The sequence below is a fragment of the Procambarus clarkii genome, chromosome 93, assembly GCF_040958095.1.
Source record: "Procambarus clarkii isolate CNS0578487 chromosome 93, FALCON_Pclarkii_2.0, whole genome shotgun sequence".
Lineage (NCBI taxonomy): Eukaryota > Metazoa > Arthropoda > Malacostraca > Decapoda > Cambaridae > Procambarus > Procambarus clarkii.
In genome coordinates this window covers 4663666-4735754 of record NC_091242.1, presented here as the reverse complement: position 1 = coordinate 4735754, position 72089 = coordinate 4663666, and the positions used below count along the sequence as shown (strand labels likewise).

At 44.0% G+C, this 72089-nt stretch overlaps 2 protein-coding genes across 5 annotated transcripts; both read left to right on the top strand.

Moving 5' to 3' along the window:
• Positions 1–37666: 37666 nt before the first annotated feature.
• Positions 37667–53855, top strand: LOC123746896 (arylsulfatase B). 4 transcript variants are annotated; one of them, XM_045728751.2, is made up of 14 exons: positions 37667–37794; positions 37989–38132; positions 43383–43459; positions 43976–44735; positions 45005–45168; positions 45964–46064; positions 47225–47349; positions 48276–48523; positions 48639–48813; positions 49258–49355; positions 49771–49907; positions 50156–50464; positions 51124–51275; positions 52772–53855. In XM_045728751.2, the coding sequence occupies exons 3-14, from the start codon at positions 43409–43411 to the stop codon at positions 52954–52956; spliced, it is 2505 nt and encodes an 834-aa protein (XP_045584707.2). In that variant the 5' UTR covers positions 37667–37794; positions 37989–38132; positions 43383–43408; the 3' UTR covers positions 52957–53855. The 4 variants fall into 4 exon arrangements, with proteins under 4 accessions (XP_045584707.2, XP_045584709.2, XP_045584705.2 ...); XM_045728753.2 differs by having other exon boundaries at positions 37692–37821; positions 43386–43459; XM_045728749.2 differs by having other exon boundaries at positions 37692–37821.
• Positions 53856–56105: 2250 nt separating this feature from the next.
• LOC123746895 (lipase 3) lies at positions 56106–66671 on the top strand. The gene is made up of 11 exons (XM_045728748.2): positions 56106–56123; positions 56753–56904; positions 58516–58714; positions 59389–59503; positions 60443–60593; positions 61548–61640; positions 61886–62044; positions 62565–62649; positions 63274–63416; positions 65333–65421; positions 66287–66671. The coding sequence occupies exons 2-11, from the start codon at positions 56761–56763 to the stop codon at positions 66345–66347; spliced, it is 1239 nt and encodes a 412-aa protein (XP_045584704.2). The 5' UTR covers positions 56106–56123; positions 56753–56760; the 3' UTR covers positions 66348–66671.
• Positions 66672–72089: the final 5418 nt, after the last annotated feature.

Sequence of the window (72089 nt, the reverse complement as noted above, 5' to 3'; positions counted from 1 at the left end):
ATGTATTACTGACTTTGTTATGTTAGTTTAAGTTAGGTTAGGTTACGATAGGTTAGGTAAATTTGGTCAGTCTTGGTCGTATTGTTAGTTTCAACTCAAAAAATCAAATTGAACAGTTAAAGAACAATCACAGACATTCACTTCACATTATATTTAGGTAAAAGTGTGATTGTAAATAAAAGTGTAATTCTATTTCGCACTTAAGGAGCTAAAAGCTGTCTAAAGTAGGGCCCGCCCTACTCCTTGAGAGAGGACGGGGAACTTAGAAACTCAGTCTCGAACCCCAGACTTTGGTTTCGTCGCCTGTCTTTACGTTTAATTACTGAAAAACGCTGATAATTTATATTCCTGTAAACGATAATTATTTATATTCCTGTTAAGCGTTATGGAATGCTTTGAGAGTTTCTCTCTCTCTCTCTCTCTCTCTCTCTCTCTCTCTCTCTCTCTCTCTCTCTCTCTCTCTCTCTCTCTCTCTCTCTCATGGAGAGGGTAGGAAGGAGCAGGGAGAGTGGAGTAGTAAGAAGGACGAGGGAGGGAGAGGACGAAGGAGAGAAGAGAGTGGAAAAGGTAGAGGGAAGCTGGCCTCTGGAGCCAAGAGGAAATCTTTGAGAGATGCAAGAGAGAGAGAGAGAGAGAGAGAGAGAGAGAGAGAGAGAGAGAGAGAGAGAGAGAGAGAGAGAGAGAGAGAGGCAATAACTCACCTCATCCCACATACAAGAAGAGGTCCAACCCACCTATACACCCGCTAACTAGAGAATCACCAACCCACTTCCACCCACTAACAAGAGGACCGCCATCCTGCCATCGCCCACTAACAAGCAAATTGCCTCGTTTCCTCTCCTCTCCAATTTACAGGGACAATCTGGTATTAGGAACAATATTCACCGAATACTCTACAGTTGGTCGATCAATCTCTCTCTCTCTCTCTCTCTCTCTCTCTCTCTCTCTCTCTCTCTCTCTCTCTCTCTCTCTCTCTCTCTCTCTCTCTCTCTCTCTCTCTCTCTCTCTCTCTCTCCTTCTCCCCTTCTCTCTCTCAACTTGGGGATTCTTAACGAAACACAAGCAAGCAAAAGCCTGAATAAATCAGGCACAGGAAAAGCCTTTTTGTCTCGCTTCGCTTCAGACGATATATAATGTTGAGTTAACCGGACGCCAGGGAACCGACGGGCCGGATTAATTCGGTTTTGATCGGATTAGACGTTTTTGATGGAGTCGAAACACACAAAGTAAACAAAACAGAGGTAATGACTAGAGAGGTTTTTGATCGTTCGCCTTGGAAGGGAAAAGTGGAGGGGGGGGGGAGGGGGGATTTAGGGAAGGAAGGAGGTGGAAGGGAGGAGGAGTTACGGAGGAAGGGGGTCAAAATGGGAAGGGAAAGGGAAACGCACTATCAGAAGATAGCGCCGAGCCGAGAATAGAAGGAATGGTGCCCAACTACTTGTGGACGGTCGGGGATTGAACGCCGACCTGCAAGAAGAGAGATCGTCGCTCTACCGTCCTGCCCAAGTGGTTTAAAAATATATTTTTTTCATACTACATGTGGGAGCTGTGTTAATAGAGGGGGGGGTGTTAAGGGGTAAGGAAAGGGGTAATGGGAGAGGTAGCAAAGAAGGAAGGGGTTATGGGGTAAGAGGCAAGATGCAAGAGAAGGTTTCCTTCAGGTATTTCCGGGGATCAATGTCCCATTAACGGCCCTGTCTCTAACCAATCTACCCGGATGACGGTACGTGTGATCACCCAGACTGTTGGCCGCCCGCTGCTCGCAGATTGTAGTGGGAACGACCACATATTTACCAGAGAGGGAAAGGGAGGGGGAGGGGAGGAGGGAAGTGAGAGAGGGGGAGTGGAGGGGAGGGAAGTGAGAGAGAGGAGAAGGGGGGGGGAGGATGAAGAGGGGAGGAAGTAGGAATGGAAGCCTCTCAAAGGTCTACCAAGGTCACCTAGTTACACCTGGCCAAGGCACAATCCTCGTTACCTGGTCCCATACAGGCGTCGTCCCATAGCCAGATGGCCCAGTGCTGGCACCATAGCCAGATGGTCTAGTGCTGGCACCATAGCCAGATGGCCCAGTGCTGGCACCATAGCCAGATGGTCTAGTGCTGGCACCATAGCCAGATGGCCCAGTGCTGGCACCATAGCCAGATGGCCCAGTGCTGGCACCATAGCCAGATGGTCTAGTGCTGGCACCATAGCCAGATGGCCCAGTGCTGGCACCATAGCCAGATGGTCTAGTGCTGGCACCATAGCCAGATGGCCCAGTGCTGGCACCATAGCCAGATGGTCCAGTGCTGACTCCATAGCCAGATGGTCCAGTGCTGACTCCATAGCCAGATGGTCCAGTGCTGGCACCATAGCCAGATGGTCCAGTGCTGGCACCATAGCCAGATGGTCCAGTGCTGGCACCATAGCCAGATGGTCCAGTGCTGGCACCATAGCCAGATGGTCCAGTGCTGGCACCATAGCCAGATGGTCCAGTGTTGGTTGGGTCCAGGCGTAGTGCTGACCCAACTGCCAGCTGGTCCAGTGGTAGTCTAACAGCCAGCTGGAGTTGCAAAACTACAGCAAGGGTAACGAGAGAGAGTACTGAGTACAGAGGAGGTGATTTGGGACCCTGGCAACGATTTACAGAAGGGTACAGGAAGGTACAGAAGGAAACAGGAGGGAACAGGGGAGTATAGAAGAGTACATAAAGTAGTCATCTGATTCCAAATGTTACTCTAGATGTTTTCTCTAGAACACGATCCGATAATCGTTCTACATCCAGCCATTGAATTACTGCTAGGTGAACAGGGAAGGATATCATTCAGTATCCAATCCACCAACCTGGAAATAGTGAAGCAAACGTTTCAGAAGCAAAATGTTTCATTAGTTGCTTCATAGAGTTTCAGAAGCAAAATGTTTCAGAAGTTTCAGAAGTTGCTTCATAGAGTTTCAGAAGCAAACACACGAAAATACGAGCATAAACGAGACAAAGATCAATATTCCAAATATAGCCCAATCGTGTCCTGTCCTCATATTGCCTCTCGTGGCTGATATCCATCAGTTAATAAATGGCTTGAGTAAATATGTTGCGTTCTGATAGACTACTGCCTAACATGAGTTTCCTCAAACAATCATCTTATGCAATTGAAAAGATTTTCTCCCTCCCTCACCTTTTTCCCCATTCTGCGCCAGCAACTCATTTGATACTTGTGTGTGAAAGAGACGGAGATAGCACACCGTTTTATAGCCGGATTCTGTACAAAAAGATTATGTGATAATTTCCGAAAATCGACGCGTTTTTTTTTTGAGGGAAGGAAGGAAGAAAGAAATTTTCAGTTCATGTTACAATAGTTGATTCAAATTGGATTATTTGTTCATTTATTTAGAGTAATAAATTTTGTTTACATACACAAATACACACCACGAGCGTAGCTCTCATCCTGTAACTTAACTTAGGTAAATACACACACACATATACACACACACACTCTAGGGGCCTCGTAGCCTGGTGGATAGCGCACAGGACTCGTAATTCTGTGGCACGGGTTCGATTCCCGCACGAGGCAGAAACAAATGGGCAAATTTTCTTTCACCCTGAATGCCCTTGTTACCTTGCAGTAAATAGGTACCTGGGAGTTAGTCAGTTGTCACGGGCTGCTTCCTGGGGTGTGTGTGTGTGTGGAGTGGGGAAAAAAAAAGTAGTTAGTAAACAGTTGATTGACAGTTGAGAGGCGGGCCGAAAGAGCAAAGCTCAACCCCCGCAAACACAACTAGGTGAATACAACTAGGTGAATACACACAAGAGGAATTCCTGAAACCAGCAACTACAAGAACAAGAGGACACAGATTCAAGCTTAGGAAACAAAGGTGCTGAAAAAAAATATTAGAAAGTTTTCTTTTGCATGCAGAGTGATAGGCGGTTGGAGCAATCTAAGTGAGAAGGTGGTGGAGGCCAAAACCGTCAGTAGTTTCAAAGTGTTATACGACAAAGAGTACTGGGAAGACGGGACACCACGAGCTTAGCTCTTATAGCTCGCTTAGATTATATATATATATATTAAACATCAATAAATACTGAGAATAAAACAATCCATTTATATCTTCTCGTTTCCTGTATCCTCACCTGCTGTATCCTTACCTCCCCTCGTGGCTCCCCTCTCCTACTGTTGCTGAGGTATACATACAGGTATACATACAGGTTGCTGAAGTATACATACAGGTATACATACAGGTTGCTGAGGTATACATACAGGTATACATACAGGTTGCTGAGGTATACATACAGGTATACATACAGGTTGCTGAGGTATACATACAGGTATACATACAGGTTGCTGAGGTATACATACAGGTATACATACAGGTTGCTGAGGTATACATACAGGTATACATACAGGTTGCTGAAGTAAACATACTTCGCTCCTGGGTGTATGTACACCCAGAGTTGACTATAGTCCCGGGATAATGCATATTGGCTGGTTGGTCAGTAATCACTAGTGTGGCCTTAATATCCACGGTAGAGCTAATAGACCTTATAGACCCAAACCCACCAATTTTTGGTAGTTCTGAACACACTGTGCATTTTCGAACTCCGTATAGGTATCGAACACGTTGTGTTTTCCAACGCCGAATATTTTCGAACGCTGTATATACTCGAACGTCGTATATTTTCGCACGCTGGATATTTTTGAACACTGTATTTTTTCGATCACCGTGTATTTTCGAATATCGTTTGCTTTCGAAAACTGAATTTTCGAAAACCGTGTATTTTGTTGGCCTTCAAGTTGTTCAATCATCCAACCTTCATCAACCGACATCAACCGACATCAACTAACATCAACCGACATCAACCGACATCAACTAACATCAACCGACATCAGCCGACATCAATCGAATTTCACCCAAGTACAGGACATTTTTCTGACCGTATTTGTAACCGGTGTCGTTATAGTGACTTTCTAAACACCTTTATGACTTTCTAAACATCTTTAGACTTTCTAAACACCTTTAGATTTTCTAAACACCCTTGGACTTTCTAACACGTTTCTAAACACCTTTAGACTTTCTAAATACCTTTCTAGACACCGTCTGAGACCAAACATCCATTTTGTGACTTCAATCCTGTCCACGAACCAGGATTGGCCAAGATTCTACGCAATCAAATACGAAACCTGTGCGTCTTTGCTTCTGTCATGTAGGCTTAGTTTTTTTTAATTTATTAAGCAATTTCTCAATTTCGAAACATTCACAACTCTGAGGTTATCATTGTTATAGACAACTATATATATATATATATATATATATATATATATATATATATATATATATATATATATATATATAGTGCCTCGGAGCACTATAGTACTTAGAAATATAATACGTATATAGTACTTAGAAATATATATTACAAACTAACAAAAAATAAGGGAAGGGGACTATCAGGGGAAAAGGGCCAAGTCATTACGACTATATAGCCCTTGGAAGGGGTCAGGATAAGGATTTGGGATGGGACGGCGGGAAGGAATGGAATGCTGCCCAACCACTTGTGGACAGTCGGTAATTGAACACCGACCTGCATGTAGCGAGACCGTCGCTCTACCGTCCACTCCAAGTGGTTGACGAGATACTTAGAAAGCCACTGAAAACGATGCTTACAATTGTGCTAAAAAAAATAGTTGTGTATTTGAGTGGAATTCGGTTGATGGAGATTGATGGGGTTTTATGGATGTTGATGTAGGTTGATGGGGGTTCGATTACTGAGCAGCTGGAAGGTTAACAATATATATACACACAGTTTTCGAAAGTTCTGTGTTCTAGAATACGCTGTGTTCGAAAATAATCGGTGATGGAAAATACACGGATGACGAACAATGTGTAGCGAAAATCAGACCATTAGACAACGAATAACGAGCATTGGACAACGGATAACAGAACAGATTGAGAGGTAACGAGTGTAACGGATAACGGTCTCCAGACACAGGATAACGAGCACCACACAACGAATAACGAGCCCGAGACAACAGAAAGTGAGCACAGCAAAAGACACGAAATAACTAGTGAGCTAATAATTCTTTTTACCGGTTGTGACTTACCAGCACAGAGAGAGAGGGAGGGAGAGAGGGAAGGAGAGAGGGAAGGAGAGAGGGAAGGAGAGAGGGAAGGAGGGAGGGAAGGAGAGAGGGAAGGAGGGAGAGAGAGGGAGTTAGTGAGGAAACGAAGGACTGAACATAGATCACAAAAAAAAACACAGCCCTGGGGCGAACTCTAATGATCGCAGCAGGATTCGAACCTGGACGGCCAAGGCATGTAACCACAGCAGTCCAGTATTTTACCATACCCTGGCAAACCTAGATTCGAAACCTTATTTGTGTGCTGCTCAGCACGATTCCAGCATGTTCATGGACGTGGTGAAATATCTAGGCCTACGGACCGGAAGTGTAGTGAGGTGTAAGATGCAGTTGGACCTTATGGTACTGGACTCTTGGGGTTGATGCCCTGGCGGCCCAGGTTCGAATCCTTGAGGGGTTCTACGGTGGTCTCCAGGAGCTATTGGGTCTCGAAGATCTATTGTGGTCTCCAGGAGCCATTGGATCTCGAAGATCTATTGTGGTCTCCAGGAGCCATTGGATCTCGAAGATCTATTGTGGTCTCCAGGAGCCATTGGGTCTCGAAGATCTATTGTGGTCTCCAGGAGCCATTGGATCTCGAAGATCTATTGTGGTCTCCAGGAGCCATTGGATCTCGAAGATCTATTCCCGCCAAACACACACCGAAACTACGACGTTGGTACAACGTTCGAACAAGTTTTAACACCTCCTAACCAGTTATAACAACCAATATAGCAAGTTGTAACAACGTTCTAATACGTCATAAACACGTTAAGCCAAGATGTAACAACTTTATTACAAGTTGTAACAAGCGGAAAATAGAGACAGTTTCGGTTTGTGTTTCCAGGGTTGTGGTCTCCAGGAGCCATTGGATCTCGAAGATCTATTGTGGTCTCCAGGAGCTATTGGGTCTCGAAGATCTATTGTGGTCTCCAGGAGCCATTGGGTCTCGAAGATCTATTGTGGTCTCCAGGAGCCATTGGGTCTCGAGGATCTATTGTGTCCTCGAAGCAGTCCGTTCAATTGATTTCCCTTCCGTAGAACAAATACAGTAGCTTGGCCTAACCAAAAACGTAGAAAACTTGGTTACCCACATAACCAACCGGAGCCCCTGCTCACTAGTCCCTAAAAGCGTCACTACTAAGGGTTTCTAATTTCCCCTAAACCATGACAAATTTTACGCTGGGGTCGATTGCATGCAAAATATAGTGCGTACATTTGTAGGACGGGTTGGGGTCTGAAGAGCCGAAGAAACCATAGTATTCTCCAGAGAACGCGACCATGATCTCGAAAACGTTTATTCCTGGATTTAGAAACCTCTCTAACGAAGGGAGATAAGGAGAGTCTAATTTAGGGTCTTTGTCAAGACGGAGTGTAAAGAGTAAGTGAAAAATCGGTTTCTAAGGGAGAGTAGGACCTCATGAACGTTTCCAAGTGGAAGTGGGAGTGAAAATTGGATGAATGGGTATGAATTGGATGAATGGGTATGAACTGAATGAATGGGAATGAATTGGATGAATGGGTATGAACTGCATAAATGGGTATAAGCAAAAAAGGGTCATAAGGAGGTTTTCAAATATATCAAACATAAAACAGAACACGAAACAATTTTCACAAATTCTATAAGTTGAGATACAGTCGAGACCTGGGTAAATACTGCCTTGGAAATATAACTGTTCATTCATAGAATAAATTACCGAGTAACATAATAGATATGGGAGTGGTGGATAGTTTCAAGCGAAGGCTATACATACACAGTCCACTGTAACTGTCGACTGAAATGAGTTTCAGTGGACAGTGACTCAGTCCATAGTTTTATGTAGTAAAAAGCTTAGGTTATCAAGGAGTTATACCGACCTCGATGATTTATGGTTATATTGGTAAAACTATTCTGATATCGAAGGTCTTCCAGGAGGAGGAGGTTTGATGGTCTCGAAAATCTATTATCTCGAAGAGGAAGAAAATTCACACATAACTGTAATTTGTTGTTGTTGTTTAAGATTCGCTACCTGGAACAAAAAGTTCCAAGCAGCACGGGCTATGGTGAGCCCGTAGTGGACTTGTATTAAACTGTAATTATTGCATGATTTTATGGGAGCGAGAAATGACCACCTAAGACACGACAGACTCACCTGGAGGTCGCCTGCACGAAGTCAACAAAGCCGCGATGTTCAACGCCGTTCCAGGAGTACGTTTGCAACGTCCTACTTGTCTATAGTGTGGCGTAAATAAGCGTAGACGTTCGTTGGAAAAGACAGTGGGTGGTCGTCTCCGAACGTTCCTCCACACGTTCCTTACGAGGTCTCCTCAATGCGTTTCATTTAAGAGTTTTGCACACGTTCCTCAGGTCTCAATTCACACGTTCTTAGGAATCGAAGCTACGCCCCTTCCTCAAAGGGAGGAACTTTGAACACACGTTCCTCTGTGATATTCCTCAGCAAGTGGCAGACTTCGCCTCAACTCACAGACAAACATTGAAGCAGACTTCGACTCAGCTCACAAACATCGAAGCAGACTTCGACTCACCTCACGAACATCGAAGCAGACTTCGACTCAGCTCACAAACATCGAAGCAGACTTCGACTCACCTCACGAACATCGAAGCAGACTTCGACTCAGCTCACGAACATCGAAGCAGACTTCCTCGACACATCTGCATAAGCACAATCTCGGTATCTCTCTCTTGTTGTTATTCTCTAATGCTGTTAAAAACATTTACCGAACGAGATAGAGTTGAGAGAAAGGCAAGAAAGGTTCAGAGGTGCCTTATACATAACCATGGTAAGGTCTCTTGGTCCAGGGAGGTCTGGGGTCTGCTCCCTGAGGTGATGCAAACTTTGTTGCTCAACATCGCGCTTTTATTTTGCCGTGCGTTGACCAGATCTTGCAACGCCGTGGTGCGGGAACGGTTGCAGTATAATCCCTTCAACCAACAACCATCCCACTAATCCTCGTCTTCCTCACAGCATCCTCAAGCAACCCCACGACGGGTTGCTTGTCTGTCGGTACTAGAACTCCGGACGACTATAAACCCGTGCTAGATGAGGCTTGATTGATGCTAGAGGCGTTGTGAGTGCTAGAAACGGACCGGTGGCGAGGGAGATGCTGGACTTGTTCAGCGCGGGCGTGCGTGCGTGTGTGTTGTGTGTGTGTGTAGAGGTGGCGTGCGTGCGTGCGAGGGGAAAGCTACAGACCAACTCAGGCCAAACGCGCTCCTCACTCGGCCCAGCTCTCACCCGACACTCCCTCCCCCTCACTCACTCCCTCACCCCTCACCCCTCCCCTCTATCACACGCGCCTGCTCCACACCTGAGCAAAAAAACAAAAAACAAAAAACAAAAGAGACACTTCCTTCCATTTTACAAAAGAGGAGATATATATATATATATATATATATATATATATATATATATATATATATATATATATATATATATATATATATATATATATATATATATATATATATATATGTATTCACAGTGCCATAGGTTTCATAGTGCCGTAGGCTTCATAGTGCCGTAGGCTTCATAGTGTCGTAGGCTTCATAGTGCCATAGGCTTCACAGTGCCATAGGCTTTACATTGCCATAGGCGCTATAAAACCCTTAGTCGTAACGGTTAATAATTCTGTTGATGGTTCATGAATATTTTCAAGTTTCCAGATGCCTCGGTGCTATTGACACCTCTCAGGTAAACTCCGTTTTTTCCTGTGGTTTACCTGTCTCTGGCGGCGCGAGTTTCTCTACTCAAACATTCGGTCCCGGGACGGTAGATTTTCCTGGTGACGTCCCGCCGGCAATATTTCCAAACGTGGGTCGATAGAAACATTCACTTGCGGACCTCTGACGCTCACGGTGTTCCCAAACGGTGTTTTATGATAACCTTTCCTCTCCTCACTAGGCGTATTTTGCACGTCCATCTGCCTCCCAACTCCACAAATGTTTGGGTTTTGTTGTGTGTGTGTGTGGGGTTAGGAACGTGATCTTTCAAGACAGCGTGTGTCTACCGGGTTCAAGGCGAGTGGGATAACCACTTCGCTATATATTACACTGTGAAAGTTAGCTTAATTGTGCCTCGTCAGTGGTTATTAATACTGAGGGATGTTAGCCACCAGCTTGTTATTTTTTTCGTTTCTTTTCAACCGCCGTTGCGTGAGTGTCTCTGGGAATCTCTTCTGGATCTAAGTTCTTCCTTCGCTATACTCAGGGTCCGTGTTAAGGGTATCGTTCCCTCCTGTGTAAATATGCGTCGTTAAGTGAGAATTTACTAATTTAATATCCGATATATGATTCCATTTGTTCGAGTGGTTTCCTAAACAGGGATTCGAACGATTCTCGTCCGAATCCTGCTGTTCGTACTCTTGTAAACAGGCTCTTAATACTAGTAAAAAAAAAGGGGGGGAGGGAATGTGAGAAACAATATTTTAGGGGTTTTTCTTCCCTTTCTCTTTCATAAAAGGCTTTCTGTTCTTTTCATTTCTCTTCGTTCTGGTAAGAGTATTTTAGTTTTTGGTTCTGTATCTTTTTTTTCCGTACGTGGATTTCTTTCTCTCTCTCTCTCTCTCTCTCTCTTTAGGAACAAAAGATTTTGATACAGTGTTTCTGTAATATACTTCTTCGGTACAGTGGCCTATACCCCGCACTCTCCCCGTGGGAAACTTTTCTTTCAGAGAAAAATATTTCAGTCATATGTTGTTCTTCTGCATTAAATGTTTTAAGAGCATTGGGTCTGAGTCTGAGACCCTGTAATGGTTTCCAAGGGAGAGTGAGACCTTAAGACGGTTTCCAAGGGAGAGTGGGACCTTAAGACGGTTTCCAAGGGAGAGTGAGACCTCAAGGAGGTTTCCAAGGGAGAGTGGGACCTCAAGACGGTTTACAAGGGAGAGTGGGACCTCAAGACGGTTTCCAAGGGAGAGTGGGACCTCAAGAAGGTTTCCAAGGGAGAGTGGGACCTCAAGAAGGTTTCCAAGGGAGAGTGAGACCTCAAGACGGTTTCCAAGGGAGAGTGAGATAATACACTATATACTTTGCTACAGTCAGTGACTCTTGGACAAACAACAAGCTTTTACATTAGTTAAGACGTGAATAAGATTGTGATCTGAGCAGAGTTGCTCGTCTGGGAAGAATCTGGAGATCTGGAGCTTTATTTAATAATAATCGTAAAGTATGGGGCTGATAGTGGTAACGTAAGCGGTTGGTACGGCCTCGGTCGAAGGTTCGAAACACCTCACAACTCTAGTGGATTTTCTCAATAATAATAATATTTTGTAGGTAAGAAATGTACATTATATAAAGCCACAAAGCTCTTGTAGGATGGGCAAAGTGTGTACTAATAGGGTTCAAGCTGACCCAAACCCGCTTAAACCCAACCGTGAAGGCGATCATGTAAACAGTGAAACAGGTGAAATTTCATGGTTGAATTTCAGTCATTTATAAATTCTAGGAGTCAGTGAGATTCAGTAATCTATGACTTCTACGATTTAGCGAGGTTCATACATGAGAAAACCCTCATGTGGTCGAGGTTCAAACCTCTATTTTTTTTTATCACGTGTAATCAAGACAAAACTTACTACAACAATCATTTGTTTTTGTTTTTTTGCTGATTCGCATAAAATTAACACTGCCCTTAACTAGGTAAGACAAAAACCTCAACAAACCTTAACAAAATACTAAAACAAGCGTTTCCACCAATCACAAAGGAATATAAATAGGATATAAACAGAACAATTGGGTGAAACCTCAAATCACCTCCAAAACAATTATCCAGATCATTTACCTCTAATGGGGCTGAAAGACCATTAATATCGGAAAAAAGTACAAAAAGTGATATGTATTTAGAGTATAATTAAATCCCCTCTTTGCTCTAATGATCGTTCAAAAAAAAGTGTTGTAGCTGGGTTTTTTTGTTAGAATTTAATTTTTCTTTGTCTCTGGCTGTCATTTCTTTGTTTCATATGCAGACTTTTCTTTAATTCTACGGTAAAATCCCTTACGAAACCTGTTGATCCTTGCGGTCGGCAGCGTTAAACATGTTAGAAATTTGATGAAGCTCTAATTAAATGTTAAATTAAAACTTAAAAATGATTGTTTTAAGTGTATTCGTTTGTCTGCTATTAACAGTACATAGCACGTACGAACTAAAGCGGTTTATATATTCAGGCACTGCAAGTCTTACAGTAGCGGTGAGTGAGCCCAGGCTCCAGTTAGCACTGCTGTACGACTCCTGAGTCAAGCAGTGTCCTCAAATAGAACTGAAAGCAGCAAACTCATAATATTCTGATCACCCCAAGTATACCTGATTCTGAGTGCTAAACATAGATTAATTCAATCTAGGCAGCCATATTAGACGCGTTTCATTAAAAGAACAAATCCACAAGAGCCGTGACGGGGATTCGAACCTGCGTCCGAGCTCATCCCAGACGCTGCCTTAATCGACTGAGCTACGACATGGTCAATAATTTGTTCATTTAATGCATCACGCAATTGTGCTTTCCGCGTTTCATTAGTCTTTAGAGATTAATTTAATCATTTAATCACCTGACGACGTGATTCGGTGGTTCAGCGGAGCTGCTATCTCCCCCAGAAGACCTCGTGGAGGAAGGAGAAAGCGTGCAGGGAATCTTAAGAGAGAGACGCAAGACTAACTACAAGACAGTGATGGTATAATGATCAAATGGAACGAGGGGGCAGTTGAAGAGGTTAGTTTCAGTCTGGCGATATTCACAGTTCTGAAAGTAGGTGAGTAAAACACGTTGAGTATTCGACTCAATGAGTACGGCTGGGTGAGTACACACACACACACACACCAGCATGCGCGTGCGCACCTCACTTGGCAGCATAACTGCCCTTATATGTGCGCATTAGTGCGCTTGTGCGGCCTCGGGCTACGCGCGTGTGCGCACCTATATGTCCTCGCCAGGATGTGCTTGCAGAGTTGAGCGTCTAGTCTTGGGCCCCATCCTTTGACTATCAGTGGTTCAATATGTAGTGACTCTTTCTCACTAGTTTCTTACACTTGCGTTTTGAAAGTCTGCATCAAATTGCAATCTCAGCCTAAAGTGGGTCTCTAAGATGGGTCTCTAAGATGGGTCTCTAAAGTGGGTCTCTAAGATGGGTCTCTAAAGTGGGTCTCTAAGATGGGTCTCTAAAGTGGGTCTCTAAAGTGGGTCTCTAAAGTGGGTCTCCCATTCAAGTCCTGACTAAGAAATCGACGATATATTTTGCGGTGAATTCAAGAACGCATGTAGCAGGAATGTAAGTTTTCGCAAAGGAACTTGACAATAATTTGCTGGATCAACCAGGCTGTAATGACGAGGAGGACCTACGGTCTACGAAAGCAAACAGCCTCACTGATCATACAATCACCATGGAAGGCTGACCACAAATCACACAATCACCTGAGAAGACAAGGCTAAGCTGAAGGAATGAAAAATCCTCGAAAATCGTCTTCAGGAAATCAAACACAGTGAACTTACAATGACAACAACGTCATAGTGACAATAGAGCTACAGTGATAATGAAGCCCCCATGATAATAGAGCTACAATAGTGTAATAGAGCCACAACAACAATGGCGTCACTTAGTGATACCAGAGCCACAATAATCACAGAACCTTTGGAAGTCGATACATTCCCAATTTCATACAAATCACTAATAGGCATTACGAAAATGACCTCGGAACGATTGACTCTAAAAGTCGACTGTGAGCCAGTGATAAATGGAACAAGAGCGGTATAACGCTAATGTATTGGACGTTTTAATGCATTGGACGTGAGGATATCTTCCGAGAAGCAACGAGGTGGACTTAATGGGTAAATAAACAGAACCGGGGAAGATTGCAAGATATCAAGAGACTATAGAATGGTTGATGACAGATCGCCCATAGACGGTATGGACGGCTTTACAACCCGTCCTCCTACTAGAACGTCGCATTTTGAACGTATACTCTACCTATGGGCAAAAAATTGTCATGCTAGAAAATGGTCAAAATGTATTTACTATCCCGTTTTCTGTTTTGGGTCCTCTGGTAGGTTATTATAAAGGTACTTTGGTAAAAAAAAAAGGACGAATTATTAAAATTTAGAACACCGTAATAATGACGATTTCTATGGCTCGGCCTCGACAGGTTAAGTGGGTTGTTTGGGTTCGTTCGTTCCTAGTGAGGCGAAGCAGTTGCATTTTTTTACGGAGTTGCAACTCGAGAAAAACGGGATAGAGATACTGTAGCTTAAGAATATTCCTCCTGTGGGGGTCAGCTTAAAGCTGTATATTTCTCCTGTGGCGCCAGCTTAAGGAAGAATATTCTCTAGGGGTCAGATAAAGCAATGTATTCCGCTTGAAGCGTCAGCTTATACACAGTTTACGAAGCGGAATCCTGTCCAGTGGTGAAGTCTTACGATATAACACCCCACTCTTCCCCCCCCCCTCACCTCTTACCCTCCCTCCCCCCTCACCTCACCCCTACCCCCTCTCCCTCCGAGGTAGAGCAAGGTGGGGATTGTGTCAGTAAACTTCAGTGCTTTGTCCACTCGTCTAGTGGTATTCCTGGGAGAATTTTTACTTCTCGCAATACGCACCGAAAAGTATACTCAGTGCAAAGTATTTACACTACGAAGTATGCCCCCCTGTTGTGTATATATTCACTACAGAGTGTAATCCCAACAAAGTATATACATGGCAAGGTATACCCATTGCAAAGTATACATATTGTATATATATACGGCAGAGTATACTCACCTGGATTGTAAATTCACCTCAGGGTCATATGCTGAAATGAAGCAAGAATATGTTCCAAGATCCTTCAAAGAGTGATATAAAATGTAAGCAAGAAGATATAAATTCCCACAGTGTTGCGATCTTACGAAATAATAAATTATTTCAGTGTTGCGATCTTACGAAATAATAAATTATTTCAGTGCTGTGATCTTATGATAGAAATTATTAAAGTGTTGTGATCTTACGATACAATAAATTCTTAGTGATGTGATCTTACACTACAATAAGTTCCTAGCGTGTTGTGATCTTACGATACAATAAATTCTTACAATATTGTGATCTTACGACAGAAAAAGGACACAGAAATGAAAGGGCTTGTGTATACACCACATCAGAAGAAAGACTTACTACAGTGATGTAATCTTACAACAAGCTTACAAGATTTACTACAATTCTGTAACTGTACGATAATTTTCTTCTGAAACGTAAGAGAATATAAATACAGAGGAGTGTTAAATAAAGTAGTTGAACTCATGAACTAAGGAACAATATTAGATTTAAGCTTCTAACATCTTAGCAATAAATTAGATGTAGCACAAGAGCACCAAAAGTGCTGAAATGTCAATTTTACAATTGTTTTCTTCTTCAAATATTCAGATATTGTAAAGTAACATTTCAACAAATTCCTACAGCTGTATAACTTAACAATTCATCAAATTACATTCACAAATCACAGGAGTTTCCTTCGTATAGGCCAATTAATAGACCTTCTGAAACCCTTGTTTATCCTTATATTCTTAGCTGAAGTAATTTCCATTGAATGGTAATTACACAAAGCTTAATTAATACCATTAATTGAATGGTAATTACACCTGAGTAGTGTTGTGCTTACCTGTATGTTGGTCACCTGGGCTCGTCTAGGTCTGTGAAGCTGCTGTTTAGATGTAACATGAAGCGTTACACCGCCCAGGCTTCTAGGGGCTTCGTTACGATGGCTGATAAGGCTATATAGCTGTCTTGGATAGGGAAGGGGGAAGGGGGAGGAGAGGAAAGCGATGAGGGAAGGGAGAAAATAAGAAAGGAGAGAGTGGGAGGGGAGGGGGGGAAGACAGGGGTTAAGAGCTGATTAGGAAGGGGGGGGAAAAGTGATGGGGGGTTTGAGGGGTAAGAGGGAGGGGGTTCAGCGAGTATTGTGAATGACAGTGATTGACACGGGTCTTAACGAGCCGATCACGGGGCGCTGGTCCGGTCAGGAGCGCCACAGTTGATCGCCAACTCTGCAACTCCACGACTCAATCTCCACCGCTGGACGGTCACTCTCACTGGAAAATAGGAATAACCCGAGAAAGACGTTTAGATACTTCAATATAAACGAAAAATTATTAACAGTTTGAAAACACAAAAGCTTCACAGATTTGTTGTTAATAAATTTAAAATAAAAATTAGTTCAGTGTCGCTGAACACTGAACACTTAAATCGCTGCGCTGTAGAGCAGTGATTTTTTTGCAGTTTATTACATTAAACGCAGAAAAATGTGCATTTAGCACATGCACGACACCCAACGACACGCACACGACACTAACGACACACGACACTAACGACACACGACACTAACGACAAATGACACTAACGACACACGACACTAACGACACACGACACTAACGACAATGCCAGCACAAAATCCCGTCCTCACAACCTGTCCTCAGGCCAGGCTCGTCCAACGCTGGCGGACTACCCCTAAAGATGTAATTATCCATTTTACCACCTCAGGTCAGGCTCGTTAAGGACGAATTCATAAAATTGTTTCGTATTTATTCAAGCTAGGTTTGTTCTCATATATAAATAAATATTATATATTAAAGTTTTATGTATCGTTTGGCGTAGGTTAGGTTAGGTTAGGTTAGGTTAGGTTAGGTGTTTAGGTTCTTTTTTGGCAAAAATTTGTATTTGAAGTACGTGGGTGAAGCATTTACAGCGTTGTGGTTCGAACAGGCGTCGTCACAGAAGCCCGTTCACGCATACAAAGATCCAAGCTCGTTAATCCAGCTACCAGACCCCCCCTGTTTATGAATGAAAAGTGGTTTACACACGCCTCACAACTGATGACGTCCGAACACTTCCGGAACAAGTATTTCGCTCACGTCCTCTGTTCGAACCATAATTCTGTAAATGCTTCACCCACGTTCTTCAAATACAAATAATCGCCAACAGAACCTAAACACCTAACCTAACCTACGCCTAACTATACATAGATTTTTTATGTATAAAAATATTAACTTATATATAAGAACAAAGCAATTTTTAATACACGGTATGTTAAAATTGATGAATGCGTCTGGAGAGGACGGCCGCTGCTTTCACCAGCCTAGCGGGAGGACGGGTTGTGGAACATAAGTTGACAGCCTAATAATTGCTAACAAATAACCTAACCTTATTTAGGCCAAACTATACATCAAATTCTGATAGACAATAATCTTAATTTATATGAGAAAATACCGATTTTTACTAAACAGTACATCATTAAATTAACAAATACGGCTTCGGGATTGGTCCCAGCTCGAACAAGCATAGCCTGAAGACCAGTTGCGCGAGGAATTAATCATTACACTAGCTGACCTGTGACTGGAAAGGCGGAGCTTAGTAGCTAATGCTCAACCTTGCAAGTACATCTAGGCGAGCACTTCCCCCCACTCTCAACAGATAAAAGTCAATATAACCGCGGCAAATCAAGATCAAAACTCCTCCCCCACAACAAATCCAGGTCAATAAACCTCTCACCAACACATTTAGGGGTCACTATAGCCGTAGTCCAGCAGAGCAGGGTAAATATATCACTCACTATTGCCCCAAGTATTGACCACGTGGTCCTGGCGAGGACCACCGACAGAAAAGATTAGATATAGATTAGAACCATAGATATAGATCAACCCCTTTCCACTTAGTTGCAAGTGGAAAGGGGTTGATATAATTTTAGATGGGAAGAGTTGAAGGAGTTCAAATGGAAGGGATATAAAGGAGGAAAGAGTTCAAATGGAAGGGATATAAAGGAAGTAGGAGTTCAAATGGAAGGTATATAAGTGGGAAAGGAGTTCAAATGGAAGTTCTAAAAAGGAGGAAGAAGTTCAAATGGAGGGGGTAGAAAGGGAGGAATGGATTTTTAATGGAGATGGTAAAAAAAGGGGGTTCACAGATCAAAATGATCGCGGGAACGGGGAGGTAACATGACCAATAGGTCAAGGGAGATAGACTGCAACCCATCAGCTGATGATAGATAACAAGGTCAAACTTGTCAGCCTCGGGTCAAGTGCTTTCAATGGCAATTCGACTTCTCTACCACCTTTGTTGTGGGTATTGGAAGGGAGTGGCAATTATCAGGAATAAGCCAATGCGTCCTCGAAATATTTGCCAGAAGTGCTTCAATCCAACAGTCTAAGCTATAATATTGAGCCTTACCTAACCCAAACTACCCTAACCTAACCTGACTTGAACATAACGATGTTTCGGTGCCAAAAAATATAATAATATGGATTTGTATTTCAGATAATATGTAATTTGTATACATATTTTTTTGTATATATTCAAGAGTTCTTATATTTTTGTACAGCCACTAGCACACATAGCGTTTCTGGCAGGTCCTTAATATATATATATATATATATATATATATATATATATATATATATATATATATATATATATATATATATATATATATATATATATATAAACAATCGAAAATGCAGCCTGATTCACCAAATCCTGAGACGGATATGCGAGCGCTTTACATAAAAAATAAACATACCCTCAATGACCCATACTAAAGAAGGAATATTTTTTTCCTTCGCTGCAGGAAACGTCTCAGTGAGTCAATAAACAGGGCGAGGAGAAACAGATTGGTCCGTGAGATACATTCGTCTTGGCAATAAACACACACACACACACACACACACACACACACACACACACACACACACACACACACACACACACACACACACACACACACACACAGACACAGGCGGTGTATGGTTTTATTCGTGTGCGTGCGTGTGAGCACACGCATACACACCACACACACACACCTGGACGCATCAAAATACCAGGTACTCGAGCTGAGTACCTGGTACCTGCATGACTTTAAAGCAAGGTCTTTTTCTTCATAGTCACAGCTAGGCAAGCTCAGCTTACTAAGCTCAGCCAGCTAAGCTCAGCTTACCTACAATCCTTCTATCATAAATTCACAGACAACGAGCTCAAATAATTTATTCCTACAAATTTACAACTCTGCCGCTGGTTCGGTCATTAACCAAGGTAATGGGATACGAACCGTGGTATCTGCCAGTGGCCCTAATGACCCCCATTATGCCTTGTTATTCCGGGTCAAAGGTCAGCAGGTGTGGAGCAGGTGTGTGGTATGTTCACCTCGTCACGTATGCAAATTACCCCATGAAAAGCCACATTTGTCAACGGCTATTTAATTATAAATAATTGTTTGAGGGTTCGTTTCTTATTGCTTCAGATCTTTCAAAATTTATCATTCATTTGCATCTATATATTTTAGATTTTTTACCTTTATCATTAGTTCTTCTAGCTGAAAGCTGCAAACTGTAGTAGATTTTTTTGACAATAAAAAACGTAGAAGTGGTTTGAAGTGGTAGAAATATTAGCAGTTGTAGTGGTAGTAGTAGTAGTAGTAGTAGTAGTAGTAGTAGTAGTAGTAGTAGTAGTAGTAGTAGTATGGATAGCAGTCGTAGTAACAGGAATAAAGGTAGTAGCAAAGGCAGTGGAAATAATAGTTGAAACGATAGTAATCACCTTCAAGAAGAGAGCTGGAGGCTTCACAAAGCAAAGAATAGGTTACAAATGAGATATTCCAAAAAGCATTTAGAACTAGTTCCCAGTCGATCTAGAGCAACACATATAACCATCAACAGTGAACCTAAGCTACTTTATCCCTCTGAGATGCATTTTCTTGTTTCAATATGCATTCTTGAACTTGAACTAACAGTGAACCTTCGAGGGTAACGTCACAGTAGAGATGACGTGACCCAACTTGAGAAACTGCACACAGAACGAACGCCAAGGTCTTGGATATCCCCATCGATCCTAAAAGCAGCGGCTGAGACACTAAACTACTCCTTCACAACTACAAAGGAAAGAAATGTCAAAGACATGGGGAAAAAACAGGTTAATGTGGTACCTACAGACCACAGAGCTACAGTCCATGGTCCCTTCAATATTCCATACAACGTTCTGGACTTCCAAAGAAAAAACTAGTGGAACAATTACCCCCAAAAAAGTTTCTTTGCCTCTAAGCACTAAAATGACTGCATTGAGGGTTGATCACATCAACAGAATATAATTACAGTTAAAAGACATAAAGGACAATGTTGAAACAGGAACGAGAGGGAGGAGGAGGAGGAGAGAACTCAGCCCAACCAAGCTAGAGGAAAAGAGGAAACAAAATGAATTAACGAAGTGAACAAAGAGGAAATATTGAATATCAAGTACCAGGAGGAGCACAAGACTCACCTGGAGACAAAGAGGAGTTTCAGAGTCTTTAGCGTAAATGTTGCAAGTGCAATGAGCTACAAAAAAAGTTTATGAAAGCAAACTTGATAATCACCTTCAAAAGGAAGACGACAAACGAGAAACACAAGGAATGGAAATCATTGATCATTAATCAACTAGAAGCTGGAAAGGTGAAGATAAGGATGTAATACTCGACCCTGCAAGCACAGATCTCTCTCTCTCTCTCTCTCTCTCTCTCTCTCTCTCTCTCTCTCTCTCTCTCTCTCTCTCTCTCTCTCTCTCTCTCTCTCTCTCTCTCTCTCTCCAAACGTCGTATTCTCCTACCTCCTCTATTTTTAATCCATCTCCCTTCCACTAATTAGTCTCTTCGCCCACTCCGTCCCTTTTCTTCAAACCGCTCTTTTCCAGTTCATCATTCAAATGTGTGTTTTATACCTTTTGCTCAGTCCTCATTATCACTTAGCCTCCCACTTACCCCCCCCCCCACACACACACTGGAAAACATAACTACACGTGTATTTTGACGAGTGGTTGTCTTCAACCCAAGCAAATGCAAGGTCATACGAATAAGAGCAGGTGAAAGAAGGCTAACAGATCAATGCACAATTGAAGGAGAAGAAACTGTCAACAAGACAAAATATCCACGAAGTGAAGCAAGAGGCAGGAGACAAGGAGTGAAGCAAGAGACAAGGAGTGAAGCAAGAGACAAGGAGTGAAGCAAGAGACAAGGAGTGAAGCAAGAGACAAGGAGTGAAGCAAGACACAAGGAGTGAAGCAAGACACAAGGAGTGAAGCAAGACACAAGGAGTGAAGCAAGAGACAAGGAGTGAGACAAGGACTCGAACAAGAGACACAATAAGAGGTGTATAAATGCTATGAGGAAGCCGGAATAAACATAAGAACTCAGGAAGACGAAAATAAGGAGCAAAATAAAATCCAAATTAGGTAGGAGGAGAAACGAGGAAGCATTTAATGAAGGGGAAAATGGGAAGGAGGAACTAGCGGATTAGGCAAAATTGTCTAATGGAAAAAGGGGGAAGGGGGGGGGGCGAGGGAAGGGGGGGCAGTCTTGGGGATAGGGGGGGGGGGTTATGGGGACATAAGAAAGGGGAGAGTGGCAAGAGAGAGAGAGAGAGAGAGAGAGAGAGAGAGAGAGAGAGAGAGAGAGAGAGAGAGAGAGAGAGAGAGAGAGAGAGAGAGAGAGAGAGAGAGAGAGAGAGAGAGAGAGAGACCGATAAAGGAAGGAAAACCCGTCATAGCACCCAATATGTCGTACTTATATAGCAATCTACTAAATCGTTAAAAATGCGACGAATTAGTCAACATTAAAGCACCGTAATATTGACGTCTTCTATGCATCCTTTGCAATGGTTTAGGTTCCTCTTATGTCTTTGATTAGGCGAAGCAGTTGCAATATTTTGGTTAATGAATAGAAGGGGCTGATGAAGAAAGGGAAAAGGGAAGGGGGGGATAAAGGAGGGAAGGGTGAGGTATAGGAATAGGGAGAGGTGATAAAGGGAAGAGGAAAGAAGGCAGAGGGAAAAGAGAGAGATGAGGGGAAGGCAACGAGGGGAAAGACATCGTGTGCTACTGTGAACATCTCATCTTGCGCGCGCTGAACAAATTTCATGGGTTTAGAGAGCGCGCCGTGGTAGTTAATGTCGGTGATTGAAAGGCTGAGTAATTAGCGGTGCCCTAGTCCTAGCTGGCCGGGACACACACACACACACACACACACACACACACACACACACACACACACACACACACACACACACACACACACACACACACTTCAAATGTAGATATGATAGAGCCCAGTAGTCTCAGGAACCTGTACATCAGTTGACTGACTGTTGAAAGGCGGGACCAAAGAGCCAGAGCTCAACCCCCGCAAGCACAAATAGGTGAGTACACACACACAAACACGTCCAAAAACACTCTAATAGGCAGACAGAAAGAGGTACAGATGCCTGCATAGTTCTTTGAGCTGTCCAGGACTCTACACAACTCTACAGAACTCCTCTAAGAACTCTCCCCTAACCCCACCCCACCATGGCCTAGTCCTATACAATCCACCATGGCCTCGTTCACTCAACACCTTAATCCACCCCAACAGGTAATCCAACCTAATTCCAGGTTCCCCCGAACCTTAACCAGGTCTCCTCATCACCAGACGTGAGCAAGACATGGAGTAGAATCGAAGGGAAAATCTTGAGAGCTGAATACACAAATGTTAACAAACTATCAAATAAAGCAGAAAATCAAACCATTGAAGAGACACTGTCCCTGATGTAACAGTAACAGTAGAAACCAAGGATGCTGGAACGATAATAAAAAACATTACTCCCTAAATGGCTGGACGGTAGAGCGACGGTAGAGCTTCATGCAGGTCGGAAATCAATCCCCGACCGTCCACAATGCCTTCGGAGGGACGGAGGGAAGAAATTCCCTCCGTCCCATCACAAATCCTTATTCTGACCCCCTTCTAAGTGCTTTATAGTCGTAATGGCTTGGTGCTTTCCCCCTAGTAACTCCCTCCCTCCTTCTCTAAAGCGTACCAAATAGTTAACAGCATGTAAACAGGAGGTATTTAATGACTAAAAGGATCGTTTGCTCTGAGGGAAAGGTTTCCTTTGCCTCCCAGTGAGATGGTACATGAACACGCCGCAGATTATGTCACATCAATAATAGGAAGAGAGAAGGGAGGAAAGAACTATGTCAGCTGGGATTTACAACCCCCCTATGAGAGCCTCAGGAGAACCTGATATAAGCACGATAACACGTGCAAGGTTGTATTTGATATACTGGAAGAAATAATCTAAAGGAGGTCACAGAGGGGAGAACAGAGGATAGTTGCTGTTGGATAACAGCAACTAGACTCAAAGGGTAGCCTTAAAATTATATCCCTTTCTTATGTACCTTAATTACCTATCTAAGAAAATGGGCTCAGCACAACCATGTCCCCAGATATTGTAAAATAAATTTTTCAGTGGCTTCAAAAATATTGTAAAATAAACAGAGGAAGTCTGTAAGAGAATACAAAATGATACAGATAGAGATGTATATACATATACATCTCTGTATATACAAAATATACATCAGAGATGATCTAAAAATTTGTTACAGAAATTCAGCCTCATAAAGATTAAAATTATGAAGACAAAATCAATAAATATCTGGATAGCCATCAAGAACCTATACAAGAACGCCAAAGAATACGGAATGCCACGAATGTGAGACCAACCTTCGAATATGCAGCTCCCTCGTGGAATCCCCCCCAGGCAGGAAATACAAAATACATGAACAAATCCACAAGGGCCGTGACGAGGATTCAAACCCGCGTCCGGAAACCTGCGTTACAAAATACATTACAATACAACAGAAATATACAATAAATATAGCCCTAAAAACCAAAAGAAATGACCCACAGCGCAAGAGAAGAACAGGAGAAGAAGAAGAAAGATAAGAAAGATTAAACAAATAAATCTAAAAATACAAATACAACAAAAAAAATACAACAAAATATCTACTTCAAAAACTAGAACAAAGAACTAGAAGAAAAATAACAATTATCTAGAACGAACATCTCCTCACCCATCACAATCAACAAAAAAAAAAAATCATCGTATATACGGAGAATTGGCGACCAGGAACTACAACACAACCAGGAGACAGAGGGATCTAAGTTACGATGGCCGTTAGAGCGACCTTCTCTGTCTGCGAGTATTAGGTGGTCGACCAAACTGCCTCATAACTCCAATTGGCTCTGTACCAGTGTCTGCTGACTGGATGCTCACACCAGTTGTGTTCACATGGTACCACGTCGAGTACCAGTTGTGTTCACCTGGTACCACGTCGAGTACCAGTCGTGTTCACATGGTACCACGTCGAGTACCAGTTGTGTTCACATGGTACCACGTCGAGTACCAGTTGTGTTCACCTGGTACCACGTCGAGTACCAGTCGTGTTCACATGGTACCACGTCGAGTACCAGTCGTGTTCACATGGTACCACCTCGAGTACCAGTTGTGTTCACCTGGTACCACCTTTAGTACCAGTCGTGTTCACCTGGTACCACCTCGAGTACCAGTCGTGTTCACCTGGTACCACCTTGAGTACCAGTCGTGTTCACATGGTACCACCTTTAGTACCAGTCGTGTTCACCTGGTACCACCTCGAGTACCAGTCGTGTTCACATGGTACCACCTTGAGTACCAGTCGTGTTCACCTGGTACCACCTAGAGTACCAGTCGTGTTCACATGGTACCACGTCTAGTACCAGTCGTGTTCACCTGGTACCACCTCGAGTACCAGTCGTGTTCACCTGGTACCACCTTGAGTACCAGTCGTGTTCACATGGTACCACCTTTAGTACCAGTCGTGTTCACCTGGTACCACCTAGAGTACCAGTCGTGTTCACCTGGTACCACCTAGAGTACCAGTCGTGTTCACCTGGTACCACGTCGAGTACCAGTCGTCCTCACCTGGTACCACCTAGAGTACCAGTCGTGTTCACCTGGTACCACCTCGAGTACCAGTTGTGTTCACCTGGTACCACGTCGAGTACCAGTCGTGTTCACCTGGTACCACCTCGAGTACCAGTTGTGTTCACCTGGTACCACGTCGAGTACCAGTCGTGTTCACATGGTACCACCTTTAGTACCAGTCGTGTTCACCTGGTACCACCTAGAGTACCAGTCGTGTTCACCTGGTACCACCTAGAGTACCAGTCGTGTTCACCTGGTACCACCTCGAGTACCAGCCGTCCTCACCTGGTACCACCTTTAGTACCAGCCATACAGGTACACAGACCTACATCTGTGTTCCTCTTCTTTCTCACTACATCAAAAAATTAACTAAATAATTTTAGTTAATTTTTTGAATGTAGTGAGAAAGATGGAGTTAAATAATAAATAAAAGTAAATATACATTACAGATAACAAGTTTATCTATATATGTATATTATAGGGGATAAATTATAGGGTGTATAAGGGGATAAATTACCCTGGAGTTGGGTGCCAATTACACCAGATCATCGTTAATTGGGGTCATTATAATTCTCCGTATCATGTCAGCAAACTACCATAGTGATTCTGGATCACAAGTTTCAGCGTAATCTTCATTATATAAATTAGGAGGCGTTTCAGAGACGAAGAAGGGGAGAGGAGGGATAATGAGGGTGAGGAGGGATAATGAGGATGGGAAGGGGAAAGGAAAGGGGAAGGAAGGGGAAGATGAAAGGAAATGGGAGAGATCACACTACCACTCGTAGCTTCAAGCCATTCACTACACTCTAACCAAATTATCACCCTTTCATGACCAGGCCATCATTCCATTCCTCAATTACCCTCCTATACACACTTTACCGTCCCTCAATCCCTCCCACCAACCCTCCCTCCTCTCCCTTCCCTCCCACCAACCCTCCCTCCCTCCACGCCCACCATTTAGATAAGAGCGTCGAAGGCCTGATGAAGAATGCTTCGTTAGCCGGGTCGGCCTCACGCAGCGCCACCTGTGGTCTAGATAATGACTAATGAGCCCATCAGGTTAAGTTTAGGTCGGTATTATCACAGCAGGATGACAGGAGGGCCAGACAGGTGGGCCAGCGAGCAAGCAGATGGCCAGACAGGTGGGCCAGCGAGCAAGCAGATGGCCAGACAGGTGGGCCAGCGAGCAAGCAGATGGCCAGACAGGTGGGCCAGCGAGCAAGCAGATGACCAGACAGGTGGGCCAGCGAGCAAGCAGATGGCCAGACAGGTGGGCCAGCGAGCAAGCAGATGGGTAAACAATGGAGGCGAAAAAGAGTAATTTAAGATGTTTTTCTTAACAGGCTGAAAAGATGAAGACCCGCATTAGGAGACTCCAGAGGCAGAGGGAGAACCACACGCGGTCAGGAGAGAGATCCCGATGGGAAGAGAGACTCTAGAGGAGACGACCTTGAGGAGGAGGAGACGACCTTGAGGAGGAGACGACCTCGAGGAAGACCTTGCAAGGATAATTAAGAGCCTACCTGCCATTGGACGGCACCCAACTGCCTGATAACATTAGTCGTCCTTCTCGGAGCTCCGGTGAACCAGGGGAGGAGATAGCGGAGCCTGTGGGAGATAAGAGACACAGTTCTCCTGTACATAGTGTCTCGCTACGGTCCCGTCAAACTCCTCTCACTGTGTCGAAGGTTTTCTGACAGTCCCCCCCAAAATTATGCGGTCTATTCACCCTTTTTCTTTGTCATCTGATCTTGTTTATAGAGTACTGGATGTGGATCCTTAGGTGTCCAGGACTAACTCTCCCCTTTATCTTCCTCTCTCTTCCTCCTCCCTCACAATCACGCCCCACTCTCCCTCTCTCATCTTTACTTCCCTGCTTCCCTCTCTTTTTCCATTTCCCTCCTTTCCGCTCAATTACTTGGGCTGGACGGTAGAGCGATGGTCTCGCTTCATGCAGGTCGGCGTTCAATCCCCAGACCGTCCAAGTGGTTGGGCACCATTCCTTCCCCCCGTTCCATCCCAAATCCTTATCCTGACCAATTCGAAGTGATATATAGTCGTAAAGGCTTGCCGCTTTTTCCCAATAGTTCCCTTTCCTATTGAAGGGACCCCCTCGTTCTCTCTCTCCTCTCTCTCTCTCTCTCTCTCTCTCTCTCTCTCTCTCTCTCTCTCTCTCTCTCTCTCTCTCTCTCTCTCTCACTCTCTCTCTCTCTCTCTCTCTCTCTCTTTCTCTTTCTCTCTGAAAATGCAATTTTACAAAAAAGATTACAAATCGCTCAGAAACTCTACAGACAAAATCAACGTTTTCAGACTCCATTAAAATCGCAGAGACGTAACTGTAGGGCTCGATATTTCTTAAAGCGGGGCAATGTGGCCGACCCCGACGAGTCTATGACAGTCACATACCACTCATGTGTCATCTTGAAAAGTTGGGTGAAGCTAGCCCCAAGCTCGCCTCTAACCTTGGACACACAAATCAACAGTTTGAGCAGGAGGAGTCGAATATTTAACAGAAGAAAACGAGGGTAAAGTTTCACATAAATTATTATGTTTCTATACAAAAGAGTTCAATGACGTTTTTTCTTTTTTGCTTCATGATACAGAGATAGAGAGAGAGAGAGAGAGAGAGAGAGAGAGAGAGAGAGAGAGAGAGAGAGAGAGAGAGAGAGAGAGAGAGAGAGAGAGAGAGAGAGAGAGAGAGAGAGAGAGGTTTCTCACTAACAAGGGGCTCTGAGAGCACCGTGGACGGGGCTCAAGGAGCACCGTGGATAAGTCTCTAAGAGCCCCAGAGATGGGGCACTGAGGGCAACAGGGAAGGACTCTGAATACGGGAAATATAACAGCACACTGTGGGATCTGAGAGCGGCACTTCCCAGTCTTTGGTTTGGGAATGTTTCTGGCCCAGTCTGACGGTCTCTGCCCGTCCGCAGGCCGGAAACCGACGATACACCTGTATTTCCGCAAGGAGAGAGTGCGGACGATATCGGTATTCACCAGTGAGCGGAGAGGAAAGCTTTTATCGTTCTCCTGTGTTCGCCCCAACATATCACAGCTTCTATCATTCAAACAATTTTCTGGGTTTCTTTCAATTTTTTATCAACAAAACCAAAATATTTCTCGGGAATTTTTGTATCCCAAGATACACGGCGTGTCCAGATACCATACATGGGCCTTCAGCATACTCTGAATATATTCCTTTTGCCTGAATTTACCTAAGGGCCTACATCTCTAGTGGCCCAAAGGAGGAGAGAAGGCGTATCAGAGGACACACACACACACACACACACACACACACACACACACACACACACACACACACACACACACACACACACACACACACACACATTCACACACACACACACACACACACACACCCACACACACACACACACACACCCACACACACACACACACACACACACACACACACACACACACACACACACACACACACACACACACACACCCACACACACACACACACACACACACACACACACACACACACACACACACACATACACACCATCAGTGATATACAGAACAACACTGTCATTATTATCCTCAAAGCCGAATCAAAACAATGCGAATCGCCCCATTTGCCTCCCCACCTCCCAGTCACTCTTAACAAAAAAAAGTTAAAAAACGTTCCAAACGTCCCAAAACTTCCTGAACGTTTGCTGTAAAAACGTTACAACATAATGAAGCAGCCCTGAGAGTGCCTCTTCCGGCGATCACCGCGGCACTGTTGACCCGAGACATACATTAGACTTCTCATGTTTGTTTTAAGAATGTTTCTGGCATATAAGACTATTTTTTTAAGACTTTTCGAGATTTATTTTAGTGACTTGTTGATGCTTTCATTGCTTTTTTATTGTTGTTGTTTTTGTTTGGGCCGGGGCGGGGGTGCGGGGGGGGGGAGTTAGGTTTTAAAAGGTGCAAATAATTGGGAGTTATGTATTATTATCAATGGTTTTCATACACCTTTTATTTTTTGGGGAGTTGGTGGGGGAGGGGCGTGGGGAGGGAGGGGGAAGGGAGGGGAAGTAAAGAAGATAGGGAGACCTTCCTTGCTCACATCCCACCTGCATCCCCCCATCAATCCCTCCCACCTGCACATAATCTGCGCCTCTACCCACACCAAGGGGCCGCTTCAACCCCCGTATATCAGTGCAGTGATGGGGCAGCACCACCTGTCTTGTCAGCTGATCCCGAGGGCCGCTGAGGACGCAGAACCTGGGCTGACACGTGTGCTTGTGGTGGAGGAGGTGCTGAGGGGGTTGCTGGGGAAGAGGGGGAGAGAGAAGGGGGGGGGGGTAGGTTGGGAAGGAGAGAGGAAGATGTTGATGAGAGGCAGGAAGATTAAGACAAACGAGAAGGGCAGAATGAGCTAGAAGAGGTGGAGAAGGAGGGGGCAAGGGACCGAAGTGGTAAATTCTCCTTTGTGTAGGAGGTTCCACAGTAGAAGACATAGTGGGTGAGGGAATGGCCAGTGGGTAGTTCGCGTTAGTTGCCGTCTGCGTCAGCTCCTTCGTCTGTAGGGTTGATGCCATTCCTTGTCTCTTTATTTCCCCCTACAAAGGTTATCTTGAGGTTATCTTGAGGTGATTTCGGGGCTTTAGTGTCCCCGCGGCCCGGTCCTCGACCAGGCCTCCACCCCCAGGAAGCAGCCCGTGACAGCTGACTAACACCCAGGTACCTATTTACTGCTAGGTAACAGGGGCATAGGTTGAAGGAAACTGCCCATTGTTTCTCGCCGACGCCCGGGATCGAACCCGGGACAACAGGATCACAAGTCCAGCGTGCTGTCCGCTCGGCCGACCGGCTCCCAGGTGCGTACAAGCACAGACGACTTCCTCACGCAAGTGGCCAAGCTTGTCGCAGTTTTGTGCGAAATTCGTTCTTCATCCTAGCTGGTGTCTGTTCTTGAGGTAAACGGTCTATGCCCTACAACATCTCTGTGCCAGCAGGCAATTGATGGAAATGTGTTACAGAGGATCTGTGGCTATTCCCCGCAGGAATCGTTATTCCAGCCCAATTTGTGCAGAACAGAACTCCTTTATCATCTCCTATCTTTGTTCAAAGAGGCTGGCTGGGATGCTGAAATATCCAGCCTCTGTACGCTGCTCGATCGTGGCTACAGTGTCTACAGATCGGTGTCCATAGATTCTTAAATGATTTGGGACCTAATAGGCCTTTCCTGAGTTTCTTTCCTCTATTCCAATATTCTTGTGTTCTTTATCTCATTCTCTCTACAATTTTCGTTCTTCCATTTCCTACGTCAGTTGGATAGGAGAGAAGGCAAAGTTAGAACAGATGGGAATACTCATGATCGTAAAAGATTGAAATGACTTAAAAAAACACGAAAGAATCAACGTCAAGGATTCCTTAGTTTTTTATGAAAATAGGTAAAACATGGATTATGTAAAACATGGATTATGTAAAACATGGATTAAATATGTAAAACATGGATTTTTATGCTCACGAAAAAAATTAGGACCTATCCTGCAATGGGCCAATACAGCCCGCCTGCTATTTCGTCCGATTCTCATGCTTTTTCTTAAATGATTAGATAGCCAATATATATATAGGGTATAGCGCAGAGTATTACACCCCTCGACACTGTCTGAGAGAACACCCAGTGGGGCTCTTAGACTCGACGTCGAGTCAGGCACACAAAAACATGACATCCGCGAAATGGCGTGGTTGTGATTTTCCGATCCATGAATCACAAAGTCACTAGCCTCTGCTCCCTACATATTTCTCTCATTCTCTACCCGTCTGTGTCTCGTTCAAACGTCAGGTTTGAAAGACACAAGGCTCTCCCCCCACACCCTCCCCACAACGGCACACAGTGCAAGGACAAGGGCTGAGGAATCACCATATTGCATTTAAAAGACGTTAATGGAAATTAAGTTGATGTAATATCCTATAGTTATTGCACAGTTACTGCTATTGCCACGTACTAATGGTTACTGTTAGTCATGCTGCTGCTGCTGTTGCAACAGTCACGTCAATAGACTAGTTTGCTCCCTGTGTCATGTCTTCGATGCTCTCTGAATAAGAGAGCTCCCGATGCTCTCGGGATGAGTATTCCCGATGCTTCGATGCTCTCTGAATAAGAGAGCATCGAATGTCCTAATGGAAGTGGTGACGTGACGTCAAAACTGTCAACAAACATGACAGATCGCTCCATATAAGGGAAGCATAAGAGGATAGCCTATTTAAGAAGACTGGGAAAGAGGTAAGGAGTGGGGAATGGGGGGGATAGGAGAGATGAGGGGTAAGTAAGGGATAGGTGAGGGGAGAGAGAGAGGCAAAGAGGGGAGAGAGACAGGGCAATCAATTTAAACAAAATTGGAGATACGAGGCTGAAAAAAACAGGAAATTGGAATAGGTCTGAGGGTGTAAGATGGACTACGATTGAACAAGTTCTATCCGTAGCCAGCTGATTGTACCAGCTGCTTGTACATCCGTTCCAACTGCTTGTACATACGTTCCAACTGCTTGTACATACCGTACTCTCCAGCTGGAACTTACGGTTAATGAACCACCTCACCTACAACAAACAAGGGGCATGTGAGTTATCTGTAAAGTTTGGAGTGGCTTGAGTAGAAGCCCCCCAGACTTCCTGTGGATTCAGAGGAATCCCTGGTTGTAAAACTTATACCATGTCGTGGTGCAGGGGTAAGGTGCGCGGGTGGGAATACCTTGATCGCTGGTTCGAGTCACCTTATTGCTCCATTTGCCTTTCACAACTGTTCTTGTTATAATTATAACACAGTAAATAATTATAATAACCTACGTTTAGTATGACTTTCACGTGCAAAATAATAATGTAGTTTTACCCATTGTAATAATAATAATGAATGAATGACTAACTAGTGATGTGAATGAATGAATTCATTCACATCACTGGTTAGACATTCATCAATTCATTCATACATTCAGTGGTTAGTCATCACAGGACCGCTGTTGGTCCCATATAATTCACGATAACCAACACAAAAGCTGACATTTACGTTGAATTCTAATGTTAATTTCTGATGATGAGAGTCATCGCTTCCTCGCCCAGAAGGATGAGGCACTGAGCCGGTCTGATCAGTGAGAACTTGCTGATTACTATCGATTTTTTATTATAATTAAGAGGCTCGAGGAAAAGTGCAGTTAGGATAGGGAGGGATAGGTAGTTTTTGTTCAACCACAGACGTGGCTAGACATTTACAATGCTAACCAGCATATAAATACATTTTCTTCTGTCCTCCATGGATAGTTGGTGATGGAAAGGCATTGAGGAGGAAAAGGAGATAGAGACAGGGAGGGAGGGAAGGAAGGAGTAAGAGATATAGTGAGGGAGGAAGCTGAGGGAGAGGGGGGAGGGGGGGAGGGGCTAGGTATGATTCACTACGTTTTGCTGAAGATGATTAATTAAAGGAAATCTCTAATTGCAAGATAGATTGCAAGACTTGAAAAATGAAGAGAAGGGGTGAGTGAGGAGGAACAAGGTGGTGCGAGAGAGGAATTTGACTGGTGAGAGAGAGAGAGAGAGAGAGAGAGAGAGAGAGAGAGAGAGAGAGAGAGAGAGAGAGAGAGAGAGAGAGAGAGAGAGAAAGAGAGAGAGAGAGAGAGGGAGAAAACAGGGGAGTAAGGGAGAGAAGAACTGAGACAAAAGGAAGAAGTATTCCTGTCACATTCGTGTCACAACAGTCACTTTCACTTGTGTACTCGAGTCATTTTTATCGAGTCACTTTCAAGTCTCTTCCTTCCGTAGTAACCCAAGCCACTTACAGCACTCATCTCCCATCCCTAAAGTCATTTTCCTCCTCCTCTATTGGAAGTTACTTTCCCCCTCACTTTCTCATGGCACTTCCCATCAGTCATTACCTAGCCCTCAACAGCCATTTACAACAATACCCGTCTACAAGGGCCACTCTCAGCGTCCCCCGGCAACAACGACCAACCAGAGTGACCGCTCAAACGAGGCTGAATAGTGCCTGATTACTGGGGGATGGATAGGGGAAGGGAGAGTAATCTGGGGGGAGGGGGTGAGGGAGAGGGGGAAGGGAGGTGGGGGGGAGGGAGAGTTATCTGGGGGAGGGGAATTGCACATTCAATCCCCTCTTATCGACTTCTTAGAGGTGGATTACTTAATTACAATCTACAGCTTCCCTTTAATTGTAAAGATCTGTCTAGGGCGACGGGGAAGAACCGCACGGAACTTACGAATTTGAAACGGTAAACTCTGTCTAAATATATATATTCCAAGGTGTTGGAAGAGCCTCGGACGGCGGTCATTGATCTAGCCAAATAGTCCATCGTTTCCGTGATGAGGAACTCCTCCACCAGCTGCACACAATGACAGGAGGGAGGGAGGGACTAGAGGGAAGGAAGGAGGAGGGAAGTAGGTAGGATACGATGGACGGAAGAAGAAGAAGGAGGGGAGAAAGCTGATAAGACAAGAGAGCTCAAGAGAGAAGCGAAGAAGGTTGACGCAAAAAAGAGAAAAAGAGTTACAAGATACCTTTAAAAAGACGCAGTCAAAAAGCCACGAATGAGATTGACTGTTACGAGTCAACACACGACGCAGGACCAATAGCCGTGCGTGACGCAATAAACCACGCACCACAATGACGCAATAAATCAACACATATATCAGTTCCCAAGACCTGAGCAATTACTCAGGGTCCTCATACGTCTACTGATCATACTGGGATTCCTCGCCAAAAAACGACAGCCAGAGAGAGAGATTTATAATCACATATATGTCCCATATTAGTGGAGGTCCCTCTATTGGGGTTCACCTTTGACCTGTTGACCTCAAAGTTGCTACAAAACGCGAGGAAAAAAACAGGGACGTTGGTTCGAGGTAGGATCTGTTGGAAGGTTCAGTGTGGAGGTTCAACGGGAGATGGATTGGAGACTGGGATGGGAGGCTGGCATGGAAGGCTGGGATGAGAGGCTGGGATGAGAGGCTGGGATAGAAGGCTGGGATAGAAGGCTGGGATGGAAGGCTGGGATTGGGGCGGAGGACACTGTATACAGATGCCATCCTCTTGATACAAAATTTCAAACTCCCATAAGTTTAACACGTGCTCAAAAGACAGAGGTAGAGCAACGTGTGCTCTATCTCTGCTCAGTGAGCACAGGTAGAGCACAGGTAGAGCACAGGTAGAGCATATGTTGTAACACATCCAGGGGGGGGGGGGGAAATATTTATCACAAAAAATTAAACTCATGGGTCCCCACAATTACACCAGAGGTGGTAACCCCCTATTTAATATATTATATAACTTGAGGAAATTGTTAAAAAGGTAGGAATTAATTAAATCCCATCCTCATAGATGGATTTACTAATCCTGGTAAGCCTGTATCACGAAAATTAAAATGAACAAAAAAATCATTTTTGGAGAACGATGCTTCCTGAACAGCCATCATTATGCTATTATGCCCGTTGGTAGCCTGGCCTGGAAGGATTGACTAGGCACCAATCTTTACCTGTTCTCCTATGTTCAGCCAGACTGGAATGGGTACCTGGTTGTTAAACGATTTGGCGGATTAATTAGGATTAAGGAGCTGCCTGAAACACTATGCTTGCTGGTGGCTGTACAAGAAAGTAAGAACTCTTGTATATGCAGGCGATGAGTCACAATAACGTGGCTGAAGTATGTTGACCAGACCACACACTAGAAATTGAAGAGACGACGACGTTTCGGTCCGTCCTTGTACAATCGTACAATCGTACAATCGACTTGAGAATGGTCCAGGACGGACCGAAACGTCGTCGTCTCTTCAATTTCTAGTGTGTGGTCTGGTCAACACTCTTGTATATATAAATAAAATATAAAATAATAACAAATAAAGGGAATAGTCGGTACAGAGAGGGATTGTGGTTCCCTGCAATCAACTTTAGACAGTGTGAGAGCTATTATGGGGAGCAGGTTGGGCAGAGAAGCGGTTGAAGTTTTCTCCGGACAAAATTGTAACTTGTAAATATGATAACAAACGTGGAAGCTAACTTATTGCTTTCATCTAAGAAGGTTCGTAAGCCGGGATGAGTATATGCAAACACACACACACACACACACACACACACACACACACACACACACACATACACACACACATACACACACACACACATACACACACACACACACACACACACACACACACAGCGGGGTCCAAGAGCAAGAGCTCAATCCTGCATGCACAAATAGGCGAGTACACACAAAAGCTTCCACGAACCAAACTTCACACACAAAAAGAACAATGTCCCTCCCACCACAATATCTTTGGAAAAAAATCTAAAAAAAATCTAAAAAAAAAACAGAGTATTCTGAATTTTGCTGCGGGTTCGGAACATGCCTTATTGGGACGGAATATGTACGGTTGTGGGTGAGGGGGACGGGCCGGGGAGGTGGGTGCTCAAACCATGGCGACCGAGATCAATATCAGTTGACAACAATGCACCAATATCTTCACCACAGCCAAAAGTGGTGAGATGGCGGCTTATATTGTCTTGTCGTAAGCCCACATCACTATTCCTAATGATCCCAGGTGGGATAGAGGATATAGGCACTCACGTCAGATGTCTATGGGACAGAAAGGAGGACGGGAAAGGGTCCTTTCCCTGCTGAGATGGGCAGGATTAGGATGGATTGGAACGGAATCGGGACCCCTGTAGGAGTCGTATCTTTATGAGGTGGCAATAGTGCAACCGTGGGAAGGGGGGAGGGAAGACACTTCGATACAAGCCTAAAGTATATATATTTATATATATATATATATATATATATATATATATATATATATATATATATATATATATATATATATATATATATATATATATATATATATATATATATAAACAGGCTTTCTGTCTCCAACAACTGGAATTATGGATCTGTTCACTGCGATGTAAACAGTGGCGTTAGGTGAAAGGAAACCTGCCCAATCATTTGTATGTCGCCAGGGAATTGAACTCGGGATAGTAAGTCATTAGCTTAGAGAGGATATACATAAACATACCAAGCTTCCTGTCCCCGTTGAATAGACTGTCGTAATAAAGAGATTTTAGCTAAGTTATCCATATAAAAATGGATTATCTAATCTGAAAGCTACTAAAGAAAACTCATATTTTTAGCACTAACTAAATATGATACACATATTCCTGTCAGCTTCAACTATCTCCAGTGAACATTCGCTACATGAATAGGGACGATGTTGTAGAGACAGGGAACCTCCTTGCCCAGGACGAGGTTATACGTCAGGTCACCCAGCAAGCTGATAGCCAGACCCAACACCGCTTAACTTGGCTGATTGAAGAACGCGGACACGAGAATCGCAGTTGCATATTTCGGTGTTAACTAAAGCAAAGGCAATACCACAAATGACTTTAGTAGTAGTGATGTAGTATATTAGTAGTAATTGTTGTAGTGATGGTAGTATTATTAACTGTAATAGTAGTGATAATAAAGTGAGTTGCAGGATGAATTGATTACATAATCCATTCATAAGGTAAGGAAATTATCGGGAGAAAGTATTAAACCATTACGACTATATAGCACTTGGAAGGGGTCAGGATAAGGATTGGGGATGGGACGGGAGGGGAAAGGAATGGTGCCCAACCATTTGGACGGTCGGGGATTGAACGCCGACCTGCATGAAGCGAGACCGTCGCCCTACGGTCTATTAATTTTATAGCACCACAAACACGCTCATTTGCTAGCACAAGTATCCGCATCTGTGAGTATCTGTGTGTATTTGTGAGCATATGTGAGTATCTTTAAGCATCTGTGAGTATCTGTAAGCATGCGGTATATCTTATCCCTACAGGGCCAGGATTTATCACATAGTCACGCAAGCATTTAAGAACCTAAACATTTTTCTAACCAACGAAATTTGTAACTTTATATATATATATATATATATATATATATATATATATATATATATATATATATATATATATATATATATATATATATATATATATTATAAATGCATCTTAACTTGATGAACATAAACATAAAATAAACGAACATAAACATTTTTTGCTAACTTCGGTTGGGTACACATCTATTCTTGTGTGGTGGTGTGAGGGAGTGGGTCGAGTGACTGGAGACGCTCGCGAACGAGATGTCAGACGCCTCAGATAGACGAAATTGTTAATGTATTAATCTCCGTTGAGGTCTGATAAAGACCTTTTGTGCTCTCTCTAGTCCTTTTTTTGCACTACCGCTCACAGGATGAGTATGGGATGCACAATAAACTTGAAACCCTTTAGATAAACCCTTTAAACCCTCAAACAAACAAGTTTGATGGAGATGTCATTATTGAACGAGATGGTGCCACAGGACACTCACTCACTCACTCATCACCTCACGATGGTATCAGTTGGCACTCAGATACGCATTCACCAACCCATAACGACATCAGGCGGCACTCCGTCGCCACCCCCCACGATGCCCGTGCGCAATACGCCCACCTTGTCTTAAACAACCTTTTTAAGACCTGTCTTAACAGTCGTGCCCGAAACCCCATGCGTGTTAGTGCCTTTGCAAGAATGTAATAATACCCATATTATGTAATCCCACAAACCCATTGTACCTACTTGTAGATAAAATATTATTATGAAACACGCAAGTTTACCGGACCAAAATATTACGTGAGGTCCCCCTCACCGTATTCAAGGAAGTGAAACATGTGGCCGTCGAATGACTCACGTTGAACAATTTTTTTGATCTGAGCCCCCACGACTTGCCATGAGATTGTTGGCCCTTTGCAAGTGCCATGAGGGCCCCTCATGGCACCCCAGGCGAGAGCCATGAGGCGGAAACTTAATCAGAGTGCGCAGGAGTCTTATAGGTCCGAGAGTGAGAGGCGGGAGGGGCGCAGGGGACCAGACACTCGGGTTACCCTACTGATACACAGACCCCAGCAGGCGAGGGGAGGAACATTAGTGGGTACGGAGGGAGGATGGGCAGAGGTGAACTGAGAAGGTTGTTGAGAGAGAGAGAGAGAGAGAGAGAGAGAGAGAGAGAGAGAGAGAGAGAGAGAGAGAGAGAGAGAGAGAGAGAGAGAGAGAGAGAGAGAGAGAGGAAGGAATACAGGACTTGTTGTTCTGTAACCTCAGTGTTGACGGAATGTTTTCAGAACTCTGACCCAGCTGGCGGAAGGCAGTCACGCCGGACACACACACAGCTGATCGAGGGGTCCAAGTGAGAGGGCAGGGAGTGAGAGAGACACAGGGAAGGCAGCGGACCGGACGGCTGCCCTCTTGCTTCCTTCTCAACACAGGTAAGCAGAAGCATTCATTTGCTGACACTTGAATCAAGTGCTCGACGCAAACTCTTCTAGGAGGAGGTATATCTTTTTACGAGTCTCACCATAGTGTGTGTTGTGTAAACATTGACCTGTGTCACAATAGTGTGTGTTGTGTAAACATTGACCTGTGTCACCATAGTGTGTGTTGTGTAAACATTGACCTGTGTCACTATAGTGTGTGGTGTGTAAACATTGACCTGTGTCACCATAGTGTGTGTTGTGTAAACATTGACCTGTGTCACAATAGTGTGTGGTGTGTAAACATTGACCTGTGTCACTATAGTGTGTGTTGTGTAAACATTGACCTGTGTCACAATAGTGTGTGGTGTGTAAACATTGACCTGTGTCACTATAGTGTGTGTTGTGTAAACATTGACCTGTGTCACCATAGTGTGAGACCAGGCAGCCTAAAGTTAAGATCAACCATTTTATCATAGTCTCATTTTATATTTATTTATTTATTATTTTTTGGAGCTTAGCATTTCTCAGTGTAAATATATTTCCTTTGATTCTTTGATTCCACTAATTCACTATTCCGTTTTTTAAATATTAAATCACTCAGGGCCATGAGGGGGATTCGAACGTGCATTTAGGGATACTCCCAAGCACTCGCCATAAACCAGTGACCAACGATATGCTAAAAATAATGTAAATTGGGATTCAGCTGAATTCTCTAGGGGTTCTGGGGCATCGACCTGATAACAAATCAAGGTTTGACACATTATCCGAGTGTACTCTGGTGTGATACATAGAGTGCACCCGGGAAATGTGTCAGACCTTGATCTTGTATCAGGTCGATGCCTCGGGATCCCTAGAGGATTCAGTTGATTCTCAGGTTACATTACTTTACTAGCATATCGTGGGCCAGTGGTTTCCGGCGTGTGCTTGGGAATACCCCAAAGGTTCAGGTTCGAATCCTATTCATGTTTCCGAGTGATTTTCTCATTAATACCTTACGGGGAATGGGATTTCCTTATGCATTTAATCAATTATTAACTTAATTTAATTCCTTATGATGTGGCGGTTTAATGAGGTAACTTTAATTGGTAGTTTAAACTACTGGGCTCCAGACGAGGTGACTGCTGGGTCAGCTGCTTGTGTATTGGGTGTCTGCTGAGGGTGTAGTGTTGTTTGTGCTGGTGGGGCACTGGTGTCAGTGGTGCTAGTGGTGCCAGTGGTGCTAGTGGTGATGGTGGTGGTAATCACAGGGTACAGGCCATGGTTTGTTTTGTTTTGCCAGTCTGCTTATATTTGTAAGACGAGGAGAGGGGGGAAAAATGTTTTGAAGTAGGGTAGAGAGAGAGAGAGAGAGAGAGAGAGAGAGAGAGAGAGAGAGAGAGAGAGAGAGAGAGAGAGAGAGAGAGAGAGAGAGAGAGAGAGAGAGAGAGAGAAGAAAGAGAGGCTGATGATGAACGAGAACAGGGGAAACAGAAGGAGAGAAATTCAATTTCTTAACTTCCACAAAGCCTTCGACTGTGAGTCTAGAAGAAGAAGACTCTTCAGAAACGTGGACGTGTGTGGTATTGTGCAGCTCTAAGTTGGTATATTTACAAAAGAACAAAACAAAAATTAGCAAACTTAAATTATTCGTAAGTATAAAAATCTTTACAAGTGGAGCGCCCCCAAGAGCCTTGTATTTCATCTCTGGTTACACGACTTGTAAACGATTTACAAAGGCTTGAATTGCGTCATTTACATATTGACAATCATACAGAAAATAGGACGGGAAATTAGTTCATGACAGAAACATTTTTACCAAACGAGTTAGACAGGCTTTAAAATGGACGGAAGAATGATAGGTGCAATTTAATGCTTAATGCTTACAAATGTATGGATATTTTGTATTTGTTTAATGATAACAGAGTTACAAAATATTAGCTGGACAAGTTCAAGTTCAAGTATGTTTATTGAGATAAGCAATAAATACATCTCAAAGGGATAGAGTAGCTTAGGCTATTTCTACCCCCCTGACTAGCTGGACAATGGTGATATTGCATGATGAGAAAGTGAGGATATTATAAGGATCATGATTAGTACGGATCTAAAAAATAAAAATGAACGCATAAATGTTCGAAATTAATAGTGCTTCGTGTACTCACCGTAAACAATAAACAATTCGAACGGGTACACATCAGGTGTTGACTTTACCCTGTATGCATTAGCGTGTATACATAACCCGTGTGTATGTTGTATGTTATATGTATATACGCTGGTTACTGACTCATGAACGTTTCTAGTGAATGTGGGTGATGGAGGGGGTGGAGGGGGGGTAGTTATGAGATAGAGAGGGGGTGGTGGCTGTGAGGAAGGGGGGGGTGGTGGTGGTTATGAGAGAGGGGGGAGGGGGGATGGTGGTGATGAGAAAGGCAGGGAAGGGGTTGCTAATATTAAAAGAAGTTGAGAAATATTATATTAAATGCTGAGAATCGTTCAGAAGTGGTGTTTTAAAAGATTACATTAAATCACAAAGCTCTTCGCTAATTCTACAAGTGTTGTGGTCTCCCGGTAATGAACGAACATGAGAGAGAATGAGTAACACGCACTGACGCTCTCATTAAGAGTTTACGAGGTCATCATAATACTCAGTATTATCCCTCGTTAATGAGGACATCAGAGGCTTATTGACCCCTTCCCCTCTCACCTACCCGTGGGAGGAGGCCTGGTCGACGACCGGGCCGCGGGGACGCTAAGCCCCGGAAGCACCTCAAGGTAACCTCAAGGTACCCCCACTAACGACCCAGATGAGAATGTATGTGTAGTGGTAAGCATAATAAAAGAACTTCAGTCACATTGTGATTGAAGTCAGGATGTTAGGTTAGGTTAAGTTATATTAGGTTACATTAGGTTAAATAGGTTTCAAATCCATTTGAGAACCGCCTACACAACGTTGTGTATTCCTAACTAAACACTGCTCTCCTAATCACCAAACTACACAATGGACCTCATTGATTGTAAAGCCATATATAAGACATCCAAAATCTGACCCCCCCCCCCCTCCCCAGAATCACGAAGTATCTCTACTACGATAGTGAAGATTACGACTGTTGCAAATGTTGAATTAGGCACATTATTCTAGTTAAAACAACATTCATAACCCATAGTTTGGCAACATAGTTGTTAATGGGTCGATTCCTCTTTCTGTAGCGAAAATGCTTTGATTAAAAAAAATGCAGGCAAAAGAGCAAAATTTATTATAGATACTGCATTGCATAGATTTTTTACAAGAGGACCTGATACAGCTGCATTATTGCATTCTTATTTAAGACGTATTTGGGTGATATAATATAATATATATAATATATTGTATTATATCACCCAAATACAATAATAACTTATATAACAACTTAAAATAAAGGAATGACCTCCCGGGCTGACGTTTGAGACTTTATGGGTGTCGGTAGTTTAGTGGCTACGTTCTCGACTCACAGTTGTGAATACAGGGTTCGATCCCTGCGCGGGATAGAAATGGTATATATATTTTTTTTCAGGAGATATTAAAGTAAGGTGCTCATTGCTCATAATATGAGAAATGGGAAGGGATAGCTGTAAACTTGCTAACAGTCGCCAGGGGCAGTTTACTTCTGTCCCACCTGTGTATACAAAAAACGGGGCTCTAGAGCGACAGTTTACGTAAACCCATACAGCCAGAGGGAAGGTGAGAAGAGGCAGGACAGAGAGGGATAGGGAGAGGAGGGATAGGACGGATAGAGGAGAGAAAGGGCTACATAAGTAGGGAAAGGAAGAAGAATAGGCATGTTAAGGGGAGAGAATAAACACTGCAAGGAGAAAGGGATGGAAGGAGGATAGAAGCGTAGGATAGAAAGAGGGGAGGAGTGTGTGTGTGAAGGTAGAAGATGGGTAGAGAATAGGGATAGAGACTTAGGGAGATAGTTCCAGCACCCTAGAACATTGTTACAGTTGTGTGTCAACAGGCTCTGAGACCCCTAGGTGCATAGGGTAAATGGGCTTTTAATTTCATGCAGGAAGGAGGTGAAGAGCTCCTTAAGCTAATTAAAGACCCAAGAGCAGCTAATTTCCTGTTCCAGCGCCTGAGTGTCCCTATCCAAAGAGGAAAGGCCTCCTGTATCATGGTTATGTGCTCATCCACAGAGTGGGTACGCATTCATCCGCATAGTGGGTACGAATTCATCCACAGAGTGGGTATGCACTCATCCGCAGAGTGGGTATGCATTCATCCGCAGAGTGGGTACGCATTCATCCGCAGCATAGGTACGCATTCATCCGCAGAGTGGGTATGCACTCATCCGCAGAGTGGGTACGCACTCATCCACAGAGTGGGTACGCACTCATCCGCAGAGTGGGTATGCACTCAACCGCAGAGTGGGTACGCACTCATCCGCAGAGTGGGTACGCACTCAACCGCAGAGTGGGTACGCACTCATCCGCAGAGTGGGTACGCACTCATCCGCAGAGTGGGTACGCACTCATCCACTGTTCGAAAATCTCATCTGAAGAGCTGAAAGAGGTTTTCGAACAGTGATTGCTATATATGTGTATTTTCTATCAACTGGGTGGGTGGATGGATGAAGGGTTACGTAGTCAAATAATGTGTTCAGAAACAAGTTTATCAATTTCGCTTCAGTAAACTATATTTTGGCTTTCCTTTCAAGCTCATCACACACTTCTTACAGTCGGCAATCGTGGGAGAGTTTGCAAAAAAAAAAAAAAAATGGTAGCAAATAAGTTTGCATGAAGTATTTATGTTGATGTTAACAGGATGAGAGCTACGCTCGTGGTGTCCCGTCTTCCCAATACTCTTTGTCGTATAACGCTTTGAAAGACATGCACACACACACACACACACACACAAGTAACGTACGTTTGTGTGTGTGTGTGATGCAGTTTAGGGCTTTCAAATCACAAACAAATACAAGACAACAACAAATAAATAAACAAAAAGGTGTCTAGACGTCGCTTGGAATTTGACATATTGCAGTTTTTGTGCCGAGTGCGGACTGATTTATGCCTTGACGAGTGATTGGGGAGAGAGAGGACGAGAGAGAGAGAGAGAGAGAGAGAGAGAGAGAGAGAGAGAGAGAGAGAGAGAGACAGACAGACAGACAGAGATAGAGAGACAGAGAGTGTGTGTGTTACTAACATCACATTAGCAACAGAGACATCACGCTATCAACAGAGACGTGACGTGACATCTGGTAGGATCCAAAAGCCTCATTCTGTCAACAACTATCTCTAACCCTCCAGCAGGTTGTGAGAGAGACCTGGAGACAATGACGCCCCTCCTCCTGTTCTTCGGGGTATTCTGCGCCTCTTGGCACCAGGTAAGTCCTCAGGGTGGGAGAGAGAGAGACTGACTTTGTAATTGTGAGACAAGTCTCAGCTTTTGGGCTCCGCCTTGTAGTCACCAGTTGTAATGACTCACAATATTCTTGTGTCTTATCAAACACGTACTTGATATTGTTTATAAACCTTGAATGGTCCCCAAGTCTATGTGCAACTGTAAATTCTATGACTGAAATGATTTATACTGAAATGCTTCCTTACACTGAAGGTTTCCTTACACTTAAGACGTGCTTCTTGGCATCTTTGGCTCATCTGGGTTTTAAGGTTCCACCCGTGCCCTCTCGCCCTGCTCCTAGCCATTATCATGGTGGATGGGATGTCAAGATGATAATAATATGCTTCTGCTTCATATATCAATCACTAACAATACTGCAAATGCATAAATTATCTTTATTAACAATAATACATTTCCTCAAAATTATTTGCAAACTGGACCAGGTCCTCTGTCTCTTGTAAACCAAGAAACTGTCCTCTGACCTTGTCATATCCCCCAGGTATACCCAGAAGCGACGACAGACAGAGAACAACTGTCGACCCACTTCGACCCCGCTCATGACAGCCCTGAGCCCCTGGGGGGTCAACAGAACACGGGCGACGGGGCACTTCTGCAGGAGCACGGGTCGGGTCCAGGCTCTGGATGGCAGAACGATGATTGGTCAGCTGCGAGAGACTCTCTGGATGTCAGAAGAGCTCAAAGACTGTTGTCAAACTTGAGAGAAAATTTTCATGTCGATGACAATTACATTGAAAACCTTCCGTCGGATCTCCGGGGAGATTTGACGGCAAGTTTAAAAGGGAGTAGGTTTTGGACGACCGGAAACGATGATTCTCAAGTAAGAGAAGTGGAGAAGGCGAGGCAGGAAGAGGAAGGAGAACTGAATTCCTTGTCGCAGAATGAGGACTATTTGGAGAGCAACAATGATTTGAACAGCAATGAACTGTGGAGAAACAGTCCGGACGACGTCGACGCACGAAGCCCATTAGAACAGAGGGACAGAAACAGCCCGGACCAGTACGATGCCCGGCAGCAGGAAAACAGACCTCCCAAGAAAGACATCAGCAGGACACAGCACGAACGGTGGACGGAAGACACCAGAGATGAGCACATGAAGCGAAAAAGAAAGCGGCAGCAGAAGATGAAGCTGAAGGAGACGCTGCAGGAGGCGAGGAACGATCGTCAGCAACAGAAGCAGATCGTGAACAATGAAGGACAATCATCTCCCCATATCGTCTTCATCCTGGCAGACGATCTGGGTGAGTATACTGCTCCACCAAATCCTATCGTTAAATGCTATGACAAATTCAGTAGATTTCATGAATATATTTATATATATCCCATATATTGTGTGCACATTCAAAACAGTATCTCCGGTGCATGCGAACACTTTACTGCCATGTTTCCGCAACACTCAGTGCAGCAACATTTCGCCCCCCTCATCCCCACCACCGACACCTCCCTCACTGCCCCCTCTCCACCCCCACATCATCACCTCCCTCACTTTCGCCCCCTCCACCCCCCACAGGCTACAACGACGTGCCGTGGCACAATCCGGACATTCAGGCACCGGAGCTCCTGAAGCTGGCCCGGACGGGGGTGTTGCTGGAGAACCACTACGTCCTGCCGCTCTGCGCGCCCTCCAGAGCCGCTCTCCTCACCGGCCTCTACCCCTTCAGATACGGCAAGCAGGTCTCGACCACGAGGAAGGGGAAAGGGGAGGGAGGAAGGAGTTAGAGGAGGGAAAGGGGGGGGAGAGAAGGGGGATAGGCGGATAACGAAGGAAGGGGTGGTGAAGAGTCACGTTTTCTTTGACTCTTCTGTATTGTTTTCTGTGATTTTGGGTTCCTTTTTATGAAGGGGATTCAATTTTAATTATTATGGGTAACTTTTTTTGATAGTTTTTAATTTAATAGTTGAAACAACTAACTGTTTGCTAAATCAGAAATAATTAATGTTCTATTTGTCACTGAAAACGATTCGCCAGTTTCCCATAACACATAATTTAGCACCTCTGTTTTGAGACGGATTTCCTCTTACCCAAATAATGTTTCTCATGTGTTGTCCCTAAAATATTTACTGCTTTTTAGTTCACTAAATCATCTATTGTCATAAATATTTGCTCAAAGAAGCATCCAAACAATTAATCAATAAATATACCATGAATGGATGTATATATTCTGAGAGATGTAACCCTGTTTATCTGGTTATATACACTGGTGTATATACACTAATGTATATACACTGAGGTTACTTTAGTCCTGTACTGTGTTCAGGACTAAAGTGTACTTGCTGCTGGGTCTATAATCTATTGTGGTGGCTGTAATAACCCTCAAGAAGTTGTACAAGCCTGCTGAGTACTTCTTGTGTACTCTGAGAGTCCCAACTTCCACACTAGGCTTCCATCCCACACTAGGCCCTCCCCCTCCCTCTCACTCTAGGCCTTCTTAATCTACCACTAGATCACCTCACACACTTTCCCTGCAGGCCTCAGCCAGACCACTCAGCCCCACTGGTCTCAACGCCTCCATCACGCTTCTTCCTCAGCGACTCAAGACCTTTGGGTACAGAACTCACCTCGTTGGCAAGTAGGTCCTTAGGAGTGTGTGTGTGTGTGTGTGTGTGTGTGTGTGTGTGTGTGTGTGTGTGTGTGTGTGTGTGTGTGTGTGTGTGTGTGTGTGTGTGTGTGTGTTTATTTGGGATCGTGCTTGTATGGGAGTGTGTTTGTGTGTTGTATTTTTCAATTATTATGGAACGTAAATAATTCTTCCTAATATCCCAAGTGCTCACTTAAATATTTGTTTCCATGTTAGGAAGCCTGGTCTTTATCTCCCCTATTAGTTCCCTCGAATATTTTGTAAGTCGTGATCATGTCTCCCTGCTCTCTCTCTTTCACTGATGCTAGTTTTAGTTCATACAGTCTTTCCTTGTACCCCAGGCCTCTCAGTTATAGCACTAGTTTCGTAACATACCTTCAGACATTTTTCTCAAATTTGTTTTGAGTTTAAGGAGATATTGGAACCACGCAAGCACAGCATATTTCCGAATTGATCGGACATATGTGGCATAAAGTCTTCAACGATTCATTGTTCCTATTTCTGAGATCAGTTCTTGGATTTATTTACTATGTAAACTTCATGTAGCCTCGCTGATTCTTTTCTAGCTCTGAGGTACTCATTGCTGCCCCTTTTGCATCTCTTCCCTCTGTCATTTATATATTTATTTATACACAAGAAGGTACATTGGGGGTTAAGAGAGAACATAGAAATAAAGTTGATTCTACCTTCTTGTAAAGCCACTAGCACGCCTAGCGTTTCGGGGAAAATTACGTCATAACGTTTCGTCATCCATTATATGGTATGTGCATTATGCATGTACTTATATTTCTGAGTCTCTGTGCTCACATATTTGTGAGAACATGATCTGAGTTTCAGCTCCGGGACCTCCACCTTTCCAGTCCCAAAATTGTTGAATGCAATGACGCTTGATATAAATTTCTCCTATCACATCTATTTCTAAAATCGTGGTGAAGAGAGAAACAGAGAAAAATACAGAGACAAAGAGAGACATTGAGACAGAGATAGAGACAAAGAAAGACATAGAGAAACAGAGAGACATAGATAGACAAATGCAAACAGAGATATAGAAAAATGCAAACAGACAGAGGCAGGCAGAGACAGAAACAGAGACAAATATGCATAGTAAGCTTATATTCATATATTCACCACTTGCATCATATTTGACCCAGGTGGCATCTGGGTTACTGCAGCTGGGCCTACACTCCTACAAACCGAGGGTTCGATTCCTTCTACGGATACTACTTGGGCAGCCAGACCTACTTTTCACGATTCAAGAAACTCTCGCCAAAGAAAGGTTAGATTATTCCATATCCCCATTCTTCTTCTTCATCATTTTCTTTGCCTTCTTATTCTTCTTCTCAGCCATCTTCTTATTCTTCTCTGCCTTCTTTGCTTATTACTGTTGTCCATTTTTCTATCGTTCTCTTTCTTCTCACACTGGTTATTATTTGTTATACATAACAGGTGTTGTAGTAGCAGTAATTTAGTGGCTTTTTAGGGTTTCAAATCAGGATTATTCTAAGACATCTAAGACATTTTTAGAACATCAAGTAAATAGATAATATTGACTAATAACATTTACAATTTAACCCCAAGTTTATCTGTTAAAACTTAAAAAAAAATGTGTTAATCTACTTGAACTTAAAATATACACAATTGGCTCAAGTTAATTCATTAATCTCTAAGACGAATATTTTGTATAATTTTTTTCTCTTCTACAGATATATTAACAAGGATTTATGTCAGGAGGATAAAATAACAAATTGTATTATGTATTATCGATTTCAAATCAATCAAAATTCGATCATGTTTGAGTATAAATTATGAACTTTACTGAACATGTGTTAGTGGCGTTTAATCCCTCTCAGGTTTGGGGCAGTTATCTTATCTGAAGGTAATTTAAAACACAGACAAAATCTGTTATCTTACTGAGTACTTGGCAATTTAAGTGTTTCCAAACAAGAAAAATGCGTAATATGGGTTATCTTTTTTCTGATAGCAATAAACCGTGATGTAGTGTAGTAATAGTAGTTGTAGTAGTAGTAGTAGTAGTAGTAGTAGTAGTAGTAGTAGTAGTAGTAGTAGTAGTAGTAGAAGTAGTAGTAGTCGTAGTAGAAGTAGTAAAAATTAAATATTTTTCTTCTGAACGACTCTTGTCAAATTTTCATTGTGTTAAACGAAGAAAAGAAATATCCTGAAGCCATGAACGACTTTTGGCAGGTTCGCCATTCTGGTACGACCAGAATGAGGTGGTGAACGACGACGACGACCTCCACCGACGACCCCCGGACACGTCCCACCACGAGCTCAAGCTCCAGCACCAGCTGACGGAGGAGGCGGCGAAACACGCCACTACCAAGGGCGGGGCAGGGCAGGATTGGCTCACGCCCGAACACATGGCGGACGGCGGCTACGACTTCCGCTTCAACCACCAGCCCATTACCAACGTGTCCGAAATATACTCCAACGTAAAGATTAGTTTTGTGGCTTCGTATCTTGTTGTTCACAAAGTTGTGTATCAGAATAAGAACATAAGTCCATAATTCTCTCCCTCTCTCTCAACACCGTCGCCACCTTCTACAGGACCTGTACGCCACCCGGGCGGAACAGGTGATCCAGGACCACGCCTCCCGCACCCCTGGAGATCCGCTCTTCCTCCTGCTGTCGCTACAGGCGGTCCACGGCCCCGTCGAAGTGCCTCTCAAGTACAGGCGAATGCACAGGAGCGAGATGAACCTCGACAGGAGAACCTTTCACGGTTCGTAGTGTGGTAGTACGAACCGTCTTAAGCTACAACTAAGAGGAACAGTAGCACTTCTATTACTTGTAATAGTAGTACTACTATTAGTAATAGTAGTCCCCAGGTTATTCACCAACCACGCCCTCCCATATTGTTTATGAATGAGGTAAACCATGGTTCGGAGGTTACCTTGAGGTGCTTCCGGGGCTTAGTGTCCCCGCGGCCCGGTCGTCGACCAGGCCTAGGAGACCGGAGGAGACCGGAGGAGAATATCCTGTGTATAGGTTTTGTATAAAGTGTCTTTCGTTCGTGATTACAGAGATTAACGAGAGATGTCTGCCACTGTTTTAGTGATAGATGGGGGAGGTGGGAGGGGGGGGGGGGAATTATTGTATTTTTTGTGCATGATTAAATCACTTGGTAATCGTAGGTCTGTGGTACTGATTGTGAGTGTGGCTTCAGGGATGGTGAGCGCTATGGACGAGGTGGTTGGACGTGTGGTGGCACAGCTCAAGGCATCTGGTCTCTACCACAACTCCGTTATCGTCTTCACCAGTGATGTAAGTAGAAGAGAGAGAGAGAGAGAGAGAGAGAGAGAGAGAGAGAGAGAGAGAGAGAGAGAGAGAGAGAGAGAGAGAGAGAGAGAGAGAGAGAGATGATTTAATTAAAGTTAAATGACTTTAACACCACAAATTGACACACAAAAATCACAATAGCGTGATGCATCAAATGAATAAATCCACAAGGGCAGCCACGAGGGTTCGAACCCTCGTCACGGCCCTTGTGAATTTGTTTACCTCAAATTGAGCACCATCATTCGATATTATCCTTGTGTATGATAAGATTCTGTCGGATATAAGGTAAATCCACTGTAATTATCCATGTATCACCTTGCATTCGTTCATTTTTTAACCTTGCAAAAATAAAAAGCTATCCTAGCGATCACCCGTCCCCTCATGACCCCCTTTCCCTCAGAACGGAGGCAACGTCCGGGCTGGGGGCAACAACTTTCCCCTCCGGGGGAGCAAGGGGAGCTTGTTCGAGGGGGGAACGAGGGGAGTGGCCTTCATCCACTCCCCTCTCCTGCCTCGCACCGGCTACAAGTTCACCGGGTGAGTTCACGAGTGTGTGTGTGAGAGGTTACAGTGACCAACCACACGAAGACAGTGGTAAACTCAGAAAACTTAGTACCCCGTTTTGTTTACAATAAGATGCACTCGAGTTGTCAATAGTCATTAGTATTATTATTGCATGTATATGTTGATATAGGGATATATGAATGCGTAATTATTATGGATTATAACTATGTAAACTAAGAACTTATACTTAGCTTACGTTGACCTTATTTATTGACCACCAGACTGATGCATATGGTGGACTGGCCCAAGACGCTGATACATCTGGCTTCCGGCAAGCACCTGGTCGCCCGGCAGACGCCCCGACTGGAGCAACACCTCCCTCGACCCTCCTGGCCTGGGGGCCTCTTCTCCGACGGCGGCGAGGAGGAGTCTGAAGACGACGACGACGACGAGGAGGAAGAGGCAGAGAAGGAGGATGATGGGGACGGAGATGGGATGAATCTGTGGCCGGCCATATTGAAGAATAGGAAGTCCCCTCGTACCTCCTTTGTGTATAACCTCCGCAAGCAGCCCATGAGAGGCGCCATTAGGTGAGGGTTATGATCTTTGGTTTACGGTTGTATATTTTAATTACGGTTGTATACTTTGGTTTACCCAAGTCTGGTTCAACTTCATCTTCCTTATACACGCTGCTTCGCGGCATAACATCGATGAATGTTATAAATCATCGCTGAATATTGTGCCCACTTGAGTGCCATGTGTCTGTCTCATCACCATGAGTTGCTCTTTGTGAGAGTACTGATATGACTTGAGACTCATACCTCATGTGTGAGTGAGAGGATCTGAAGTAACAACAGCTGGTAATGCTATCAGGTGGTAGCTCAGGTGTAAACAGTCAGACATCTTTTTTGTACATGGGGTTTTCCCCTTGTACTTTGTGATATAATTAGACTTTTGTTGAATAAGTTCCATCAGCTGACTGTTGTAACTCGAATTATCAAAAGGGGTCCCGATTTAATTCATTCGTTATCTCGTAGGTCTGCTTGTTATCTTATATGATCTCTATTATAACTATAATCCCTATTATGACTCGCATGACCCCTGTTATAGCCATAACAGGAGTCATTTTGTAACGTGTAACTTTGTAACATGTTGTAACTCCATCCCACCACCACCCCACCACCCTCAATCACTACCGCTGTACCACCCCCACACCCTCCAAACTGACGCCTCCCCCTGCCGCCCACAGACACAAGAACTGGAAGCTGGTGGTGGGCGGCGGTGGGCGATTCGACGGGTGGGTGCCGCCCTCAGACGTGGCGGGCGGGGCCATCTCAAGTTGCTGCTCCTCCTGGCACTCTAAGACGCCCATAAGCAACGTCATGCTTTACAACCTCAAAGGTAAGGTGCAAATGGCCTTGAAAATCGTTTATCATAAATATCTTAATTTTTTATTCGTATATATATATATATATATATGTCGTACCTAATAGCCAGAACGCACTTCTCAGCCTACTATGCAAGGCCCGATTTGCCTAATAAGCCAAGTTTTCATGAATTAATTGTTTTTCGACTACCTAACCTACCTAACCTAACCTAACCTAACTTTTTCGGCTACCTAACCAAACCTAACCTATAAAGATAGGTTAGGTTAGGTTAGGTAGGGTTGGTTAGGTTCGGTCATATATCTACGTTAATTTTAACTCCAATAAAAAAAAATGACCTCATACATAATGAAATGGGTAGCTTTATCATTTCATAAGAAAAAAATTAGAAAAAATATATTAATTCAGGAAAACTTGGCTTATTAGGCAAATCGGGCCTTGAATAGTAGGCCAAAAAGTGAGTTCTGGCTACTAGGTACGACATATATATATATATATATATATATATATATATATATATATATATATATATATATATATATATATATACCTACACAATTATTAATCAATTGGTTCCTCGGAAAATGTCACTCAAATTGGTTTTTATCTTTTGTATATAATACATTTCCATTTACATATAATACATTTGTGTTTCATGAGTACCCGTATAATGGCCAATAATAATATACACTACATGACAAGCAGTCTCTTATCACACACACCTGTAGCCACTTATCACACACGTGTTGCTGCTTATCACACACCTGTATCCTTAGCGACATTCTGCTCCACATTCTCGGTAAAGATAGGTCAGATATATATCTTTATCAACAATCACTCCTCCGAGCTTCCAATGTCATCAGTTTTGTGTTCTACCGTTATTCAGTATAACCTTATTGCTCGATATAAGACAAAATATTTGAGTTAGGGATATTAGACAGACTAAGAGCTGGGATATGAGGACACATAGCCCTGGAATATGAGGATGGACTGAGAGCTGGGATACGATGACAGACTACGAGCTGGAACTTGAGGACAGATTCAGAGTTGGGCTTCGAGGACAGACTCGGAGCTAGGATTTAAGTTAAGGGAGGCCAATCACATGGATTTCCTATGTCTAAACGCAGACTGTACAAGCAAGGGCGTCTCAGCATATGAATTACATCTCAAATATTCATATTAACAGCATGCTTTACGAAATCAAAAATGCTATTAAGCCAGTAATTTACAATAATACAAATACATTAGTAAAATATCCCGATTGAGAAGCTTTCCGTAGCTTACAGGGCAGCCTCTAAGAACTCTCCAAGCATTACATCTACTATCCACACTCAAAGCTAACGAAACACGTTACGAAGATACCTACAAAACCCATGAACGCGGAAAGAGCCTACAAAAAAAAAACACACGACTTGCCCTACAAACACATACAGCTTTGCACATTTAGAGCACCACAGTACACCACCTCCACAACTGTTTATTATTTACCAAAGTCAAAATTGCTTTCCCCAGACGACCCCCTGGAGACGACGGACGTCTCTGACCTCCGTCCAGACGTCGCAGCTAACCTGAAGGCTCGACTCCGTGCCTATGTCCTCGAGAGTCGTGAACCTCACAGCCCCCGAGACGACCCCAGGGGACACCCGCGCCTCCACGGGGGTTTCTTCTCCCCTGGCTGGTGCCAACCCCTTGTGTAAACAAAAAAAAAATAGTCCCAGGGAATGGCAGGAAGGGTCCCAAGGCAACACAGTTTCAACAGTGGGTCCAGCACCACCACTGTGGTCCAGCTTCGTCGTGTGAGAACCAGCATTGGAGGTTCACAAAAACCTCTTCAGTCTCCGTTGAGGGTTCTCGAGTTCTGGGATGGTTTCAGCCATCGTTTGAAGCGCTATAGTTGACTATTAGAAACCTACAGGAGCCCACTATTTCCTAGTTGGGGGGGAGGGCTCTTCTCCCTAGGATAGTGGTAGATCATCATGTGAAACCTCCCAGACAGACGGCCAGGAAGCCTCAAGGGCTAGGATTCGCGAAGCATTTATGTGTCTACTCGCGAGGTCTCTACGTCTTATCGTAGACATCGTCGAGATACAAGGCCACAGACCTAAGTGAAATCGTAAATGATTTGTGAATCCTGATCCAGAAACGTCACCAGTGTTCAGTGAGAGAGGGAAGGGGTTAGTATTCCAGCAGCCCATAGTGGGAAACCTCATTAAAAGACGGCCAGGAACCCCCCAAAAAGAGCTGTCATAGTCTCCACTGAAAGTTCTCTCCGGGATGGCGGTAAAGTTTTATGAAACCCTCTATTGGAGGTTGTGAGGAAACCTACAGTAACCTCCCCTGTGAGGGGGCTCTTTTTTTTAGGCCAGTTACCCTCCCCTGCCCCCCTGCCCCCCCCCCTGCCCCTATCTTACAAACCACAACAGAGCAGCAGAACACCTTCAGAACCCCTTCCTTACACACAGAGGTTTGGTACAAGTGGGAAAATGAAATGAGTTTGTATGTAGGCCTCTCAGATGATTTGCTCTGTGATTATAGCTAATGCATTTATTTATTTTAACTGTGAAGATGAGCTAATAAACAAATATTTACCGTATTATTTTTTTGTTTTTATTTCGGGGGGATGAGCTGTTTCGTATTCAAATATGCAATTTTGATAATTATGTAGTCCTACTATGCAAATATATGTTTCATATCAGAAGAACATTATCTTAATATTTTTTTTTATAAAACTTCTTATAAACATTTGGTTTCTGAGGCCGTGCTTCACGCGTGCCAAAACAGACCAGTAAATCTATGCGCAAATACTCTCGAAAAGAAAGAATAAATTGGAAACCTATTTTTTTTATGAACATATTTTTCTTCTCCATGTTGACTACCAATAAGAACGCAGCTCCAAATCGGCATCAATTTATATATAATGGGAAAAATAGGAGAACAGAGTCAGCAAGATGTTTGGCTACAGTAGGGGAGGCTGAGACAATATGTCCCAACATGCCATGAAAAAACAAGAATAATATATATGTGTGTGTGAGATTATAATGAAGCCATGCGATAGGATTCGAACCTGCATCTCTGAAATCTTAACAGAGGCTCACAATTGGGAGATTTTTGAGAAGTCGAACCACTTTCCTGAGCAGTTCGATCCCACTGCACGGCTTCAATATTTTTCTCAGTTCTGTACTGATAATTCCTGGACAGAGGGTCAAAGGCAGCTCCTACTCCAGAGTCTTATAATTTCCTCTTGAATGGCATGGACTCTCACTCTCTCTCTCTCTCGCTCGGGCGAAACTCTACAAGTGGCACTCAAGACATCGCTAAGGTGTCCAGCCTAGCCTCTATGGCAGCTTCCACAGCCTCGTAAATTCTGCCATATCACCATTAGGTGCTGGGAACTGGCCCACCTGACCTCTGACACACTTCAAGGCTACATAAAAACAACCCTTCTATGAGAATGACCTTGTCAGATGTCTGATACTGTCTCCATCATTTCAGAATTCAACTGTGTATTATTTGTTATGATGAGATTTGACAATTGTTCTCTCTACTTCTACGTTGTTAATCAATAAACTGAACTCTTACTCTCATCACAGATCACGATCTTAAGACTAGAGAGGTCTGTATTCTAAGAGAGTGAATAATGACAGAATTACTACACCAGAGATAAACAAAAAAATTGTGTCGGCTTAAACCACGTTCAGTATTTCAGTTTTACTCTTGTGAGCCTTTTGTTGAATCACTTGTGATATAAAAAGATTATCGATGTGTATATGTATTTGTGTAAAGGATTGTATATATATATAGCATTAACAATTGTGTAACTAGTTTCAAAATACTGTCACTTGCTTAGCTAAATGAACTATGAGGTTCAGTTCCTGAACCGATTATGTGCCTCTATAACCCTCTCCTCCACCGTCCACGAGATGAGTATAGAGTGCATAATAAAGAAATATCAAATGCCAATGTTCAGAGAGAACATTAAGCTTAACATCACATGAGTAAAGCAAAGAACAATCAGTCATGTATACTTGTGTTATTCCTTTACCCGAGTATATTGTGATAACCAACCTAGCACAAGAACAAATATATATTTTAGGTTATCATCGGAGATGTTCATATGTGATACTGTGTTATGATAATATAACCAAGCTTCGACCACTATATTTAATCCCTAGTAGAATCTTGTAGCATATAAAGAGAACTCGATTTTACATACAAAACAACATATTCTGTGAGTACTCACACTAGCTGAGTGCAAGTTATTCAACTAAACTGAATTTTGTGTTGGAACTGGACCTTGTTTACCTGATCAGCTGACGTCCAGTGATGTTTCCAGCGTGACACACACAGAGATCACAATAACGTGATGCATCAAATGAACAAATCCACAAGGGCCGTGACGAGGATTCGAACCTGCGTCCGGGAGCATCCCAGACACTGCCTTAATCAACTGAGCTACGACGGTTTCAACCCTTTTTACCCTGTCGTAGCTCAGTCGATTAAGGCAGTGTCTGGGATGCTCCCGGACGCAAGTTCGAATCCTCGTCACGGCCCTTGTGGATTTGTTCATTTTCCAGTGTGACTTACCAAGAACAGAGGACCACTGGAGAAACCACATCAACAGCAACGCTACAGGGGAGAAACACTTGGTATGACCTTTGAATACCAGGCGGTCAGATGTGGTAGTACAGGGCTGTTATGGGAATGACTTCTTCTCATTCATGCCTCTCTAATGCCTCTCAAACGCTTCTCTAATGCCTCTCTCACGCCTCCCTTCCCAGCTACCCCCCCCCCCCTCTACAGGTTCTAGGGTTATTTAAGCACGTGAGCTAACGGGAAAAGTTGTAGTTGTTATCTGTTCATAGTGGTGAGTAGATCTTCTAGTGTGTGTGTGTGTGTGTGTGTGTGTGTGTGTGTGTGTGTGTGTGTGTGTGTGTGTGGGGGGGGGGGGGGGAGAGAGTGAGAGAATAGCTTAATTTAAATGATTCACATATAAAGAACACTCTTTCCAAAGCAGTGATCCCGCGCTTATTGTGTCACCCGGTAATGTGTTCCATCAACCTACAACCTTATTTCAAACCAGTATTTACCCGGGTCTTTCCTGAATCTAAACTTATCTAATGAACATCCAGAAAACATGAATGGTCTTAAAGTAAGAAACATAGCATCCGGCCCAGACAGACTTCGACTACGACCCTTTACACGAAGATTATCGACTTCCTTTCGCGCTCCTGAATTACCTTCATAACTTCAGAAAATATCAATATATAGTATATGTGCTCTTTGCTTGTCCTGCTCCTGAGTTAAGACTCTCTCAGTCTTAACTTAAGACATTAACTCTTCCCTCTGGTGATTACTGTTGCTATAGCGTGCATTAAGACCGCTTAGCGTCTCTCTTGAGTAGGTTTTGAGACTTGTTAGTTCAGGGATAAGCCATTATATAAGTTTATCTGTGCGTGTATCGCATGCAGAAACGCCCGCCTTGCCTTCTTACAGGAGTAGTGATGACGACGAGAGTGGCGCTGACGCTGGTGGTGGCGGCGGTGTGGGGGGCTGTTGCTGCAGGAGGATCAAGCCCCGACAGGTTCTTCCCCCACGGGAGTCGAGGCCACGACAGGGAGGAACACTGGGGCGCCAATCTCACCACGGTAGGTGCAGGTCTCAGGACCGGTGGTGTTCACCAGTACACGATGGGGTGAGGGGACGGGTGTTCACCAGTACACTGTGGGGTGAGGGGACGGGTGTTCACCAGTACACTATGGGGTGAGGGGACGGGTGTTCACCAGTCACGATGGGGGTGAAGGGACGGGTGTTCACCAGTACACGATGGGGGTGAAGGGACGGGTGTTCACCAGTACACGATGGGGTGAGGGGACGGGTGTTCACCAGTACACGATGGGGTGAAGGGACGGGTGTTCACCTGTACACGATGGGGTGAGGGGACGGGTGTTCACCAGTACACGATGGGGTGAAGGGACGGGTGTTCACCTGTACACGATGGGGTGAGGGGACGGGTGTTCACCAGTACACGATAGGGTGAAGGGACGGGTGTTCACCTGTACACGATGGGGTGAAGGGGGTGAAGGGACGGGTAAATAAAGAAATAGGACAGGGGGAAATGTATTAATGAATGAAAAGTGAATGGAATTATCAAAGGAAAGCGACAAGCCATTCCAACTATATAGAAGGAGTCAGGGTTAGGATTTGGGATGAGACGGGGGAAGTAAAGAACGGTGTCCAACCACTTAGACGGTCGGGGATTGAACGCTGACCAGCTTGAAGCGTCGCTCTACCGTCGACTCCAAGTGGTTGGGCGAAATGGAAAGAGGACCAGAGAAAAATCCTGCTTGTCGTGTCCTTTTAAACACATAATAATCCACATTGCTTCACTGGAGATGAGGAAAACTACCAGACGACTCGAAAAGAACTGACTACAATGCTTCAGATAATCTCCTCAAAAAGATGCTAATACAGCACTTCTCTGACGAATTCCTCAGCACAAGCATCAAAAAGATGCAGAGAAGGGCAGTCGTGTCTGAAGAAACAGCTCGAGATCCAGAATAAGACAACAGTGATCAGACACAAGACAAGAACCAGCAGACTCCATCTTTCTCGACTGTCAAAAAAGCCTTCGACATTGTTCCACTCAGGACGCTTCTACACACTCTTGAGAAATAACTGGGAGTAACTGTACGCTGGAGTGGATGGGGGACTAAACAACTATCAAATGGGGAATAGTTATAATGAGAGAGAAAACTAGTATGAAAGGGAGTTACAACCATCCGAACAGAATTAATACATATCAGTGAACTAGCTGATTTTAAGGACATGGTAGAAAGCTAGTCAGAAAAGTGGCTCCTTGACTCTAATAAAAAAAAGTGTAACGTAATGAATTTGGAAACTAAATTTTAACATTTGTATTAATATCCTGATTACACACAACTCCATCAAAAACCACATAATTAACTTATAAACACAATTCTCTTAAAAATACAACTATTTGGTAATCATACAATTCCCTTTATAATTACAACTTTTAACCCAAAAAGAATATAATCCCATACGAAACAACCAATTCCCTTAAATACACATATAACCCATTTAAAATATGAAAAATCCTCATCAAAACCTTCAACTCCCTTTAAAAATACACCACTCTTAAAAAAAAGGACTAACCCCCTTAAAAATCCCCAACTCCCTTAAAAAAACATAGATAAACATCTGACCAAAAAAATGACAACCTTCTTCCCCTCTCACAGCCGGAGCTGATCGCGGCCATGGGGTACCCGGTGGAGATCCACCACACGACCTCTGAAGACGGCTACATCCTCGAACTCCACAGGATTCCTTATGGGATTGTTGACGGGCCGTCGGAGGGCCGCCCTGTGGCCTACATGGAGCACTGCCTCTTGTGCTCCTCCGCCGACTACATCATGAACGACCCTGACAAGGCTCTTGGTAAGAGCGAGAGAGAGAGAGAGAGAGAGAGAGAGAGAGAGAGAGAGAGAGAGAGAGAGAGAGAGAGAGAGAGAGAGAGAGAGAGAGAGAGAGAGAGAGAGAGAGAGAGATGATCAAGGGGTCCGGAATGCAAGTTGGGTTTCTTAGTTTCTGGAAGCGTGGTTTGCTTCAGCGCTGGTTTACGACAACATCCTTAGTAGAGCGAGGTTTACTAAAGTCTTTTTAAACAGGAAAGTACACTGCAAGGTCTCTATAGAAGATGGTTTACTGTGAGGTGCTCAATGAGTGAGTTATATAGTTAAGGTGATAACAAGGAATGATAACTCTAAGTAGTCCTTTTGTGAACATGATTACGTTGTGACGCATACTGAGGCGTAACAGCGTGAACACCAAAGGCCAGATTCATGAAGCAGTTACGCAAGTACTTACGAACTTGTAAATCATTCCTCAGTTTTTGACGGCTTTGGTTACATTTATTAAACAGTTTACAAGCAGTAAAACTTCCCAATCAATTGTTGTTAATGTTATAAACAGCCTCCTGGTGCTTCGCAGCTCAAACTGTTTAATAATTGTAAACAAAGCCGCCTTATACTAAGAAAAGATGTACAAGTTCGTAAGTGCTTGCGTAAATGCTTCGTGAATCTGGCCCCTTCAAGACAGCCACCTCTCCACAGCCTACATTCTGGCCGACGCCGGCTACGACGTCTGGCTATCCAACATGCGAGGCAACACCTACACCAGGACGCACGTCTCTCTCTCCCCTGACGACCTCGCCTTCTGGCAGTTCTCGTGAGTTAATTTAGTGTCTTGGACGAAGGAGTGTCTTATTTAGCGTCTTCTTCGCTACAGATGAAGAAAAGTGGGTTGAAATTGGGATGTAGATTGTGGGTTATGAAGTTTTAAGCGTTTACGGAGTATATTCATGTCCGTGTCACCTCTGAGGTGGCTTTATCTTCATCAGTTAATCAATCAATTAGGCGAGTTGTCCGCCTTGCTGACACGATAGATCTGCATATGTTGCTATATGCGCCTGGGGGAAGGGCAGAGGGTATAAGGGGGAAGAGGAGTTCCCTGGGAGGGGGTTTAGTGGGGAAGGGGGAAAAGGGAATGGTGGCTGAGACTTAAGGTTTGGATGAGAAAGAAAGGTGGGTGGTTCAGCCCGTTCTCTCCATCCAAACACTCCGTTAAAAATACAACTGTTTTGCCTAACCAGAAATGTTCAAATCGATGTAAACCCTTCAACCCCCATCGAACCTTAGGCAAAGAAAACGTAAATTATCAAGGGAGGCTTTAAAGTTTTAGTAATGCGTCGCATAATTTACGAATGAGGGTGGGTTGACTCCGTTTAAATTACGCTGTATTGAGAGGAGAGTGTACACTATGGTACTGTTACCTAGCAGTAAAATAGGTACCTGGGTGTTAGTCAGCTGTCACGGGCTGCTTCCTGGGGGTGGAGGCCTGGTCGAGGACCGGGCCGCGGGGACACTGAAGCCCCGAAATCATCTCAAGATAACCTCAAGATGGTGGCAGAACCCTTAGGACGAGTGAGAGCAGGTTGTGCACTCTCCTAGCAATGAGACTACGAGGAAGTATGCTCTAGCACATTAACTCCTCTACCCCCCTTAAACCACTAGACCTAGTTGCATCGTTTGGGTTATAATTTAACTATTTAGAACGTTCGAATTCCTGATGGAATCTGGCCTGAAGTATGTGATACGGCTTCACCAGGTGGGACGAAATGGCGTACTACGACGTGCCTGCCAGCATCGACTATGTCCTCGACCACACGGGCGCCTCGGCTGTGTACTACGTCGGTTGGAGCATGGGTACTACTGTCTTCTGGGCCCTGATGAGTGAGAGGCCAGAGTACAACGAGAAGGTAGGGAGGGAGGGAGAGAGAGAGAGAGAGAGAGAGAGAGAGAGAGAGAGAGAGAGAGAGAGAGAGAGAGAGAGAGAGAGAGAGAGAGAGAGAGAGAGAGAGAGAGACAGACAGACAGACAGACAGACAGACAGACAGACAGACAGACAGAGACAAAGACAGACAGAGAGATACAGACAGAAAGACAGAGAAAGAGACAAAGACAGACAGAACGACAGAGAAAGAAACAGAGACAGAGATAGACAGAGACAGAGATAGCCAGAGACAGAAATAGACAGAGACAGAGATAGCCAGAGACAGAGACTGAAATAGACAGAGACTGCGATAGACAGAAACAGCCAGAGACAGAATTAAACTTACAACGATAGAGACAGAATGCTACAAAGGCTAGCGAAAGCTTTACACTTAAGAAGTCTTACACTTTAATCCTGTGGAAGATGGAAGGATTTGGGTGCATAAATCCTTAATATAGTTAGACCTGGAGTATAACTGCAACTTGGACAAAAAGAGATTGGAGCTTTGCCTTCCAAGGAAACCCAGCTTAGTCTGAACTTAAAAATTAGTATTATTTTTTACAAGAGTTTAAATGTACATACATAGCGTGAAACTCCTGTTTCTAGTCCAAAAGTATTAATCACAGTGAATGGTCTCATGTATTATCTATCATCATGCATGTCATTATCAATTTACTTTCACCATTACCTCTATAATGTCTTTCCATCATCACTATCACCATACAATGAGCTCTCCCTCATCATCATAATCAATTCCTTCTAATCTTCACAAGTATTATCCTTGTGAGGATATCCATCACAAGGATATACCTCATATCCATCCTCTCAAAGATCCCTTCAGTGTCCCCCTCACAGGTCATCTAGTGGTACTCACAAGATGTTCAGAGGAACATCTTATGAGTCAGGGGAGCTGACAAGATGTTCCCATCCCCCATTCTAGATCCACGCCATGGCGGGGATGGCTCCGGTGGCCTACACAGACCACTCCAAGGGCTTCATGCACGAGCTGGCACCTTATTCTGGAGATCTTGACGTGAGTACAGTGCCACGCACTTAAGTGTCTCAGTTTACATTTGGTTTACTACCCCTTCCCAGCAGCCTCCACTCTACCACCCATAAACACCATTTCTCCTCAAAAATTAAAAAAAATTATCGTCTTTCAAATTGTGTTTTTTTGTTATATATCTCGGACATAAATTAACTTGAGATAACTTGTGTGTGTGTGTATGTGTGACCTTATTGTGCTGACCGTACTGTGACCTTACTGTGATTGTTTAGATTGTGATGAGCTTGCTGGGAACGGGGGAACTGCTGCCTGGAGACGGTCTAATAGACTACCTCGCTGAGAACTACTGCGACGTTCAAGACGACACTGCCGAGGTCTGCTACAACTTCCTCTTCCTCATATGTGGCCCAGACGCCGACGAGATCCCCAAGGTGAGTGACGAGTGAGTACTCACCCCCCTTAAGGTGCGTGACGTGTGAGTACTCACACCCCCTTAAGGGGCGTGACGTCTGAGTACTCAACCCCGAAGCACTATTTAACAAGGGGGTCGGGGGTGGAAGAGGGAAGAGGGGAGTTCAGACCTGCTTATAGGGGGTTCGGGGTTGTTTACTAAAGACGCTGTAGCACCCCATCTTGGGGACGGTGGTTGAAGAAAAGTCCAGTGTTTTATAAGTGGTTCAAATGATCAACATTCTTTTAACAACATTGCTAAAAGAATTGCAACCGGGAGTTCAACCTGACCTACCACGGATCCTGCAGTCTCTCCGAGACACAAAACCAGGTTTATACACATTTCCCCCCATGCACCCGAGCTCTGCCAATAAGCTCTGCGCGTCTGGGATCCTTTCGAATGTAAGTTCGAACCCTCATAACGGCCTTTGTGGATATCTTCATTTGATATATCACGCTATTGTGATTTCTGTGTGTAATGTGTTTGGTGATGTTCTACAGGAGTACCTGCCGGTGATCCTGGCCCACTTCCCCGCCGGCACCTCCGTCCACACCGTCAACCACTTCTCCCAGCTCATTCTCGCAGGTAAACACAAAGCCAAGAATAACACCTTCGGAGCAATCTTCTTGAGAGGTTATCTTGACATGATTTCGGGGCTTTTTAGTGTCCTCGGTCATCGACCAGGCCTCCACCCCCAGGAAGCAGCCCGTGACAGCTGACTAACACCCATAGGTACCTATTTTACTGCTAGGTAACAGGGGCATAGGGTGAAAGAAACTCTGCCCATTGTTTCTCGCCGGCGCCTGGGATCGAACCCAGGACCACAGGATCACAAGTCCAGCGTGCTGTCCGCTCGGCCGACCGGCTCCCTAATGCCGATGCCATTACTAGGTAAAAACTACCGTGGTAGCCTGTCCTCATAAGGTTTCACAACATAAACAAAACGGCCAATTTAAAGTGTCCTTTCCTAACCTACCAGAGAACCCAGACAAGAAAACAGGACAGTACGTCACATTCGCCAGCCGCATCCATTAACTAACACGCCAATTTTTGGCCTTATTTAACACATACGAGCGAAAAGCGACGTTCTAAGGAGAACAGGTTGCCCAAGTACCACCACACATAGCATCAATTCCTTCCCCATTGAATAGTACCACTCTATATACAGTCTGTAGTCACCATCTAACAGACGTCTGTGCCTCTTTACAGGAGTGTTCCAAAAGTACGACTACGGACCAGAGGAGAACATGATTAGATACGGCCAGGACACCCCGCCCTTGTACAACCTCAGCCGCGTCACCGCTCCCGTTGGTCTCTTCTGGGGCAACACTGACTGGCTAGCCGACCCTGAGGTACTACTGTCTGTCTTGTCAGTCTGTACAACTGTCTGTAAGTCTCTGTGTGGCTGGGTATGGCTGTCTGTGTACGTCAAGCTGGATATAAGATTCGTAAATGTATTTGTATGTGTCTGGACATCTCTGGTTGTCTGTCTATATTGAACTCTGATTGTCTATCTGTCTATATTGAGTTTTGCTTGTCAGTCTGTCTGTTTATATGATTGTCTATACGTAAATTGGGATGTAAAAACTGCCTTTAAGCGTGTCTGTACGCCTGTCTATGTCTGTTTCTTTATATATCTGCATGTCTATGGTGTACTTTGTCCGTCCGTTCCTCTGTCTACCTGTATGGAAGTCTGTTTGTATGCTGTCTACGTAAGCTGGCTCTTCCTGACAGTTTTCTTCAGTTGTGTCTGTTTAACGGACCATCCGGCAACGTGTGTCTGTAAGAGTATCCGGCAAGATGGATGACTCCAAGAAAGTGTCTGGGGTTCCGAAATCTTGTCACAAACCCCGCTATCTTCATTATCATTGGTTCCCAAAACCATGTGCTACAATCCTTCCTCTCTCTCTCTCTCTCTCTCTCTCTCTCTCTCTCTCTCTCATTTCCTTCATTCACTTCCAAAATGTTATTACAGCTATCTCCTAGTCCATCTGTTGTTTCAGAACGTTGTTCCATACATCACCAGTATGGTGATGATCCAGCCAGTGTCTTAAAGAATCTTATTCCAGTCAACAAGAACCTTTTTCACCCCTATTCTTAGTCGCTGGCTCTCAGTACCTTGTAACAATCCAATCTTTCCTTCCTGTGATTGTTTCTAATTATATTTCATAGCTCCTGATGCCCTACTCGTGGTTATTAATCGTAAAAGTCTTTTATTGATGTCCCAGCTCTATATGTGCTGTTCTATTGTCATTTGTAGCTCTATATACATTCTTCTCTAACAAAGTCCCTCTGGAACTAACACCACGCTCTCTCGCTCATTGGATCTGAAACTTGGCTGTCATGGAGGGCCTGAAACCCTCTTCTGTCATGCAGGGCATTGAACCCATTTCTGACAGTATGCTTAGAGCTATAAGCCTGATCTAACAGACACTGTTGTTACAGGACCTTGTTCTAGCACCTATAAGGTTACATGCCCTTGATTTAACACCCCCTGAGATTACAGAACCTTATTCTAACACCTTCTGATTTTATAGGGCCTTGTTTTAACACCCTATGATGTTATAACACCCTCTCATGTTACAGGACCTTGTTCTAACATCCTCTAAGGTTACAGGATCATGTTCTAACATCCTCTAAGGTTACAGGACCTTGTTCTAACATCCTCTAAGGTTACAGGATCATGTTCTAACATCCTCTAAGGTTACAGAATCATGTTCTAACACCCTCTAAGGTTACAGGATCATGTTCTAACATCCTCTAAGGTTACAGGATCATGTTCTAACATCCTCTAAGGTTACAGGACCTTGTTCTAACATCCTCTAAGGTTACAGGACCTTGTTCTAACATCCTCTCATGTTACAGGACCTTGTTCTAACATCCTCTAAGGTTACAGGATCATGTTCTAACATCCTCTAAGGTTACAGGATCATGTTCTAACACCCTCTAAGGTTACAGGATCATGTTCTAACACCCTCTAAGGTTACAGGACCTTGTTCTAACATCCTCTAAGGTTACAGGATCATGTTCTAACACCCTCTAAGGTTACAGGATCATGTTCTAACACCCTCTAAGGTTACAGGACCTTGTTCTAACATCCTCTAAGGTTACAGGATCATGTTCTAACACCCTCTAAGGTTACAGGACCTTGTTCTAACACCCTCTAAGGTAACAGGACCTTGTTCTAACACCCTCTCATATTACAGGACCTTGTTCTAACATCCTCTAAGGTTACAGGATCGTGTTCTAACACTGTCTGAGATTGCAGGACGTTGCTCGGCTGGCTGAGGAACTCCCAAACGTCGCTCTGAACTTCCAAGTCAACAAAACAGAATTTAATCATCTCGACTTCGGATGGTAAGATTTTCGTTCGGAAAGTTTGTATTTTAACGTGGTAGAATTACGTAGTACTTAAGCAACAAAATAATTCAACTTAACAGAAGAATAAAATAATTGGTCCAATAATACAATTATATAAGTATTTAGAATTATACCGGAAATATAATCACTCAGAATATACGTATCTCGAGAGGCGTGCCCCGCATCAGAGTATATTTTGAGAGTATAATCTGGCTTTGGATAATGTTGTGGTATATTTGTTGGTTGGTGGGGAATATGCTATTGAGGGTTGCACTTAATTTCCCTTCATATGCTTGGTTTGGTATTGGGCTTAAGGCCTATCAGACAATAGATGGTTTCAAAGGCCTATATCAACCTCTGGAGGATTATAAAAGCCTATCAACCTCTGAGGGTAATTAAGACCAGTCAATCTCAAGTATGGTTATTAAGGTTACCGATATAGCTATGCTGATGAACCAATGCTGATGAACCAGCAAGTATACTGTAGTCCTGAATATAGTCTAGGACTACATAAACTCAATGTATATACACCGAGAAGCTATGTATACTTCTCTGTGTGTATATATATATCCCTGATGTAACCAGAGGTTCATAGGGCTTAAACCCAAACGTCAAAGTAATTGTATTATAATGTTTTGGTACAATAGAATAGGATAACAGTATAATATACGATATGATCTCAAACGCCTGTTGAGTTTGCCTTCCTAATTCTCCTCATAATCAGCCTTCTCCTCACTCTTTTCCCTCCTGATTCCCTCCCCCATGCAAATTCTCCCTCATGCTAATTCTCCCTCATCATAATTATACCTAATACTAACTTTTCTTTTATGCTGATTCTCATTCCTCACTTCTCCTTTCACAGGGGCATTGACGCTGACAAATACGTGTATCAGTACATACTCGAGTTCTTCACCAACTACTGAGTTACTGAGTGTGTGGAGGCTCTCGACTCAGGCACCTTGTGGCTCTGGGACACCTTGTGGCTCTGGGACACCTTGTGGCCCAAGATTATTGATGGACAACAATAAACATCGTTGATAATACAATCATTAAAACCACTATGAACTCACCAACACCCTAAGTACTCCCGGCACATTAAACATCTGCCACACTAAATACTTGTCACACTAAAGACCTGCCACCCTTGAGACGAGTGCCTGAACCCTTTGGATCACCCTGGTCGAGCCACTATTAACTTCTACTGTATTCATTAGGGTGATTGACTAATAAATTTGTTTGGTTTCATATCATACTGTTTTATTTGTCATTATTAATTCTAACACACGATTTGAAAGCTTGAGTGGAATGAAGGAAGGAAGGGAGGGGGGGGGGAAATTGATGTGGGGGGGAGGGGAGGGGAGAGGGGGGGATAACCCCCACCAAGCATCCTTGACAGTTGGGGGTGAGGGGTTGCAGGGGGGGGGGGTAAGGACATTTTTTCCTACTCTTCAAATTCTGCGCAACAATATTCTGTATTTGTAAAGGAGATTGTCCGTCTGTCTGTCTGTCTGTCTGTCTGTCTGTCCAAGGCTGCAGACCCGACACTTTGGACAAACCTAAGTTTGTAGGGATTTTCAGGGATTCCCCACATTTATGGGGAATAAGCCCTTATTTTCCCACTTCATAAATTCGAGTACACACACAATATAATATTATATATATATATATATATATATATATATATATATATATATATATATATATATATATATATATATATATTTTTTTTTTTTTTGGAGCTGGGCACCTGTAGGTACCCATCAGGTAACTCCCCCACAATAATAATAATTTTTAATATAATAATTACTTGTTCCTGCATTTTAGAGTGTCTTCTCTCTCTCTGTTAACGTGAAATTTCCTTTCTTTTTTACGTTTCCTCCTCCTACTTCCTCTTCCTCTTCCTGCCTCACGTTTCTTCCTTCACTCCTTCTAACGCCCCTCTTCCCCCTTTGTCCGCTACCTCCCCTTCCCTTATTGACGTCCTCCATCTCTCTCTCGTCGTCTCCTACTCCCCCCAAATATCTCCCTCCCTCTGTCATCAATACACCCCCAATATCTCCCTCTCTATGTCGTCAATACACCCCCAATATCTCCCTCCCTATGTCGTCAATACACCCCCAATATCTCCCTCCCTATGTCGTCAATACACCCCCAATATCTCTCTCCCTCTGTCGTCAATACACCCCCAATATCTCCCTCCCTATGTCGTCAATACACCCCCAATATCTCCCTCCCTATGTCGTCAATACACCCCCAATATCTCCCTCCCTATGTCGTCAATACACCCCCAATATCTCCCTCCCTATGTCGTCAATACACCCCCAATATCTCCCTCCCTCTGTCGTCAATACACCCCCAATATCTCCCCCCCCCCCTATGTCGTCAATACACCCCCAATATCTCCCTCCCTCTGTCGTCAATACACCCCCAATATCTCCCCCCCCCTATGTCGTCAACACATCCCCCTCCCTCCTCCCCCGTGAAGTGGGCTTCCCGCGCTGCTGTCGGTGTTGCAAACTCCAATCATATTCTTTGAGTGTTTTTCTGCCAGTGTTGCCAACACTGCCGTACCATCTTACAATAGAGCTTTATTAGCGAGCTGATGAGACTCTGTGCAAGAGGCTGAGGCTGCGGGATGTTCTGAGGTCTGATGATGCTGCTCATTCTTGTGCCTCTCTGATGCTGCTCTTGTGTCTGCTGATGCTGATCTTGTCTTTACTGATGATGCTGTTCTTGTGTCTCTGTGGTGATGCTGCTCTTATTTATCTAGATAGATTGATTTCCAGGAAATTTGGATTCAGGCCCCAACCTCTAAAACACAAATTTCTGTGAAAATCATATCTAAGATGAACTTAAAATATTATGCATGATATACGGTGACCTGTGGGCGTAGTACCAGTGGTTATAGTACCAGTGGTTATAGTACCAGTGGTCATAGTACCAGTGATCATAGTACCAGTGGTCAGAATACCAGTGCTGTTAACGAGGGAGAATCTTGGTGGCCTGGACATGGTGGGTATGGAGGTGAGGTGAAGCCTAGTGGGAGGGAAGAGGTGTAAGGGAACTGAAGTACAGGAGGACAAAGTTCAGGTACTCTGGAAAAGGTAGTTAGCGTGACGCCTCCCTCCTTACCCACCCACATAATGTGAGGGGGAAGCTCCCTCCCTCCCTCCATAACCCTCCCCCCCCCACATACTATGGGGGGAGGGGGGGAATGGTATCTGGGCCAAACACCTGAAGAGATGCTCGCTAAGAACTAACCAAATCTGGGCAATAAGCTAGACATTCACATCCTTATACAACTCAAATGTTCATTTTCGTAAACAGTGAGGCTGGACCTTGAACAATGAGGCAGCTAACGTGGGTACGTTCACCAGGCCCCTGCCATTACTACCTGGTAATCCCAAGCTGAGGCAACGACCGAACGCGGCCGCCCGGGAAACTGCAACATCTTATGTGTCAAAAAAAAATTAACAAGACAAAAACAAAAACCCGTTTGGCGGGTCTTTGACGACTGGCGTCCAGAGAGAGCGAGTTTTTCATTCTTTGTTTTGGAATTGAGGGTCAGGGTAGCGGGTGCGATAATGACGGTTTGTGTATTACCTAAAAGTTTCATTAAGGGAGGGGGGAAATGGGGTTGGGGGGGGGGGGAAGGAGGAAAATATATACAACAGTTGGTTCACAGTTTTTTTTTTGGTTTAGACCCGAGTTCGATTCCCGGGAAGAGCAAGACGTTTTGATACGCTATCTTTTGTTCACCTAGAAGGAAATAGGGAGCTGAGAGTAAGGCAACTTGTGGGTTGCATCCTGGGGGAAGGTCAGAAGTTGGACAAGGGGGGGGGATTGGGGGAGGGGGACCTCGCTAAGCCAAACAGGCTTAGCCAGGTCCCCCACTCACGACAGAGAGAGAGAATTTAAAGTCTTGTCCTCAACACTTAAAGCCCGTTGATTATTTTTCTTTCGGCTCGAAAACTTAACTTTAACAAACATTGATCACATATCAGGATTAATGTTATTGTAAAATGTTGACTTCCTTCTCCACTTCTTCCTCTCTCCCTCCTCATCCCTCACCATCCCTTGCCTCCTCCACCCCCCCCCCCCCTTCCTTCCTCTCCCCCATCCTCTCCCCTCACCAAAAAAAAGGTTAAGCTGCAAGTCTCCACAAGTCCCCAGCTCTGAGCGACGCGGTCATCACAACTCCCTCAAGGTTACCCGCTCAGCAACTCACTCATGCATGAGGGAATGAATGATTGTGTTTATCTGTCTCCAGTGAGCAGCTGGGGAGCAACAGACGATCGATGAGCCCGGGGAAGGAAAGGATTGACTGGGAAACTAATATTTTACATAAACAAAATTTCCTTCTTCGAGGAAATCTCAGCTTTTCAAGCATTAAGTTTTCAAGCATTATGTCATTTCTTAAAAGGGCTATGCAGAGGTGACAGTCGCTTGGACCTTGACTCCAAAACAGCCTCTACGAGTGATCCCTGCGGGTGACCCCTTCTTCACTAGCCAATCACTGCTGAGAACACCAGATAGTGACCCTCCCTAACCAGCCACTACTCTCAGACACCTCCAAACCCAGTGTCCCTTCGTCTAGCTTATCGCAATGACGCAGCCGAGTTTTCCCTGTCGTATATTCGTTTTTTTTTGTCCCCTATCCAAAGTTGCCTTCTCAGAAACATTGACCTCAGAAATGTTACACATTGACTTTTATAACATTGATTTATGGAATGTTTCATAAAAATATGTCAGCGATTAATTATTGTTTAGTTGTTAACTGGACGTGCGGGATTTTCTGTATTGAAAATTAATTCATTGGAGACATATTTAAATTGGCGTTGAAGAATATGAAATTAATCGTGAAAAATCATTGAAAAATATACGTAAACGTTAAGTAATATACCTGGATCTGTAGCGGGTGAAACAGGACGATTGGTCTTCCAGTTGGACTTGACGAAGGTGTAGAGTTACGGCTGTTCTCAGGCCTTAAGTCTAACTCCAAACTATGTATCACACACACACACGCGGGTTCGTATGTATCAAACCATGTATCACTCACTCGAGGGTTTGTATGTATCTCACACACGGGGGTTTGTATGTATCAAACCATGTATCACTCACACGAGGGTTTGTATGTATCAAACCATGTATCACACACACGAGGGTTTGTATGTATCAAACCATGTATCACTCACACGAGGGTTTGTATGTATCACACACACGAGGGTTTGTATGTATCAAACCATGTATCACACACGAGTCTTAATTTGGATCTAGACACAATCCTGAGCTAAATTCAACTCTCAATGTATGTATGTATACGAAGCTGTAGGATATACACACCACTCGATGTGTGTGTATACCCTTGTCCCTGGGGGAAGTAACTGGCAGGTGTATTCTCAGGTCAGGCCCACAACAGATCACCCGACGGACGCGCCGCGTCTTTCCAAACTACCGGGAGTGGTAGTTAGCGCAGTTATGGTTTAAACACCCAGTCATCTTACCGAACGTATAACTGCATATAAACGTAACAAATTGCGACGGTTCAAGGGAAATTCAACAACGCCTTAATATTGACGTTGTATGAGCCTATATTAAAGTTCTGGCGGGTTTTAGCTATCTTGAGATCTTGAGGTTATCTTGAGATGATTTCGGGGCCTTTAGTGTCCCCGCGGCCCGGTCCTCGACCAGGCCTCCACCCCCAGGAAGCAGCCCGTGACAGCTGACTAACACCCAGGTACCTATTTTACTGCTAGGTAACAGGGGCATAGGGTGAAAGAAACTTTGCCCATTGTTTCTCGCCGGCGCCTGGGATCGAACCCAGGACCACAGGATCACAAGTCCAGCGTGCTGTCCGCTCGGCCGACCTGCTCCCCAATAAACCACTGTATTTTTGACGGAGGGGATAATTGTGAGAACGAGCTCCCTTAACGAGCGGACTCTGGTGCTCATCAGTTCGCTGATGACGAAATTTGTCACTCCGTCAAAAACTCGACCTGCTAACCTAACCTAACCTATCCCGAAGCGTACGAACCTAAGCCATCCACCGAACCTATTGAGTCCGATGCATAGAAAACGGGGATATGTGTGAGGCGTTAATTTTTATAGTAGGTTGGATATGTAACGTTAATTACCATAACGTACAAAACGTGACGTGTTAGTTGAGGGGTTGGGCTCCAGCTCCTACACTCGACTCACGTGCTTGACGAAGAAGAACAACAAATTTATACTGTGCGTTAAAATGCGTTAAAAATACGACGAACTGGAAACAAAACTGATGCACCAGAAAATTAACGCTTTCCATGCATCGAGCTCCCTAGGTTATAGAGGTGGGTTTAATTGTTTGGGTTCGTACGCTCTTGGTCAGGCAAAACAGTCGCATTTATGACGGAGTGGCAAGTCGAGAGAAGAGCTGGCTTGTGGTCCTTGGAAGGTCCGTCACGGCCACGAAGGAGGGGGAGGGGGAGGGGGAGGTGGTGTTCCAGGTCCTCGCCCTCGACATCAAAGGCACAAGCAGCTCGAGGCTAAGCTCATACAAGCCTCGAGGACCACTCAGAACATTTTAAGCATGTCTTGCCCTTAATGACAATCAGGGGAGGGAAAAAAATTGTAATACATCAAAGAGGAAAATTTGTGTTGCAGGATGGTGTGTTGTCCTCGGTGTG

Coding starts and splice junctions, on each gene's coding strand:
- LOC123746895 (XM_045728748.2), top strand. CDS start 56,761: ATGACGACGAGAGTGGCGCTGACGCTGGTGGTGGCGGCGGTGTGGGGG. Junction 58,715..59,388: donor CGACCCTGACAAGGCTCTTG/GTAAGAGCGAGA, acceptor ACCTCTCCACAG/CCTACATTCTGGCCGACGCC. Junction 63,417..65,332: donor ACTGGCTAGCCGACCCTGAG/GTACTACTGTCT, acceptor CTGAGATTGCAG/GACGTTGCTCGGCTGGCTGA.
- LOC123746896 (XM_045728751.2), top strand. CDS start 43,409: ATGACGCCCCTCCTCCTGTTCTTCGGGGTATTCTGCGCCTCTTGGCAC. Junction 48,524..48,638: donor TGTCCGAAATATACTCCAAC/GTAAAGATTAGT, acceptor CACCTTCTACAG/GACCTGTACGCCACCCGGGC. Junction 49,908..50,155: donor ACCGGCTACAAGTTCACCGG/GTGAGTTCACGA, acceptor ATTGACCACCAG/ACTGATGCATATGGTGGACT.